We start from the raw sequence: 66,657 nt of genomic DNA on the forward strand, positions 1-66,657 counted from the left end.
AAATCGGGTTAAAACACATCTTGTCTACCAATTCTTTCTCCTTTTCTGGAATGGGGACAGCCAATTTGTCTCCAGTGTACGACCTTTCTCCAGGACGTAAAGCAATGATCATGTTATCTACAATTCTTATCTCCTCCTCGATAAGTTTATTTCTTCTCTCCATTAGGCGACGATAATCATCCTTTTCTTCCTCTGGGAGTTTCTGAAAAAAAAGGAAAAGAAAAAGATTAGTTAAAAGGCAAACAAAATAAAATAAAAAAATAAATAAAAAAATAAAAAACTTACAATCCACCTTTGCTCTAGCGACTTGACCATTGATGGCAGAAATAACTTGTCAGGGTTATCCCTCAGAAAACACTCAGAAATGACGTCAACGAATGTTCCGAACGCATCCTTTTTTTTCAAAAGATCATACCGATCTTGAAGATACTCAGATACACTTGTTTCCGTTTCCATCTTCAGAACGAACGAATTTAAACAATCAGGGGAACGAAAGAAAATAGAGAATGAGTAAAGCCTACGTTTCTTATCTAATTTATACTCGAGTGAAGAAATTTTGGTAGCCAAAAATCAAAGATTGAAATACTATTGGTGGAACAAAAACCACCCAGTAATAAGGGGGGGGGTTACGGGGGTTACGGGGAACTTGTTCCACCACTACCTGATACGCTTAAGCAAATTTTGGCTACCATCAGGGTAAATTCTTTCCCCATTACCCCTCAAATTTTTTTTAAAGCTTTTTGGATGAGGACAAGCTACAATAATAATGTTACAGAAATTGAATAGCGTTATTAGAAGAGACTCTAGGTAGCCTAAACTTAATTGAGGTTCAAATAGAACGTTTCTAATTTACTGATGAAGTAAAAAGCTCGTGATAGTCGTAAATTGGCAATTGTCGATCTATTTTTTGAAAGAAGTATGACACCCATTCATATAATTTGAATTGGTGCCATAAAGCGACAGATTACAAGTCAACTGTAATAATACCAACAAAAAGAACATTTTCAGTTTCAGGTGGTGACTATAGACAAATTGTGGTGCTTTAAAAGAAATCCACATCGTTATTTTCCTTCCTATTATGAATAAGAATTATAAATCTGATTTGAATATCAAAAGTTCACTTGGGTGTGAACCTCTTAAAAAAATTCGACTTTTAAAACACAATCCCGAAAAGCAGAAGCAATAAGATGAAATTCAATTATTTCAAGTGTTTAGTATACCCGATTAAATATTGCAAGAGTTTCTGATAAGATACTCGAAGATACTACTTCTTAACTTCTTTAAATACTTAGACCTAACTGACTTAAATAATAAAATGAAATACTTGAATAGATTATGCAAACTTCCCTTTATCTATTTAGGATTAATAAAGGTTACCTATTATTTTTTGTCGGAAAATTTGGGAATACCGGAATTGAGAGGAATGTTATGAATTGGAGAATTGTCAGAGAAAACCCAAGACGGGTTTTAAAATCATGTCATAAAATAAAATGTAAACGTTTTTCGTACTTTAAATTTGGATACCTCAATGAAATTGCCAAATGATTTAATTAATAGTTTACTGTCGGGCATGGCCGATGTCAGACTATTAATGGTATCGTGCAGTGGTCTCTCTATGCGGGGATTTTAAAGTAATCATGAGTGATTACCATTCTTGGCAAGTTTCACGATTCCCGACCATGCCTCTATAAAACGCAAGGGTGAAAAACTTTCCTAGTCGTTCCAACCATTGATCACCTTAATTGATGGATATACTGATAGTGAATAGTGCACGGTGAGGTTACCCACGCTCACTTTTCCGTTCATTCTTCCGATCGTTCATTCACACAGCTTTGAATTCGCCATGAATGATTTTTCAGTAAATTGTATTTTACTTGCCAATCCATCTTTCACTGTTAAACATTTTTTTTTAATGACGCGGTTTATCAATTAGGTGATTTACTCGCGGCCGTATGGCCTAACGGAACCAGAATAGGACGCAGTTTATTTATATAGTACTTAGAATTATAATGTTAGTATATAATTATAGTTTATCGTCCGTAGGCCGATTGCTGCGGCTGTTGGAATGAGGGCTGAATAGGAGTCCACCACGACGGTTGAGTCGGAGCTGCCCAAGACGGTTGTTGAGCTGGAGCTGGGTATGAGGGTTGTTCAACTGGTGCTGGGTAAGAAGGCTGTCCACCAGGTCCTGGACTACCTGGTGTTCCTGGTTGACCTGTAGTAATAGAAGATGACGTTATATGATGGATAAATAAAATAAAACAAAACTGCTCCTGCATTACCTGGAATACCTGGGCCTCCATCTGGACCTGGACCTCCTTGGGGTCCGGGGCCTCCTTGTGGCCCTTGTTGTCCTGGTCCAACCGGGAAGCCAGGTGAACCTGGTTTACTTTGAGGTCCGGGGCCACCGATCGGTCCAACGGGTCCAGCTGGTCCAGGTCCGCCATTGAAACCTGGAGCACCGGGTTTGCCTTGAGGTCCAGCTGGTCCGGGTCCACCAGGTCCACCATTGAGTCCGGCAGGGCCAACAGGTCCGGGTCCTCCAGGTGTTCCTGGATTTCCGGCATTTCCTGTTTCTCCCTTCGGTCCAGCAGGTCCAGGGGCGCCAGGTGGTCCTGGTGGTCCGACTACTGTGCTCTGTTGTGACTGTCCGAATCCTCCTTCAATAGCACCTCCATCTGAACCAGGAAATCCTTGTTGTATGTCCTAATTGTATCTCGAAATCTTTCATTTCCTATTGAAATTCGACGAAAAAATTATTATTTTATCCTGAAAATGTAAATGAAGTCTACCACCTCGGTGGAAGTTAGAAAGTGTTCAATGACGTGCTTCCGGCGAGGATATTCCAGTTCGCCGAGCGAGAAATAGCCAGCAGCGAGGGCAGCTTTCTCTCTAATTTTGCTACCAATTTTGGCGTCGTCGACAACAGTGAGCAGATTTTCTACGGTGCGTGCAGACTCTCCGGTCGAGTCAAGCAGGGAACCTCAACGGCACATTTCGCTGACAGACAGACAGGCGGCGATCCTAAAGGTATGAAAATTAAATGGGGATCTAACATTTAATGAAATATGGAGGCACAATACTTAACCATGTTGAATCGAATCGAGAGTAATCACAAACTGGAAGGCAGAGAAAGAAAAAATAGCAGATGACAGCAGAAAAAAGAAACATAGCGAAAGCATCGCCGACAACTGTGAAATTATGCAAATAAGAATTTAAACTGGTGCAGCAATGCAACCGATGCGAAAGATGGTTAATCGGTCTATTTCTTATTTCGGCTCCAAATGTTCTGCATTTCTTGCCGTATACGTTTGAAAATACGAAAAATGCATAAAGTTGCGAGAAACAATTAACTTGTTGAGGTTTTTTGCTGCCGTTTGTTGATTGAACACATCCTTGACGAGTTAATACAAACTTAAGTTTGATTGAATACGGTTAATGTTAGTTAAGTGCATCAATAATCCCCCAGATCTCTTTCCTTTAACATAAACCAGCATCAACTACGTTTTCATAATAAGCTTTTCGGCAATGGTGATAATAAACCTGTCGGCCCCCATGCTGCCTTCCCAACACGTTTTAAAGGGCGAGATTTTAATGGTCAGCTGGGCCTGGTGGACCTGGAATGCAGACCAATTTTTCTCGCAATCTTGCCCCAGTTTTTTTTATCTTGGGGATTGAAAGTTTTCGGCCAGAGCAAGTGATTGCTATGTGTTTTCAAATGGCAGGGTTGGACAGCTGCAGGTCTTCTGTGTCTATGGACAACAAGGGTAAAGTAAAATTTTTGAATTTCATTATCTCATTTCTCGGGCAACTTTTTCTTTAATGAGAAGGGGAACATAAACATGAATCCAATAGACCAATGACGTGTACAGAAATAAGATATCATTTGCGCATATTTTAAGATTCAATGCAAATTAGTTCCAATTTGTGATTGAGGGAAATCCCCTCTTAAAACCTTGATGAAACAGAATATTCATTGGAATTAGAGCGTTATATTTCTGGAAAGGTTTGGGCTTTTTCTATTGAATATAGTAGACTCTTTGTAATGCGACACAGAACCTGTGAAAATATGCTTATTGTTGTTATTGATTGCGGAATTTCAAATAATTAAAGACCAGATTGTACCAACGATTTTTAACTTTCTTTATTTAAATTACAATTGCAATATTTCCAGTAAAAATAGATATATATACGGACATTTTTTCAAAGAGTTTTGTTTGGATCTAAAAAGAACGGTAAGCTGCCCGAATTTAGCAAAATACCAACTCACAATGCCTTATTAATGGTTCTGGTTGGTGGCACTTCACTCCATTTCGACAGCCAGTGCATCATACAGGCTGGACTTAATGATAGCGCCCAGGAGCGGCGTAGGTGACATGTCCTGGAGCACCGATCGGTCCAATTGGTCCAACTGGTCCAGGGGGTCCAGTTTGCCCAGTTTTGCCTTGGTAGCCAGCAAAGCCAACCGGACCGATGGGCCCAACGGGGCCAGGACCACCGGGGTATCCAGGAGTTCCAGGTTTACCTTGAGGTCCGATCGGTCCGATCGGTCCGATCGGTCCAACTGGTCCAACAGGTCCAACGGAGCCAGGGTATCCAGAGGGGCCCTCTTTTCCTTGAAGACCTTGGGAGCCGGGAGCTCCGGGGCCACCAGGGGCACCAGATCCCCCAGGATTACCATCCTTACCAGTTTTGCCTTGTTCGCCTTGAGGTCCTGCTTAGCCAAAAAGTTAAAATCATTAGAAAAATTCTATTAATAACATTTTCCACGGTCAACGAACCTGGAGCACCAGGAGCGCCGTTGTATCCATCTTTTCCAGGAGCGCCAGTCAAGCCATTGGAACCGTCTTTACCAGGAGCTCCATCGTAGCCTGGATTTCCAACAGGGCCTTGAGGTCCAACAGGGCCGATAGATCCAGGAGCGCCGTTAAGTCCGTCTTTGCCTGGAGCACCGTTATAACCTCGAGTTCCAGCTTCTCCCTTGGGACCAGGGCTGCCAGGGTAACCAGGAGAACCATCTTTACCAGCGGGGCCTTGGGGTCCAGTTGTTCCAACTGGGCCAATGGGCCCGGGTCCTCCAGGAGCGCCAGGAGCTCCGTCTTTACCAGGGTAACCAGGGGCACCAACTGGGCCGGGAACATTAGATTGAACAGTTACACCAGGGGCACCCGTTTCTCCTTTAGGTCCAGAAGGTCCAGGGGCTCCATTGTAACCGTCTTTGCCTCGAGCACCAGGTGCTCCATTCATGCCTGGAGCTCCAGGAGCTCCGGGTTCTCCCTTTGCGCCAGAGTAACCAGGAGCACCAGGGGCACCAGTAGCTCCATCATTGCCTCTTGCACCAGTCAATCCTTGTGCTCCAGGTGCTCCATCATCTCCGGGATTTCCTTGAGGTCCCGGAGCGCCAGTAGATCCAGGGGCGCCAGTATTTCCCTTTTCTCCCTTAGGTCCAGCATATCCTTGCGGGCCAGGGGCTCCAGGTGGTCCAACAATATATTTATCAGAGTTGTCAACAACTCCGGGAGCTCCAGCGGGTCCTTGGGGTCCTTGGGCACCAGCTTGTCCTCTCAGCCATGGAAGGTACCTAAAAGGTTCGTATATTTATTTCGTCTGCAATCTTTTAAAGTTTCAACTGTTGCTTACTCAAGGAAGCGTTCCCACTGTCTTTGAATATCTTCAAGCTCGTAGTTGTCACCGTAAGCTACTTGAGCCCGCTGGTATTGCGGAGCAGCCAAAGCAGCCGCAAAGAGGCAAGTTAAAATGATAGCCTAAACAAAAATACAATAACGAACTAGGCAACAATAATTGGGATACGTTATGAAAGGAAAAATCAGGTAACTTACTGCTGCTTTCATGGTTTCCAGATTTAATAATGTTAGTAGAACAAAAGTTTGCTCTTCAAAACAGCAAATTTTCTAAATGAAAAAAATGACGAGTTGTAAAAAATTTAACTTTTCAATCACTTTTCAAAATTTTTGCGATGAGATGATGTCGCTTGAAATCCGATTTGAATGATTTTGAAAAAGAAGCTAACCTTTAAGTTTAAAATGCTGTTTGCTTTTCCGCTGCTGAACCAACGCTGATGAAAATTTGCTGATCGCTCGCCTTTTAAACTCTCAATTGCTCCAATTAAAAGTAAAGGAAAATTAAACTCGTCATGAAAAACCGCCTGTTAAACCTGAAAATGAAAGGACACAAACAGGTTGCTGTACTGGAGCAAACCCAATAAAATTGGATTCAACTTTAATAGTCACTCACCAAAAGTGAAAGGTTAAAATCAAAACTGAAATGCGTTTTATCCTTAAAGAATCGAAGTGAAAGGGTTTACCGGTAATATACGTACATCAATATTGGTATACAGTTTGGAAGTCTAGTCCCGCAAACCTGTCAAACAACAACATTGTGGTGGGGCTTTCCCACGCAAATTATGGCCAAAGGCCGAAACTTTATAAGATTGTGTATGCTCGTCAATTAATATGTTACGACTCTCAACATTTTTCATCTCATTTTGCACAAAACGCAAAGACAAAGCCGAATATTGTGATAAGTCGTCCAATTCTCATTTAATGTAATAATTATCTTTTCGTTGCGCACCCTAGTTTTCTGTCTTGTATCAATGTTCCAGATTGCACAAGAGAAAGTAAAGAAAAGTTTGCCCGTCCGAGTAAGGTTAGTGAAATTAAATTCATCAGACGACATACGTAAGGTGTGGTGTGATTCATTGGGTGGTTGGATTTCTTCATCTGACTTCTGAAAGACATACTGCAAGCGATTGCAAGAAATAATATTATTCAGGGAGAAACTGTTTAAACCAGACAAGCTGAAAGTTGCTCAGTCTTCTTTCACAAATGTCTGAAAGCATTCGCCCCTAAGGGATTGGTCGATGAACACATTTTAAGTTTCGAAAGATTTTTTCATTAGGAATACCAAAAAACCCTAGATTAACTATAATAAAACCATAAACCATTGTTTGATTTTTTGCGATATATTTGTTCCGAAACAAAAATTTTGCAATCCAATAAGCTATTACGTTAGCAAGCCGAAATACCTATCATCATTAAAAGCGAAATATATCGGTAATACAAAGTCTGTGTATGTTGGCCATAAAAAGAATAAAATATTATTGAACCATAAGTATTTAAATGAGTAGTTGCGATACAGGAACAGCAACTACTTCTCCATCGACAATGCAACCTACAATAACTGTAATTCCTCCAACTATTCCAAGGCCCACGATATTTTAGGATTTTTTTGCTAGAGTGGAAGAAGAAGTCCCGCCGCACCACCAACGATTACAAATTGGTTTTCAAATTTTTTAAAAAGAAAATTGGTAAATTTGCTGTAAAAGAAATCGTTTCAGATTTTGAGAAAGGAATATGGAATGGGATGCGATTAGTGTTTAAAAAGGTCTCGTTCCATGGCTGCACGTTCCATTGGACGCAGGCAATTTTTCGTCGGTTAAAGTTTGAGGGTCTTTCTAAGTTTTTCTTTCCAAAACAAATTTACAACAATTGTGTCGCAAAATGATGAGCTTTTATTTACTTCCACACTCAAAAATACGAAGAGGCAAAGGTATAAAAGGTAAATTGATGACATTTATTTTATTTTTTTGTATTTCATAATCCTACATACTTCACAAAAAAAATTGTCAGGTAGGGTTGTAAATATTTTACATTTAGTATCGTCAATAACTTTTCTTGAACTAAAATTTTTTCTTTGAATTTTTTTAGCATTAGTAACCCCAAACCAGCCTAGGAACACAAAATAATGTCCATTATTTAAGTAGTTCTAAACGTTATGTTCGTAAATATTATAAATTAAGATGTATGTTGTACTAAATTGCTGCTCGTTTTTTTTAATATTTGTGTTAATCAATTTCACTCCTAATTTATATTTATCTGTTTCTTTTTCCTAGAGCGCCTTTCAATAGTTTCCATGGTATCAGATATTTTTGGCATTACAACATTGTTGAATTCTTCGTCTGACTCACTCTGCCGTGTACAGTCGCCGTGTACAGTCGCCGTGTGAAGTAACAGCTTCCCTAGGTTCCGAGTCCCTTGTCAAAGCCGGTGTGTTATAATAGCTCCCTCGAGATTTACCAAAGCGACTGGTCCAACGAGTCCCTCGGGTGGGGTAAACTGGGGTGTAGTAAAATCACCTTTTCTTCCGCATGGGCGGCATTGGCTAACTCAACAACAGGGTCTTTGAACTGCCACATGCCCAGACGATGAAAGAGTAAATGAAATGGCCGCATTTCCATAATGTATGAATAGATTTGTTACAAAATTTTCATGTTTAATTGAAGCATATGTTTTCAATAGACGGGCAGCATCCTTCCATTCGTCCTTCGGCAAACCTAGACAAAATTGACACGTTTTAAGGACTATTTAACGTAAAAAGCATAAAAAGCTTTATATTACCAACTATTTTTTTTAAATATTATGCAATGTTTCTTACTCCAAAAGGCAGTTGCAGTTTCCATGCAATTGTTTTCCAATGCGGTCAGATATCGCAATCTCAACAAAGAATTAAAAGGGTCATATTCCTATCTGTTGAAAAAAGACACAAGGAATTGACTGGTTAACAGCCGTAAGTGATGTGCAACTTGATTATTGAAGTGACGAATACCAATTGGTTTTTGACGATTATGTATCTTTTCAAGGGTAACAATTAGACGGTTGATATTAGTTGTTGAAAAAGCCGATCGATTGCATTCTTACGTCAATCCAAGATTTTCTGGGGTAGAAAATGCCAATGACAGGCAAAAAATACTGTAATTTCAATTAAAATCAATTCAGATGTGGGGGTGGTGAAGGGGGGGGGGGGAATCCTTTGTTCGAAAATCCTCCCCTTTGTCCCCCATACCATAAGACCATGCCGCGGGTAGGGACATTCCATGCGACTTTTTTTTGGGGTGATCCAATATTTCAAAACGATGAATTTAAAAATACAGAACCCAAACAATTTTAGAAAATTAAAAATCAGAAAGATCTGTCTATACCATGTTATGTTTATTTGTTTGTTTTTTTCTGTTGTTTGTTTGATTGTTTTTCTCTATGTTTATCTTTTTAGGGTTAAGGTTTCGCAACTCAACCAAAACAGATCAAATTTGAAAATTGCTTTTAAACATTTTGGGGGAAAAAACTCTGCTAACAGTCAATTAACACAGACAAATTTATTCTTCATACAACTCCCAAAAGTAGTAAAGGGTATGCATTCTAATTGTTAGGACATTAGCAGAATACATGTACGTACATAGATCTAAGAAGGCAGAGGCAGTATTTATATGTTTATCATAAAATTTGTTTCGCTTGAACTCATTATCCACTTCCATTCTGGCTATTTTAAATATGGCATACGTGATATCGAAATGATAGGAAGACCCTATCATTATTGACGAATAACGCGCTCCATTTTATGAGCCCAATTCATTTAATTCTAATTGGAGAATAAAATCTACAATGGGATGATGAGCGATCAAGGGATGGAAATAAAGGACAATGCATATCTGAATAAGATAAAACCTTACACCTTTTACGATTATTTCTGAGCAACAGTTGATGTCACTATTGAAGATAGCCAATCGCTCGTTTTTATTTCTTTTTCGATTGCTAAATATTTTTCCTTGCGAGGTCGTAGCTTCAGCCAAAAAGGAGAATCCATCAACTTGACGAGACCACGATCTATCACGATTTCTTCCGTTAACAGACACACGAAAACCTGTAAAGATTGCGCAAGATGTTTTAAGTAGTCTGAAATATTCACATAAAATAAATGGTTATAAATAAAACTATTAAATCATATAAGTAGCTATAAATACTTTTTGAACGATCAAATAACGAATCGATCCGATAAATCGTAAAAATGTGTCTAAACATTTCAAAAATTTTATTCACCTGAGCGGCTGACAAGCCCAAAATGATGAGGCGAAATTCCATAGGAGGCATCTTCAGTTGTAGCCATTTTTCGATAAAGTAAGGAGGATCAATGAGGATACAAACGGAACATGCCGCAGAGGCAGCTAAAGCTCCGACGAACCAGTAATTCTTCAGAAAAATTTCTCTAAAAGGTTTTCCTTTTGCATAAGCCAACGCCAAGGCGATATACTGGCACAGAGAGACACAAAAAATTGCGTAATTTTCGTGGCATTCGTAGTCCCCAGTTTCCAGCCCAGTGGTGTTGTGAAGATCCATATACGGTACGAACCAATTTTGCTTGGTAAGCAAAAGCATGCTAATAGCTTGGAAGAAACCAACCAAAAGCACTTGAATAAGAAGTGACCCCACAGGTGGTAATGAGAGAAGGGAGGTCAAAGGAGGGCGATTGAACAGTGGTCCTGGATGAGGTTGCGTACGTCCGAAAAGGGCGGACAGTGAGCAAATAAGGAAAAGATCGATGTAGAGGAATTGGAAATCCGTCAAATTGGTTCCGATTTCGTATAAAATCATGACGGAGATGAACTGTGTGAGACTGTATGCAGCCATATACTTGAAAATGCCAAATGATGTGACAAGTGCACAACGTCCTTGGCGAATCAACTCTGGTACGCAACTAATGCTTGCATCTCTCGAAGTGAATGGTGAAGCCACTGAAGCTTCAGAATCTGACAAAGCAATTCCAGCGTGAGCTGCTTTTAAAGCACCACAATCATTTGCTCCATCTCCACACATTCCTACATCATAGTAATAATGAAAAAATCATTAATCATTAATACTCTCGCATTACTTAAACGTGAATGGATATAGACTGTTTGAATTAATACGATTAATTACCAACGACATAGTTCAGTTGCTGCAGTGCTTGGACCAACTGCTGTTTTTGGTCAGGAGACATACGAGCGAAGATAGTCCCTTTTACTACGCATCGAGGTACCAATTCTGGATAATGTTCTTGAATGATTGACCAGCATTTCCCTGTGATTGCTAAATGGTAACGTCCGATCAAATCCTGTAAGGGAAAAATATTATATTACACTACAGAAGTTACCTACTTCTTATTCAAAATACATATATGTATATATTAATTACCGGATTTGTTATATCCAACGTTATATCACCACTGTTGTTCATTGCTGATGTCGACGTACCGCTAGTGGGAGTCTACATGGATCAACCAAATATAGACTTATTATTTCTTTCGTTGAAAAATTTCCTATAATAATGAACATCAATAGGCGTTCGCTTTAACCTGGACAGAAGATTTCTCAGCCAAACTGTAAGTCAAGTGTGGTTTCCCATCGGTTGAAACTGCGCCCGAACTTTCTTCATAATTGACTATTACTACCTGATCATGCGATCCTACCATTCCACAATCTAAAAGCAGCAATAACAAAGAGCAAACGTATTTTTTTAAATCAAGTATTTCTTGAATAATATGAATAATATTTTAATTGTAATCGCCTCTTTCGTCTACGGGTAAAATGTATATACTTTATGGCTTTACCTCGAGCAACGCTTATGGCTGTCAGTATATTATCTCCTAGAACACAAGCGGTAGGCATAAAACATTAGTTAGAATTCCGATCCAAATTAATTTGTTACATTAATTTACCAGTGACCATGACGGTTCGGACGGCTGCATCTGATAACTGATTAATTATCGCCTTGGTATCCGGTTTTAGACGATTTTCTAAGACGACTAGACCTAAAAAAGGAAGGTCAGTTCAAAATAGGTCAGTCTTAAAATTTGATCTTTCACCTAATTGGTCAATTTATGTTCAAATAGATGTTAGCATACCAAGAAATGTCAATTCATTTTCTAAATCTTCTCTTTGCACTTTTTGAAGCTTGTGTAGGGATCGGATCTCAACAAGACGGTGAGCTAAGGCTATGACACGGAAACCTTGCCTTGTGTATTCTTCTAGAATTTCATTATGGTTGGTCGGTACTAAAAACAAACAATATCGGCAATTTTGAAATTTTCACTGAAAATTTCAGTTTAAAAAATAAGTTGGGAGAAATCGTAGTAAGTAAGGAGAAAAGGAAAATCGGGTAACTTACCGGTTTCCGGCTTGCATAAAGACTGCACCATTTCCGGTGAACCTTTACAGAAGAAATGAAGTTGCTCCTGGCCGATGCGTTTGCAAATGATGGCCATTCGTTGAAGAGTCGAACTGAATGGGAACTGGCGAACAATTCCTACCTCAACCTGGGACCAAACGAATTCAAAATAGGGCATTATTTTATTATTGTAAATAACTATCACAACATTATCAGTTTTTCAACAGAAAATATATTACTTTCGAATTTTCCGCACCATCCAGGTCGGAGGAATCCGACACTCCAGGTCCAGGGTCTCCCTTGTTTCCACTCGGCGGAGTCCAACTAACAACAGTTGGACAAATGTTGTCGTATTTATTCGTGTCTTCATTAGAAGGCTCAACCAGAACCCATCCAGTCGATTCAAACATCTGTAGAAGTTGGAAGACAAAAATGTCATTTCTGGACACCAGTATCCTAATAATGGACCATTGTACTCACTTTAAGGTCTAAGGGATCACCACTAAGGTTGCCATCTATTATTGTCAACGAATGGCAGGTGGCCATGCCCATAAGCAACAACGGTGGCTCTAACTTAAAATTATAACTAACTGCCGATGGACTTCGGTCATGCGGACGAAGGGTAGATAACGCCTGTGATAGCTTTAATGGCGCTGTAATTAAAAAAAAACGAGTAAATTATTATGCAGATCACAAAATCTTGTAATTAAATACTTCTTATAGGAGGTATATATCGTCGGCCATCTACAACGGGTACAACGCCCCATAGATCAAGTCCATCTTCTGTCAATGTTCCAGTTTTATCAAAGCAAATGCAATTTAAAGAACCTTCAAAAACCGGGAATGAAAATTATGCTGACACTGTGGATGGCGAGGTGTGGTTTATTGGTACCTGAAACGTTGATAGACCTCGGGGAGATGCAATAGATATTTCGTTGCTCAAGTCTTTTTTGTGCCAAAATGATTCCCGCAGTCATGGCCGCAGGTAACGCGGGAGGAACACAAATTGTAATAATGTCAAAGGAATGAAACACAACTTTCACTCCCGCTTCGCCCGATATAATCTAGAGGAATGATGGATGCAAGTAGGATAAGAAATATGATAAATCTCTCAGATAAACATTTGTTTACCTTTTTAATAATGCTATAAGTAAATCCAATAGAAGCCAAGGAAGCTAAGAAACCAATAAATCGGTAACTGTCTCTTTCAAAACGGAAGTCAACTGGGGGTGGATACATAATGGCGGACACCAGCGACCCTTTTGCCGTCATGAAACCAGTTGAAGTCACAACGGCCATAACCTAGACAAATATTGTCAGATCATTTCCAAATTTGAAGCTGATTTAGATTTCAAAAATTAGAATGATTACTTTTTCTTCATTATAAAATCGTGTTTGAACAACTTTCGTGCCGCTAAACAAAGTGTGCCTAGAGTGTTCCTTGGGATGATATAAGACGTCTGTTTGGAATGGCAGAGGAGTTTTGACAACGGGCACGCTTTCTCCTGCACAGTCAACCAGTTGTCTTTAAATGGTTGTACGGACGTTTTTTGTTTTTCCAAATTTCTTATCCGTTTAAACTAAAAATGTTTACCTGTTAGCATGCTTTCATTAACGATACAGGTTCCGAATAATAAAACAGCGTCACAATGCATAGTACAGCCGTTGGCTGGTAAAATAATCATGTCTCCCGGAACCAGTTCTTCGGTTCTTATGGTTTCGTATACTCCGCCTCCTCGACACACATCTATTATGTCACTTCCATGCACTGTGTTTCTCAACTTTTTTTGATTCTTTAAAACGAGAAAAACGGAAATTAGAATCAATTTCATAAAACTGATGGCTTGATTCAACTTACTTTTCTAGTTTGGATGATTGAAATGGCTATTCCGGCCTGTCGCAGTAGAACATTTCGAATTAATTGGTTATAATTCATTATCTATTTTTAAAGGATTCTGATATTGTCATACCGCAGACATAACCATTATAGCTCCGGCGAAAATATAATATTCAATCATAATCCAAATGAAGACGGATACTACTTGGAAGATGTAAAATGGATTCAACACTTCCAGAAGGAGAAGCTCCAAAACACTTTTAACTGGAACGTTAATAAAATTTGAGCCAAAAATTGCCCGCCTAAAAACAATGACCGTGATTAAAAAGACGAAAGGAACTCTCTCATAGAACGTATTAGATTGAACCTTCTTTGTTGCTCAAGAATAGATAAACCAGCCAATCCTTGTTGAGCATCTGGGTGATGTAGAGAAGATGTCGGCATACCAGGACCCAAGCTTTTCACTTTAAGGAACTCTTTTGTCTCCGTATTCCAAATATAGCGCAATTTCTTGCAGGTGAACATACGGACACTCGTGGCCTCTATTTCATTAGAGACAGAAAAGTTATTTAAATGCACGAATTCGTTTGAATGGAAATCGAAAAAATTGAAAAAAGCTCGTTTACCATGAAATGTGCCATCTGCATTTGGAAGAGATAAAATGGGAGAATCGTCGATTTTATTTAAATCCTGCAGTACATGTGAATTGCGATGCTCCACGGATTTTTTTTTCCCTTTGACGGTATGTTCTGTTGCCTCATTTCTGCATAAAGAAATCCAATGCATTATAGAAACAACATGCATACCATGTGTGACTTGTCAATACATAATCTGGAGCGCACTCATACAGGTGATACTTCGTATGTGAACCCGCCGATATTTCTTTTGATATATCTCCTATTACGGGGAAATTAAATGGTAATTTAAAAAAAAAAGGAAAACTTTGACTTTTTGTTTTTGTCATACCACAATCAGTATTTTCTCTGCGACCTCGAGAGAACACCTAGTATGGGTGCAATTCAAAAACCATTCGGGAAACCAATGGAAAACCATGCGTAAAATCCCAACAGTTTTCACAATGAAAAGCCAGGTGAGGATTGTTCGAAATAGTGAACGGCGGTAACCATAAAGTTCCTGGGAAATGAAATAATTTAAATTTTTAATTGATTTCGAAAATAGCCATTGTTCAAATCTTAAAGCATAATACGCAAACGTGTACTAGAATTGGAAATAGAATTCTGCAATAAAATAACGTCAAAAACTAAATTATATCTGCTGGGATCTACTCAAATTCAACTAGTTCAGTAGTAAATTAGATCAAAAGACAGATCTCGACTTAAGATAATGTAACAAATGTAAACAATACAGTATCACAGGGCAGACGGAAATCCCTCAGATGAATGAGACCATAGTTTGAATTACTCTTAGTCGTGTCCAAAAGACAGACATTTCATCATATGAAGAACGAAGTTAAAGAAATGATGAGTAGCTCGCTTAAAAGAACCAGTTAAACCATACCATTTGATCCTCCTCACCAGCGTTGATATAGGAAACGGCAGCATTCCTGGAGTAGGGAATATCCGGTGACGTAGTTTGTCCATTCTCTTCATTGGGTAACTGATTGATTCTTTTGCTCAGACCTTCAGACATCAACAGAAAACGGAAAAAAATTAAGGATTGCAATGGCGCATAATGGGAACATGTACTTCAAGGTTGTTGAACTGACAAATTTTACAATATTTTTTTATGTTAATGATTTTGTCATTCAAAGTTTACAATAATAATCGAGTTTTCTAATACGATCGCTAAAACAGATTTATTTATTATTCTTATATTTTTTTTGTTTAATATTTCTTCATAAAAGGTGGGGTTCTGATTATTGGTATCATTAATAAGCGTTCCACCGCAAAATCCTGCGTGACCAACAAATGGTCAATATCAGCTTACAGCTGTTAAGATACACATCTTTGTCTTAAAACACCGCCGGATGTGGGGCTGAAGTCTTTTCTGTTTCCTTATTGCAAGTCTGAAAATTGATACAATAGCTTGAATATGAGTTCACTGTCTGCAACGGTTTCTTCGGGATGTACGTCTACGTCTACCTACGATAAACTACACGTATATACTGATACCACCCTCATCTTCATTCAAATATATGTATTCTTTTAAATTTAGAAATAATGTATGCTCATAGTCATAACTTTCTAAGTAACATATTAAAAGCCAACTTCTAGCGAAACTACTTGATTGTGTTAGTAAAGTTAATTTTCATTCATTGAAATTATGGTGTTTTTCGGCGTTTTAAAAATATTTAGAGTAAACATGAAACAAAACTTACGAGAAGATAAGATTTGCGTAGCCTATTAATTAGGTAAATGCTTTAATCAAAAGGTCTACAAATAAAAACGTTTCAATAAGAAAAAGCTCCATTGCTGGAGTTAGTACAGTATAGGTATTAAAATAGGTTCTTTTCGTTCACCAAATGCGGGTATAAGAATTCTCAAGGTATGTTCAAGAGCTATTTTCATTTTCTTGAGACCAGTATAAAAAAGGCTCTAGTTATGAAATATACAAATAAGTAAAATGTTTCAAATGGACCTTTACGCAAGAGCTGGTGCTGTTCCGCCACGTGTGTATCGTCGATGTCTTTGAGCTTGTTATTGGACATGGTAACTATCTCGCTAAGGCAGCCAGTAGTCTTGTACATTCTGTTGACAATTAATATTCATACAAACGCTCACTTGCTTAGCTCGAAACTACTGAAACATGAAAAGAGCACGTATTTTTCTTAGTAACATCTTCGGGTTTTTGGTTTCCCCAAGATACGTTAAAATTGCATAGAACGTTTACGGAGGTCCTTACTATCACTTTGAATGGTCGAGAGGATGTATTTGGTCACTTTCTACGTTTGACGGTTGTTCAGCTGCGCACACTTGGATGAAAAAAACGTGGGATGATGACATTCAACACCAGTCGTCAAAGTTGAAGGAGAACTAATTTCAAATGCGAGAACTCAAATTCAGGATGGAATCCACTGACTAGCTGGCCTGGGCGCTGCTTCTGGCTAATTGGAAGTAATTGCGTTTCAATAGTCAATGTTGTTCGTCAACAACGAGTGATTAACCAAATTTTGGCACAACGTTCACTGCTAAGACATAGTAGGGAAGTGAGTAACTGCGCTAGCGTGTATAGTTGGGACACGCGCCAGCCAGACTTATCGATTTTCTGACAGCGGAAGAGCCTTGGACCAATCCCTTCTCCTTCCTTTTGGCGCCTGGCTCCACCCCTTCTGTATTACGTGTGATTGAAGTCAACCTACTCGACCTACGTGAGCTGGATACGTGAAAGGTATAATTTCGCTTGGCTTTCCTAACAATCTAAGGGAAATCTAAGGGCTAGTCACAGTCGTCACTCGTGACTACAATGCTACTACTACAAGTTGATTAAATTAATTCAGACTTTTCCCAGGATTTTCGATACAATTTATTCTCAGTTTTTTAGTATTTTGTTATTTGTATCGATTCATAAACTTCAGCCATCTAACGGATACTTTCAAAGTCACTACTAAAAAGTTTTTGAGGCAAAAGAAGAAGAAGAAAACAAATATTCCAAAAAAGGGATGGCCATGGCCAATTTGGGAATGTTCTTTTAGAGGACAAAATAAAGTTTAAAAAAAAAATTGTGAATAGTAAAGGTATTTGCACAGTCTACCAAAATTAGGTGTTGCCTGTCATAATTTGTTATTACTTTCATTGATATGTCTTTCAAGGTCTAACTCTCACTTAAAAAATGAATTGCATCCTAATAAAATGTCCCTATCTGGAAAATGTACATTTTTTTACATCATATCTGAGGAAATTAGAGAGGGCCTAAAGCGCCCAGTCGCCACAGTGGAAGATTTTTGAAAGGGTATCCACGCACTTCTGGTGAACAGTCGTAAACAGCCAACAAACGATTTACAAAAAAAAATAAGATAAATAAAAAAAAAAAAAAAAAAAAACACGATTTCTTTTTTGGACGTGTCACATGCTCGCATCTTCTCAATATTGGTAATGGCCTGCGCTGCCATAGATTCTGTTGGTCGACTGCGATAATATTTAAAGACTCCTCAGCCCCTCGCTCCATATTTTAAATGCCATTATCTCGTCGGGTAATTCGTTGTTGCATTTAACAGGGTTCTCATGGGCAGTCGTGCGAACTGCGCGTGTTAAAGCGCCTGCGCTCTTCGGGAGAATCGAAGCCCAAGTCTCAAGACACCTAGGTTTCCAATTGACGGCCTTGTTCGATTCACCCATCCGACCAGTGATTGCATGGTTGTGAACTGTTTTGCAAGGTATTGAGACTGGTACAGTTGATTAAAATTTGACGTCCACATTTGCTTGTAAACAGTTTTCTTCTGGCATAGGTAAGACAGTTACGATGTGCTAAAATATCCACATGTTATCGATACAACGGTGAAAATAATAGATATCTTTGGCTGCGTGTGTGATCTGCTATAATGAACATTTGTTTTCGCCCACTTATTCACCAAAGTTTTTTCACTTTGTTACTATCTTGAGTTTTTCTGTCTTCTTACGTATAATTAAAAAAGGGCGTAAAATGTAGTTAAAAAGTAATATTGATTTAATGAAAGTACACCCCCGCAGCATTTTTTTAATTCTACAGGAAAAAAGAATATAATTGGCCTTAACAATACGAAGAATATCAGTATCAATTGCGTTACTGAATGCAGTCCCTTTCTGCGGGCCTTTCTGGAACAACAAGATATGGCCTCGAGGGGGTTACGGGGAATTTAGTCATTATTCATTCATTGTAAACATACCCTTCTACTAAGCTCAATTTTAGTTTTAATTTCAATGAAAGAGTTAGTTTGTTATGGCCTCCTTGAACATGAGATCGATCATCAACTAAACTAATAACAGTAACAACGTACTAGTAACAGACATAACAACATTTTATCGCATTACATACACACCCCCGGGAAATAGTGCTTAAAACGTGTTATTTACCTTCAAGACCAGCTGAAGTTCCAACACCAAAATTGTGCAATTCTTGGCTGGAAGCATTTCTACCAGGCCATGGGACCATGACTTCAACACTGATCAATGAGACAAATATGTATTTTAAAACAAGTTTTTACAGTAACTGATGATATACATTACAAGGGAAATAGTCATAGACTTTTAAATTTTGATTTCCTATTGCAAATTTTTCTGTGTCATGCTCTGATTTAATAACCCATTTCATTTTGCCAATGTTTGTATAGGGATAAAGTGGTGAGTGCTTAATACATTTTTAATGAATAATGCAAAAAAAATTCATATTAATGCTGAACACCCTGCAGTAGTGCCAAAACATTACAGAGAATTTTTTAAATTACTTGAATGCTCAGACAGACTTTTCACAGCTGCAGGGAGTAGGTTTTTCAAAAGGTTTGACCAGAATGCATGCATTTAACAGAACTATTTGAGAAAATCTATGTGAAACTGTTTTTCTTTTTAAAATAATTTCTCCAAAAGTTGTTCCACAGTTCCAGCACTCTAGTTCCAGTTAGAAACATTTCAGAGAGAGTTTAGTTCTTAGTACACTTTCTAGAAATACAAAAAGAACCATTTATAACAAATTTAAAAGATTTACCTTGGATTCTTCCAGCAGTACACTTGTGATTCGCTCAAAAATGAATGACTGACTGTCGACCCTGTGGTCTATTTGGGTCGATTCCATTGCTGTAGCATGGCTATACGGCGCTATACATAAATATTAAGAAATCGATATCTATTGTTACCACGCTTGTTTCTTATCTAGAGCATCTTCAAACTTTTCGTAGAAGTGGTAGAGAGAGCACGGAATCAGATTAATAAAATTCCTGTATCAGTAAATATCGGCAAATGAGACAAACAACTCTAAAATGAATTTTCGTCAATAAAAAGAAAATACAACCATGGGCAGACGATGATAGTGTGAACACTCCAGTCCCAGTCTAGAACGCCATTGGGTAAAAGCGAGCGAAAGCATAGAGAAAGAGAAGAACAGAAGAAAAAGGAGATAAATAACCCGCTATATTTGAAAAGTGTCAGTGGGAAAATGTAAAGAATCAAAAAAGAAAAGAAACTGTTCAGAAAATAACCAAATTATGGTATACTTATTAACACTTTTCATTATATTTTATTAAAAATATAATATTTTATAATCATATTCTAAAATAATTGAATTGTCTCACTGCTATACTTAAGTAGAAATCAGTCAGAACATGAAATATCAAATATTGCATTTTTTTATAAGGCGGTTGATGGTAGAAAAATACTGCCTTACAGTGATTAAGTGATAGTTTGAGTTTGAACTTGTCACTCATAATTTGTATAACAGAGATAGGATTACTCATTCGATGGACATATTCGCAAGTCACTACCAACTTCCTAACGAACGAATTTTTTTCAGAATAAGAAAGACTCGAGTTTCACGCTCTCTTTTAATGAATTTGTGGTGATCGACGAACGTCAGACTTCAATATGATGAAACAGCTCGATCGGTATATGGCATACAAATAATTCATTGTTCGGACGGTTTGGAGTTGTGCTTAGTTCCCGTTAAGATCATGGATTCTGTTAATGCTAGTTTTGAGTGTTTTACGAGAAACACCAATGTAGCATGATTTATACTGGTGTTGGCGGAAGCGTAGAAACAGAGAAAAGCGTGTTTCGTAGTTTTCCACCGATTAAATTAACAAAGTAACCAGAAAAATCTAAATTTGCTCAACAACAAAAATATATTTCATTATTCTTTTTTACTATTTAAAAAGATAGCGATTATCCAAGAAAAATTTTTGTTTGAAAAAGAGGACCGGGGCATTGCAACTGTTCATTATTGTACTATTTAAACTACTAATGCTGACTACACTTACTAAGTCAGATTTTAGTATTGGTGTCTGTAATTGGGAATGTGAAAACAAACTAAAAAATCATGATGTTTACAAGTAACTGTTATATTTAGAATGCAAAATAAGTAACTCATCGTGTGATGACTGATCCTAAAAATAGTATAAGAAATTTAAAAGACATTATTATCACATACAATTATCACAGCAAAGGAAAATATACCTCTGTAGTCATAACCGAAATTGGTAATGCAAGATTGATCCAGTGCATGGCTTGGTCATACTTCCCTAACCTAAGAACGGCACACAGAATATAAGTTTAAAAATCAGTTAATCCAAAGTCAACCTATAACTACACAAAATTTTACACTTATTCGTACTATGAAAGAAAACCGTGACTAAAAAGCTTTTGACATTAAATATAACAAATAGACAGCGAACTACGACGAAAAAATTAAATTAAATCTCATACTGAATGAAGCATTTGGCAATGTAGAGGGAGTTTGTTTTTGATGGCTTGGCTCGAAGTTTATCTGAATGCAAAAAATGCGACAGCGCTTCTTCAATGGACCCACTTGGAATATCTTTAAAAAGTGCAGCTGCAACCTGAACATAGAGAAACTTAATTATAATTTGATACTAGACATTTGCCTTTTCTCTTTATACCTTTCGCTCAATCCATGACAAAGAAGATACCTGTGAGAATCATTAAGTGAGATATGATATAATTTATTATTAAAATATTTTAAAATATCAATTTTCTCGACTACTAGCCTCAAAACTGAATCGTCCGAGAAGGTGATGAAGAAGGTAGTCTGAAGGATTAATTTGAATAGCTTTATCTATGTATTCCTTGAAAAGGACACCATTGCGGATTTTTTCTGAAACGCTAACGTAACAACTTGTGGCACCCAATGAGATAGCAAACCTAGAAATAAAACATATATTCGTCAACACATCAACTTTTGAAAGGATATTTTGTTTTTAAATAGACCAACCATTTATTGGCTTCCGCGTTTGATTCGTCTGCACTCAAAGCTTTTTTTGCCCAATCAACAGCTAATTCAAAAATTATAGGTTATATCCTAAAAACTAGAAAACAATTAATGTAGAATAGAATATACCCTTGAAGCTCAGTTCCTTTTGTCTATTTGGATCAGGAGAAGCTTGAGCAGCCATTCTGCAGGATTTTGCAATCCGCCATAAAAATTCCACATTGCAATCAAACTAAGATGGGAAAACAAAACAAATCATGATAACTGGCAAAATTTGATTAAATTTGACAAGACAACAACCTCACTTTCATGATCAGTTAGTAATCTAAATGCAACTTCATGATCAGCAGAAGATCCTTCTAATAAACTGTCAACTTTATCAAACAGATCTATAGCTTCACTTGAAATACTGTAGAATTTAGAAGACAAAATTGAATTAAAAGTCATATGTAAATAAATAAATGTACTTTGTACTTGGTAATATTTATCTGGTCGCCAAGATCATTTTCAGGGAAATCAAAAAATTCTTCAGTTGAGCCTTCATTATCAGACCATGCAGACTGATATTCAACATCACTAGTAGAAGACATATATGATAAAGTGTTTTTAAAACGGACAACTTTGAATGACTTTTTCGACTTGCAATCTTCATCTTTTTCATTGTTGAGATCAACTTTTGAAGATGCTGCCTTGAGCTCTTCTATCTCCTTTCTGAGAATATCTATTGCAGAATTGAGTTGCTCTATGTTACAATTTGTTTCCTTTAAGTTATCGAATCTCGTTGCTCGATTAATTCGGTCATAGAAAAACCAAACTGCTAAAATGGATGAACTTGTTACTAATCCACCTAGTATTATAACGACAGGTTTACTATCAACGTTAGATATGTTGTTGCCCATGGTAATAAATTGTGTCCATCAATAAACTAAATGAGTTTACTCCTTAAACTGTAGTCGTAGCTATTTGACAGCAACAAAAATTCAGAGCCAATGAAAAGATAAGATTTTTTTTTGTTTTGATTTCGAAATTTTCCATTTGACTGTAGCAGACTACATTTAGATAAAAATGGTTTTCCAGGGTTTTTAGCAGTGTTCTGTCGAATAAGGTTTTTCGTGATTTGAGCGTAGTCGAATCACGAATAACTTTCATTTATTCGACGAATAACAAATACGAATAAAAATAAGGGTCTTATTCGAATTTTCGAATAGAATAACGAATAACGAATAAGAATAAAGTTTCGAATAAATTTTCGAATAAAAGATAAGAAAATTTCGGATTTTAATCAATTAGTAAAAGGTTTTAAGAGAATGGGTAAACGAAATTGATTTATGAAAAAACAAAATAAAAGTTTTTCGGTCTTGGCTTCCTACCACATTTAAGATTTAATTGGAATTTAAATTTTTGCAGAACCCAGTTTCCAGTTAATGCCCAACATAGCGATTTGTGATGACTCATAGCGCCACTTAGTGTAACTTAGGAATTTGCTACAACACAAATTTCGGTGGTTGAAGCACCACCCTCTAGGCAATTCCTTTCCCTAGCAATGGGGGTGGAGCTTCAACCCCCTAAAAGTTGTCTTCCTCTGTCTCACCACAGGTGGCGCTGGCGCTAAATGTGCCTTAAACAGTATCCCAAAATGCAACATTGATTCGAAAGTGATTCGATTTATTTATTCGAAATGTTATTCGCGGACAACGAATAATTTTTTTCTAAAAGATAAAGAATAACGAATACGAATAACTGTCATTTATTCGACGAATAACGAATACGAATAATGTTATTCTTTATTCGCGAATAAGGAATTTTATTCGAAAGAAATTATCCGACAGAACACTGGTTTTTAGGCTATCAGAAGCTCTGGTTTTATTTCAAATTGTTATGTAGAAAAAAAGCTGGTTGAATGAATTTTGTTAAACATAATAATTTTAAATAATTTTAATTTTATTTGAAAATTTGTTTCACTTGATTTTAAAAATATACAGTTTTTCACTGAGAAACTTGACAGCTAAGCCTACACGTTCTCTTATATTCTATTTCTATTCAGACTGCTTCTGGCTTTCTGCTCATGTTTTTTAGTGTAAGAAAGTTCTCGAACAGTCGAACGTCTGATTATGAGCATGTTCTAAGGAACTCTAGATTTTCAGTGTGAATTGTGACATTGTGTTGTTTTGACGTTATATAGACTAGGTCAGTTAGCGTTTTCAATATTACAGTTATCGATTAATCAATAATTGGATTAATGAATGTCTATTTTGCGATTTAGAAACCTTTAGGATTTAAAATGGTCAAAGAAATGAAATTTTACGATTTGCTTGGAGTCAAGCCAAACTGTACCAACGATGAACTCAAAAAGGCATATCGAAAACTAGCGTTGAAGTACCATCCGGATAAAAATCCGAATGAGGGTGACAAAGTATAATTCTGAAAGGCAGCAGTATTTTAATTTCTTTACTAATTTTGTGCAAACGTTTTTCTGTTTTAGTTCAAACTGATATCACAGGCATATGAAGTTTTGTCGAACCCAGATAAACGAAAAATTTATGATGAAGGAGGAGAACAAGCTCTAAAGGAAGGATCCAGTGGAGGACCTGGTGGCTTCTCTTCTCCAATGGACATTTTTGGTATATTAATTGTAGATTTGAAGTAATTTTGCTTGTATTTTAAATTTTATATTATTTAGACATGTTTTTTGGCGGAGGTGGTGGCCGTGGCAGACGAGAAAGAAAAGGAAAAGATGTCGTTCATCAAATGTCAGTCACTCTTGAGGAGCTGTACAATGGGTCTGTTCGCAAGCTGGCATTGCAAAAAAATGTTGTTTGTGATGGTTGTGAAGGTAGTAAAGCTTTGTTTTTAGTTAAAATCTTCAGTAGTTCCAAAGTTGTTTGCTTTGTGCAGGTCTGGGAGGTAAGAAAGGAGCAGTGGAACGATGCCCTAACTGTCGGGGTAGTGGTATGCAAGTGAGGATTCAACAGATTGGCCCTGGGATGGTCCAACAAATACAGTCAGTTTGTGGGGAATGTCAAGGGCAAGGTGAAAGAATCAATGCCAAAGACCGATGTAAGATCTGTTTAGGGAAAAAGGTATGTAATTAAATTCTTGTCTTTTTTTTCTGTATTATTTATTTAACGCTTACTCTAAACTGCAGGTTGTAAGGGAGAGAAAAGTTCTAGAAGTCCATGTTGATAAAGGAATGGTCGATGGGCAAAAAATAACTTTTAACGGTGAAGGAGACCAAGAGCCAGGGCTTGAACCAGGCGACATTATTATTGTATTAGACGAAAAAGAACATCCGGTTTTTAAGTATGGATAACTGTTATGTTTCACTGATTTATCATCATAATTAATCGAATGATTTTTTTTTTTCATTCATGTTATTAAGGCGATCTTCCGATAATTTAGTAATGCGAATGGAACTGACGCTCGTAGAAGCACTGTGTGGTTTTCGTAAATCGATCCGCACTCTCGACGAACGTGATCTCGTTATTTCAGCACTTCCAGGTCAGGTGTTTAAACAAGGCGATCTAAAGTGTATCCTCAACGAAGGAATGCCTCACTACCGAAATCCTTTCGAAAAAGGACGTTTAATAATTCAGTTTTGTGTTGAGTTTCCTCGTCAGCTCTCACAAGACGTTATTCCTCAGTTAGAAAGTCTTCTTCCTCCTAGGTAATTAAGTAATAATTTGGCGAAGCTGAACGCAAGCTTACATATTTGTATTCAATTAAAGGCCAGAAGTTATTGTCTCTGACCAAGCTGAAGAAGCGGTTCTGATGGATTTCAATCCAGAAAACGAGGCACGTCGCCAGCGAGAACAGCGTGAAGCTTATTATGAAGATGAAGACAATCCGCAAGGACCCCGTGGCGTTCAATGTGCAACTCAATAGAGGGGGTAAATCTGCACTCGACATACCATTTACACTTTGGTATTCGTTTTGTCTAATTCTGTATGGAAATTGATGTTCGTTTATCACTTTCAACTAGTAAAGTTGTCCATATTCCTCCATCATTCGAATAAAATCTGATCGCAGGTCAAACAAACATATATGTCAAGCTTCTAGCCGAGTTCTCCATTTTCTATGGAAATTACTGTTGGATCCCTACTATTTCGTGACGTGTAGTGGGATCAATGATTCTTTTATTTTTTTTACAATTCTAAATGAATATGCCACGTAATGTATCGTATCTTTTATTCAAACAGAAGTTCGTACGTATTATTAGGGAATGGTTATTTAATTCGAATGTATTAAAGATAGGAAACCAGTGACCGCATATCCCTTGCTCGAAAGTCGAATCTGACAAAAATATTAAATAAGGCATTCCTCTAGCGTCGCATTGAGCCGTCGTCCAAGGAGCGCTTAATGGCAAGACCGGAATTTTCGACTGTTTAAATTTGAGACTCATTAAACGGTGAAGATCCTCTAATTCGACTATTGGTGTAGGGGAGCCTTCAACCAAAATACCAACAGCATACGGAGCTAAGCCTTGTGAAGCGATAACACGGATCTAATAACGGAGAAAAAACATTAGTTAGTAATGAACATTTGAAAGTTTCCAATAATTGAATAATTACGCCTTATTTCGGGTGAAATAAGCGTCTGTAAGAAAGAAACAAACGGTCAACTCCAATTTCACCTGGGACGTAACTAAACACGGCCAAGAAGATTTCCGCTGAAACTTGACCATCAATGACTTTTTCGTCTCCTCATTCAACTGAAAGAGAAAATCAATCGGTATTAGCACATACACACAATAGTAAGAATAACAAATGAGAGTCAAAACCTGCAAATCAGCAAACACAGCGGGTTTGTAAAGTTCTAAGACTTCAAAAGGTTCCGATCCCAGAGTGGGGGAGCCAAATTCAATCTTCTGTTCCACAAACGTTTCGTCTGAATGCCCGTCGTGTTGAGAAGAACGGGCTGTTGAAGATAAAATTTCCACCAGCGAAGCCTAGTTTTCCAAAGGAGTATGAATTCGTAATTTTTCAGAGCCGGTTGCGTTAGAGTGAAAAGATTGAGATAAGTTTGCGGAAGGGCCTCAGTCCGCCTCAGTCAAGTCCGCCAAGGCCGTCACGTAGAAATGTCTCCCCTTTCACAAATTTCTCCCCACGATCCCCTCCACGATCAACACCACGATAACGTTGGCTATCACGATCACGATCCGATGGACGATATCCTCCCGGTCCGTCTCTGTTACTACCACGATAGTACCTATCGCCGTATCGCGCATATTATATCCATCCCGATCCTAGTTTTTTTGCGTTAATTATAACTAGTTATCAAACAAAAACCAAATTAATGACGTAATGAATATTACCCTGTAATCGTATCCAGAAGGGTCATTTCTACCACGAAAATCTCTCGGATCTGCGGGTGCACGATCGAATCCTTCGCGATCGCGACGATCAGACTGAGGCCTATTATATGGTTCCCGTTCTCGTTGGGGCGGGGCCATTTCGTTTTCGTAATCGTTGCCACTGTTGTGACCGCCAGATGGGGACACGCCGCTGTTGTTTTTCGCTGTTCTTCCTATGCTTGACGTTTCTCGTAGTGGCTAAAATCGTCGAAAATGGACGTTGCGTGGCGGTACGAATGAAGGATCTTCAACACCTAATTGAAAAATAGTAATATTCTTTAGAACTGGAGATTCTAAATGGAGTTTGGTCATTACCTGACGACCCCTATTCAACGGGAACCTCTTGGGTATCGCGTGAATTTGTAACGGGCTTGTTCTCGTTGTTTTTGTAACAGAACGTTCGGCTCACTCCCGTATCTGTTCCCTTTTTCTGCTGCAAAACAATCGCCAACTCTGACTACTAGATGTCAGCGCCAGCCGCGCTTATTCCGCCAGAAGCGATTTATCAAGAAGCGCAAAAGCAAGACTCAACCGGGCGACATGAGCGCGTTTAACTTTAATTACATTTTTCTCTTATTCCCTTACCTTTTATCTTTTACTCCATTACATTTTACTTCATGTTTTTCTCTTATTCCTTTATCTTTATCTTTTATTATATTTTGTGGCTCATTTTACCCTTCTCGGAACTCTAGAAATAGTCGTTATATAACCTTTGTCGGTCTCGTCTGAACTTGGTTTTTGCCTCTTTTCGACAAGGTCGGGCAGGATTATATAACTTTTTAACTTGTCTGAACCTGTTTTTCTCTATGCCTTGCGTGTTAAAAAACGCAGCCGGCATGAGTATAAAAACCCGATGTAAAAGCTATTCACCACCGCACTTCTCTCTCTCATTTTACCCGTAACTTACCGAGGCGTTCGCTCCTCTTTTCGTACTGTTTTGTATTAAATTCAATTCCATTTAAGTGTTGTCAAATCTTCTTTAAACTAGTATCGACCCTTTACTAGTTCATCACCTAGCCTGACGCTCGACCGCCGCCTACCAATTGTACTCAAGTAAATTGTCGCTATCGTTTATTCTTGTCTAAATTATATTAGGCCTATTGTTCTGTCTTACTAGTAAAAATACACGGGTTAAACCAAAATCGTTCATGTTTGTCTTCATCATTTGTGCCATAACATTGTGAGTAAATTCGCCTCTTTAGTTATTAAGTATCTTCGTATTGGTGACACAATGATTGTGTTGGGTCAACCTTTACATTTTCCAGCCGAATGTGAAGCACAACGCAGCATTAGGCACGATTTTAACATAAATCCATTTGACGGGACCACGCCATTTGTCTTGGGACCAAACCGATAAGGTCGACGACATGTCCACTGCCGACGACTAAGAAACAAAACAATAGGTCATTTCTAATTATTCTATAAGTTGAGCTGCAGCCAAATTCACCATTTCAGCCATGCCGCAGAAATGTCCGGATGCTTTGACGGTAAAGTACAAATACACTGGACCCTTTCCATCCCTGAAAAAAAAATATATAAATATGAATGGTACTTGAACACCAAAATAAAAACGAAAATTATGAGTATCAAGAAAATGGGCAAAACCTTTCACGGAAGGCAGCGTCAAGTCGCTTGTTGCCATGTTCTGTTGAACACCAGATTTCATATTTGATGGATCGATGAATGTCATCTTCTGAATATGATTTGATGACAAAGAAACGTGCATTCTTGGCCGACAAATCAAACTCTTTTGAATTGTAAATGTTTTTTTATTGTAACTCTTCCAACACGGGATTGGCTTGGGTCGGTGCACAGCCGCGTTAAACTGCTTATTTTACCGATTTCCAGTACCTACACACCCCTAACAGTTTCAGTACCCTTCAATATGGTACTGAAACGCAATTCAGTATTTTACTGTACTTGCTTAAGTACAAATTCTCTACTAACCATTCATTTGCCTACTTTTTACGTTATTCCTAGTGAAACTGTTAGTAGGCATAGTTCTGTTCAGTAGGTTGGTCCAGCAGTTTATAAAGATTTAGTTAGTAGTCTGAAAAATTCAGTATGTTCAGGTAGGGTTAGTAGTTTGATTTTAAAAAGTAATCAATAATAAAAGCAATGTAGGTTATAGCTAGTAGTTTACAAAAATTTAGTACTTTTGTTATAAGTAGTGTGAACAATTCAGTACCTTAGACTAGTAGGTTACAACTTACAAGGAATAAGTAGTATTCGTTAGGATAGTAGCTTTTGTATATATCAATGTGGCGTGCCTGTAAGGCACTAGACTGCCACGCCAAAGGTCCGGGTTCAATTCCCGAATAAATCAAGTCTTCTTTCCAAGTTAAATAAAATCGAAATGGTCGGTTAGTAGGATACAATTGGTTAGTAGCTTGGTGCCGAATAATATCAGTAGGAATCTCCTACAATCAATGCCGTAAATGAAGTGGTCAAAACTTTTTAAGTAATGGGTGGGTAGTAAAAGCAGGAAAGAATTTAAAGTGGTTTAGTTTATCCTTAGTAAGTTGAACACCGGATAGGGGTTTCTAATAAAATTAGTAAGGCGAGTAAGAAAAGGTAGAAGAATTGAGAAGTAGTTTCAATCAATTGGTTAGTAGGCTGGGTACCGAGTAGCAGTTACATGAAAGTAGGATACCGCCACTGTGTGGTGCTGGTGGAGCAGCGGTTGGCGCAAAAACCAATTGGGCAGCAGCCGTTTTAGGCGGAGTTACCGCAACCGGCTGTTGATGCCCAACGGGTTGGGCTGGAGCAGGAGATGGAGTAGGTCGTGTTGGGCGTGGTTGCGGTTGTATTTAATGATTAACTTGTTGGTGTTGTTGCTGATGTTGGCTGCCCTGCTGCTGTTGATGATGATAATGTTGACTATGCTGCTGATATTGCTATTGCTGTTGATTATGATGATGATGTTGTTGCTGTGATGGCAGATGCCGGGCAGATGTGGTTGTCCTATCGATTTTGACGGAACTGAAACCGGTTGCTGAACAGTCGAGATTGGTGTTGGTTGAGCAGTAGCTAGGGGATAGGGGCACATGCAGGGGCCTGATGCTGAAGAGAAGCTGATGCTGAACTAGGTGGATTGACTTCACTGCCGGTCTTGTTGTCCCATGTGCCAATATCCAAACTTGGAGTTGGTGGTGTTAAAATAGGCGGCGGAACCATCGACTTTTTCTTTGTAGTCAATTGTGGCTTGGCTGGCTGGCGATTAAAGTCCAAGTCAGCTTCTTCGGTTGCTGAGACTGCTGTTGCTTCAGTTCCTGTTTTGAACAGGTTTAGCTGTCTCAAGCGACAGTCGCATAACTTGTTCTACTTGCTTCACACCCGGAGATGACGAGGATTCCTCCTGTCGGCCAGTCAAAGGGGCCGATGAAGTGTAGGCTGTGTGATGATCGGCAGTTCTTCCTGTTTGATAGTTTGATAGTAGTCGTCGTAATGGGCCGTTTTGCGATCCCATGTCTAATATGAATTCTGCACCGACACCATAGCTGCCACCGAAAGCCGGCTGGCCACCAAAATTACTGAAACAGCCCAAACATGCCATCTTGTTGGTGAAGGTGCTGAGACTGATGTGAAGGGGCTCCATATCCACCCAAAAGGGCACATCACTTGTTGACATCACATAACCAAATGGAAAAAAGGAATCTAAAATGAAACAATATTTTTTTTTTAGTATTTCAGAGTTTTAAAATAGTTTAAAATTAATTTCAAATTATTTAAATCATAATTTGAAATATGACATGCGAGCCGGGGAGCCGGGCACATCACTCACTCACGAACTTACGTTGGAGAACGACCTAGTTTATACTTGTCCTTTTTTTATTCTAACTTATCCTTTTATTTCGTTAAAATGGACCCTTATGGAGTCCTAACGGATTCAGAAATAAATCTGGTGAAAAATCTGAACGTTGGGGAAAAAGTTATGTCCCACCTGAACAAAAAAGTTGAAGTCGCTAAAACTGCAAAAACGCTTCTTGCTCAAGCGACTCATTCGCAAGAGATTCTATATGTCTTAAGAGACTGTTCATCGGCTTATAAAAAGTCTGAAACATGGGGGCTAAATTGTGAAATAATACACAATTCTGAGTTTTTTGTTGGGGTAAAAATAGTTTACTAACCTAAGCTAAACCTAAACTAACAAAAGATCTTTCTAGGAAAAGCCGCTGAAGAAAGAAGAATGGAATGAGAAAAAGGGGCGCCTTTTGATGAAGGCAGCTTCCATCATAAATCTCAAGGATGCTTCTGCAGCAGATAAAGAAGAGGCACGAGCAGATAAAGAACTTGAAGAAGAAAAAAAAGCCGCTGTCAAGCTGATGAAAACTAAGCAGCAAAAATGTTGTCCAAAGAAGACCAATAAATAAAAACGCCGTGGAAATGGTCAGAGAGCCAGACGCGCCAAACGCAAACAACAAAAATCTGGCAAAAAAGGTAGAAGACTAAATTTGAAAAACCAAAAATAACTGTTCGACTAAACTCTGTTCCTTTTTAAAACTAGGCTTTTAGTCTGAGAAATACTCTATGAGACGACGACACAACATTCTAATTTTGAAATTAAAACGTATTTTTTTTTTAATTCAACGAGTAGCCTATAAAAGCAATCAATAATAAATGAAATTGTTCCTGTTACCTAATTGCTGTTCTTTCTTCACTTCACACAACACTTCACTCAACCGACACAACGAAACTTCCGAAATGAAAAATGGCGAACTCCAGGGGTGACGTCAAGTCGTCAAGTGAAGAAATTAAGAACGAGTCTAATCAGTCTCCACGAAGCAAACACGGGAAAAATGAAGTTCGGAAACCCTCTGCCAGGAATCAGTTGAACTAAATTTCCAAATAATTACTTCATTTTAATTGTTCTAAAAATTCAGAAACCAAGTAATTGATTTCAGGACCGTTAATACCCGAGGGCGAACCTTGACAGCAGGTCTTGTTTAACTGAGAACGGCTGTAGTGAATGAAGAACAGAAAACCGGAATAACTCGTAAAATCTGACACTAGAACGGCAACATTTTCAGTTTTCAGAACACTAGAGCGGAAATTTGGACCTGCTACGTAGTGAGCTTTTTTACCGTTAGATGGGGTTAAGTGCTTAGCAAAAAGTTTATATTGAGTGCGCGAATTTTAAATCCACTATTTCTGATCTATTGCCTATACTACAGGCTGTTTTGCGACGGTGATGATAAAATGCTTTTTTTTTAATCAGTCACACAGCACATACGTTTTGCAAAAAAAACATCGTAAACTAAAACCGGAAGAGTTGACAAAAACGACTTTGCCCACATAGACAATTGTAATTTAGTTTATAAGTTCAGGTTGCATTTTTGATCCTTGGCATTTTAAAGATATTCCACGTGGGTCCATTGAAAACAGGAATTCTTTTGTGTGATTTAATATCAGGAATATCCGAGGATTATTTTATACCAAGTCGGAAGTGGGTGTAGCCTACTCTGTGTCTATAGGAAATCGATATTCGATTTTGAACGAGTTTCTTAATGGCTATTTTATAGCACTAACAAGCATACGCATCTGACCAAATTTCGTATTACCGTACACCTATTACCATGAACGTTTTATGATTTTACAAAAATCAATACTAAAGGTTGCGCATATTAAGCACCGACACATCTCGGCACATGATGTTCTCTTCAAAAAAAGTCTCTGGTCACTTGCTTCGCGATTAATAATTGTTACCAATTAGAAATTAATGGACAAGATTTGAGCTGACACCTTACAAGTCAGTGAATCTCACACGTCGATTATGCCACGCGTACATTTTGAATTTTAAAAAAAATAAATTTACAGGTTCATTATCGGATCTTTACAGCCCACAATCAAGTTCACCGCCATTTTACTTCTATATTCCAATCGTCCCGTGATCCAAATAGAACTCAGATTGAACCTTATACCTGTATGTAGGGCAGTTTTCTAAATTCCACTGCTTGTAGTTTGTTAGACGTATATATTGCGAGACCAACTCGGTCACTACTACGTTTATAATTGATGCGTAGTGTAGTTGTCTACTGCATCTCAGTTCTTCTTCTTCCCTATGGATGTGAAGCCAAAGGCAGCACACGCAGCAGTACTACAGTCTGCGTACAGAGGAATCAAGCAGAGTGTGGGCACAGCGGAAAAAGAGAAAAGTTAGTTTGTATGTTTGACCCACTTTCTCCCATCGACCCTGGTCTCTCTACATTTCGGTCTACGGGTATAGAAAAGTTCGAAGCAAAGGCTGGACCTTTTTATATGGGGACGGAGCAACGCGGGGCATTTGATCGTACAGCCATGATATCGGTACTACACCGTTGGATATAGTACTCTGTAGCATGTGATCTATGCCGAGCTGAGTAGATATTTACGCTTCTCAAATCAACTCGCAGCCAGTAGAGTATATAAATTCCGTAGAAATGTATGCGCACATTTTTTGACACAAGAATGCTGTTGTCGGTCGAATACTGTTCGTCTTCCGTGTAAACGTCTCGTCGCTTGCCCTTCCTCCCATTTAAACCTTGGCTGCATGTCCTAGATCTGGATGTGTAAGCAAAAATCAATCGCTTGAGTCTGCGCTAGAAGCCCAGATACCGCATCGCCTTTCAGAACAAAAAACAAAAATTCACACACAAAAAAAACGTTCGTCCAACCTTCACCAACTAAACTCTCGGATTTTTTTAAGCGATTCTTTTTATCTTTAATGTCCCCTGCTGACTGTATATATACGTGACATTCATTTCACTCGTCGTCGGTCTTTATTTAAAAAAAAAAAAAAAAAAAAAGCCTAGCCATCCTTTGTTCTGCTGCTGCCGTGCTGTGTGTATGGTATCTCGGAAACTTGATTCGTTGAAAAGCGACGAGGTAGTAGTTATACAGCGCTATAGCTCACCAGCCGTAACTATCACAATGAAATGGAGATAAATAGAAGAGAGAAATTTTTGGGAGAAAGATGTTCTATTTATTTAAGAAGTTGTTCACCGGATACTATAGCTAGCTAGTGCATCGACAGGCTTTTCTCGTGGAAAATGAAGCCCTACTTTTTCTTGCGGAATCCATCATGGCCTTCGTCCTCTTTCACTCGGCTTTTTCTTTTCGCTGTGGCCACGGTACCAAACTGTTTGCCCTTTTAACCTGATCATTTTTTTTTTGTTTCCATCATTGACGTGATTTGAACATTTCTACCGGTTTAATTCAGCCCGTAAAACATCACGGGATCGACAAATGATGTAACCGTTCATCCGTCAATAGGCCAATGCAAATGTACAGTATCTACTTGAGCCGGTGAGCAGACGCCCGCTGCTGATGACGAGAAAGTATAGTCAGTATATAAGTTCAGACATCAAAAGGAGGTTTTCAATTTACATTCGACTATCCCACTTTCCCTCGTCACATTCATTATATTTTGGGGCCGTGTTCTATTATCGTTTTGTTCCCTCTCGCTTGTTTCCATTGCTGCATTGTATCTAGGGTAGAACAGGTATACATGCGTGTGTGATGGGCGGTTTTTATTGCCAGTCTACAACTTTTTGTGGCTGCTGATCATTAAATGTCATCGAAAATAACATTCACGTCTAATGTGTGTGGATTACTACAGTGTCCTGTTGACATGGAATCAAGTTTCACCCTAGGGTATATCAGTTAGATGAGCAACAAACCTGATGTAGGCTATTTCATTCTAGACATGAATTCGTTTTAAAAAATCCGACGTTTTTCAATTGATGACGTATTTGAATGATCGAATTGATGTGGGTGCAAGCCGAGGATTTTTACGGGGGAACTGTTTGACCCACTAAAAATGAATTCACTGGGGAAAAAACGTTTAAATTTATATGGACAGCTGATGCAGCTAGGTATATTAACCAAAACGAAGTGGTGACGTTGATTATTATTTCAGTAAACAGTGGAAGACAAACTGTTGTACGGATGGATATTGAATCAGGGTCATCACATCTTGGATTAGATTCTCTTTAAGTATATAGAAAACCAACGTGACGGAATCTATGTCGCGCCTCAACTTTCTACTTCTTCGTTGGTCGGTTGCACGCTATACATAGAATACATGCCACGAATTGAGGGGAAGCGGGGAAAGTTTTCAATTCAATTGGGTCTACAACTATTTAACCTTTCAGATTTCAAGAGGTTATTTCTATTTATTTTATAGTTGAATAACAACGACTGGACTCTGTCGCATTATACTCTAAGGAATGTTTACATCACCGATCACCGTTGTGAGAATGAAGACATAAAATTGCCAATAGATAATTTGGCTCCGTATTGGACCCGTACTCGATGATCTTTCCTGGAAAAATTAGTTCTGATTATGTACACAACTCCATAAAAATACGGATGCCTTTTACGAGCGAATGTAGGCCATTTGGGGGGGGCCATAATATCAGCTGATATATGTATAAAGTTATTATCTAAGGTGTATGACTAATTGCATTCGTTTTTGTCTGCGACTTGTTGATGGCGTTATTATTTCTCCTTGACACTCTCTCGATAGACCACGCTTGAAATTTGGTTCGACAGGCGACCGACTATAGTATTTAGTTCCTTGTTTGTACTACTACTGTACTTGACGTTCGGATCATGGCTCCTAATTCTTGGAAACAATGCACTTCCTTTTACTCTTGCGCCGATTTCAATATAAAAGCGAATGAGGTAGGTTCCGTTTACCATTAGAAAGAGGACAACGACAGACTTGAGCATTTGTCTTTCTGAAACTGTTATAGACCTCTCTACAAATGGGCGCAATTGTTTCTATAAGGCATCCTGTTCTTCCCTTGGTTGATACCACGATTCTTATATGGCATATCGCTCGAGGATTTATTTAATAATAACAGCAACATATAATTTCATTTTTGACGTTGCCGGGTTCTTTTGACATCTAAGCCGCCTTACTTTTGTTCTTATTGCTAAATAACATTTCACTCAAAAGAAACCAATTCATCCGTGTCCGTTTGGTTGATTCCAGTTTTCGAAAGAGATCTACTACTACGTTCTTTTTTTTCGAAAAGTGACTATCGGTATACACGGATGAAAGCTCAAGGAAAAGTTTGCTTCAAATTGAAACGTTTCTCACGGCGTAATAAATCGGATGCCCGATCGAGTCAAACTAGCATTTATGAGTGTGCCGAATAATAGTGCTGCTGCTCTAAATAATGGAGGAGAGAAACTGGATCTAATAATGAAGTGGGTAGCCTTTCGAACCCTTCTTGAGGCGGCGGCTGCTGCTGCTGCTGCTATCTGATGAGACTCTTGAAATAACTTGGGCCAGCGAAAATGGTCTTGGATTCGATCCTCTCTGACGCAACCCAGTTTTGTGTGACCCTTATTTCGGTGGCATTAGCGTGCGTAAAGAAAGGAGTCAGAGAGAGTAGAGCACACCCTTTACTAGCAGCAGCAGCGGACTGCCGACTAGGCTACTATACGAGAGTAGAAAACGGCTGTTTTCAGGCACCTCCCCCTTTTCCCCCCGTCTCTCTCGACTCTCCCGCCATCACCTAATCCGTCCTCTTTCCAATGGTTTCGTTTACCGGCCGCACAGCGCACACACGAGCTAATGACCTCGTTCCTTTTTATTCTAGGGCTCCTAACGCAATTCATCGGCTCCCATTTCTCAACTATCACGAACCAAACTCTCGAGAAAAAAAAAGGAAATATTTCAGTCTAAATGTTTTTTACTTTTTTTTGTTTCATGACAGAGTCAGTTAAGTAACAACAGGGTGGGCCAATTGAGAGCTGCTGCTGCAGCAGGACAGATTTTTCGAGTTAGATATTGAAATGTTTCCGCCAAGTCATTGTTGATAGAGAGCGCGTTTCGAGGTTGACACGAATTTCTCGTGGGTTGGCTCTTTGGGTGCCGGTGATTGGTTAGCCCGAAAAAACAAAAACAAAACAAATCCAGACTTCCCTAAAATGTCTAATAAAGACAAAAATCGAGAAATGATTTCTAACAGTGAAATTTGTTCCGATTTCCCCACGCACACGGTGGTGTGTGTGTGGTGGTGGTGGTGGTAAAAGAAAGAAAAGAAATACAAGAAAGAAAAAAGAGCTCACGTCTGGGAAGAGAAAGTGAGCCTGCCCAGGAGGGGTTGTGTAGTAGTAGTGTAGGGTTGTGTTGTGTATACGTCGATTCGACGGTTCGTAGATGGCAGCACTATCGGTCGGCCTCCTTCCCTTCCTTTCCCCGGCCCTCTGCTCTCTAGTAGTGTGTAGTAAGTAATATATCGTGTGCTGGGGCGCACGCTATCTCTCGACGTTGCTACTTGTGTCGTTTCAGTCTTCTCTCTGTCGTCTAGTAGTTCGGACCCGTCGAGTTTGTGAATGACTCGTCTGTTACGCGCACAGTACGGCAGCAGCAGCATCGTTTTATTGTTACATTGCTGCAATGATTTAATTGCTTTGGAAACAACTCCCATCGACGTCGACAACTCGGTTTGAGTGCCACTGACGTCAAAGCAACGTTTTTCTTTCAAAAACAAAATTGTCGTTGACGTTTTGATTCGGTTTTGGGCTTAAAAAAAGTTTATTTTCTGTGGAAATGTGCCGATGAGTGTAGAGAGAGAAAAAGGGGACACACAGAGACAGTTTTTGGTAGATTGAATACAAACGAAGGTCGTTCTAAATCACTGTTTCGTCGTGAATATCGATCGACCTCCCAGCATTAGCAGACGCCGCTCTCCTTTTGGCTTGGCCATTTTCTTCCCTCGACGTCTTTGTGTGTTGTTCTCGCATTTTTGTTTCAAGTTTTGTCTCTTCTTTTGCTGCAACTTTTTTCGTTTTTGGGTTTTGTTTTCTGCATCACCTGTCGTGTCGGGCGTGTCTCAATTGAAAAGAAATTCTGAATTCCGAGCTGTTCACCACCGGCATTGAAAATTCCTTCCAAGGCGGCTGACTCGGGACTGCTGCAGTTATTAAGATCCGAAAGGATTTCAAAACTGGCCAATAACATGGCCTCGGCTAGGTAAGCAAATGTCAAAACCTCTTCATCAATCTTTTTTTTTTCGTTATCCTTTTTGTAATGTTTGACTTTATTAATTCCTATTTCCTAGCACGTTTGGGTCGAAACAATAATTGGCAATAGATTTTAGGTCTAGTGTGTGTGTGTGTGTGTGTGTGTGTAGTACAAGGTTGCTGACTTGAAAAGCTGAACCTTCCGTTGGCCTTGAAAAAATAACTTTGACGTCAACTCTATCTTTTTCTTTTTATCTCGAAACACGATTGTACGGCACCTTGAAAAAGTGGCGAGATGGAGGGCTCGTCTTCTCCAGGGTCGTTTCCATGGCGAAAGAATAGAAATTCAATCCCAGAGAGATAGAGATACCTACGACATATCGCCATTTCCTCATTTTTCTCGTCGTCGTCGTTTGACCACCACCAGCACGGCGAGCGTTTTCTTGTAAAACGAGATCAAACTCAATCGTTGCTCTCTCTGCAGCTGCGTTTACATTGCTGCTGCTGCTGCTGATGAAATGTTAACAAAGGCTATTTCCATCGTGTGTTGTGTCGTACCGAGTCTTTACGGTTGTTTATTTAGAGTTCGAATTTGAACGGAACCCTTGGAAAAGACCTTCACACCGACGCCCTGCCAAGTTTATGCTTCGCTTTCGGCGCCACACTCGGCGTCAAGCTCATTCGGCAGCAGCCATTTGCCTCATGATTTCACACACAGTCAGTCGCAGAGTTTTAAAGGAAAAATGATTTTATCCATCCGGTTTTTCAGGGTTTTTTGCTCCCGTCGATTATTGGCTCGTACAATTCGGTTTCTCTCCTGTGGGCCATCTTTTTTTATTTCTAATGGATCCCCCTTTGTCTGTGTGTGTGTCGTTGCACTGGGCAACAGAGTCACAATAATTGTGTGTGTGTGTGGTGGCGACAAACGACGGCGGCGTCGTCGACGACTATAACGACCTTGAAAGCTGTTCTCTCTCTCGCTCTCCGGTTGGGAAGAGTTGGCCGTCGACAGGTCGGTGGCCTTCAATTGGCCGCCATCTGTAGGGAGGTTTTTCAGCTGAAAAATGCCTCGGGTCTTTTGTGTTTTCCCTACACACCCAATGCAATCATTACTAATGTGTCCCACAAAAAAAATATGAAAAACAGAAAAAAACGACATTTGATTGACGACCACAGTTAAATGGTTGACCCCAAAGTATGTAGAGGCGTTGAAAGAAGAATGAGGTCGAGGTCGACGTCGCCATCTTTTAAGAGGTGGCAGAGACGAAGCAGCAGCGCCTTTTTAAAAAAAATTTCACTGGCGATATTTCGACTTTGGTGGGGAGGATGTTTTCAAGGTAATTTCGAGTCGCATCTACGCACACACACACACACAGTGAGCTCTCTCGGGTTGGCAGCCACGGAATTGAATTAAATAAAGAAGAAAAAAAAAGCGCCGGAGGTCAATTCAAGGCCATTGGATGGCCTTTGCTGATAGTCAATTAGACGTGTGTATTCCGTCTGAGCTGCTGATAATCTATTTGTATGCGAAGAGCGCCCACACACACACACACACCAGGGCAGGCAACTTGAAACTCTTGTCTCATATTGTTGTCGCATTGGAAAATCTGTTTTTTTATTTTTTTCAATATTTTTAATTATTTTAATTACTTTTGGCGTTTTTAATCAACAACTGTTTGTGACATTGCAGGGCCGCGGTGCTGAGCGAATGCACCCAGACTCAACGGGGAACGAGTGCCAGTCCCAATGGGTCCAGTGGGTCCGGCAGCAGCAGCAGTAGCAGCAGCAGCAGTGGCATCGGCAATAGTGCCAGCAGCAGCACATCCGGCAACACGACGACGTCGTCCAGCAGCTCGTCGAGCAGCAGCAGCAACAATAACAATAATAACAACAACAACAACACGACTTCCAGCAGCACGAGCAGCACCAGCGGAGGAGGAGGCGGCGGCGGAATCGGTCTGGTCGGAGGCAGTGGCACCACCAGCAGCGGTGCCACGAGCAACATGGCCATTTCCAGGGTACCCAGTCCTCCGCCTCCGGAAGCGTCCACGCCCGTCGCCGAGAACTGGTGTTACACTCAAGTAAATGGTCCTATCCATCCGGAATACCGGATGACTTATCTCTCTCTTTCGTTTATACCATTAATAATCACGCAATAGTAGTTGGCTATCTCTTTTCTTTTTTGAGGGGGTCTCTTTTTTTGAGGGGGGGAGAGACAGGCCACCTCCTTTGTGGCAGCAACCCCCGAAAGTCTTCCTTCCCCCGGTTGTTTTTGAGGTCATGTGGGTGGGTGGGTGGCCCCTGCCTTGGAAGTGAAGGAGGAAGAAAATATCAGCCAAGGCAGCAGCGGTCATGGTAATGAGTCGAATGGATACACAACAGACAAATCTCACCGTCGCATCAAAAAAGAGCTTTTGGGGAAAAAAGAAAAAATCAAAAGAAAGGCGATCAATGAGACAGAAGAGATGGGACTTTTTTTTTTTTTTTTGTCTTCTGGTGGTGGGAGAGACGAGGGATTGGATCACCTCCGCGCGGCCTCTTCAATCGAGGTCGGCCAGTCGCTTCCCCTCGCGTTTCTCCGCCGCTCACATCATAGACACACAGCGCAGCTCAGCGCTGGATGTAGAACAAGGCCAAAGCTCTTCCTGCCTCCCACCCCTCATTCTATACTCTCCCCCCTCTCCCCCACGCACATTTTTTTCTTTCTGGCATTCTCCACCTATACTACTACTCTACAATTCACTTGTTTACCATTTTTACCATTAGTGTCCACACACACACACACACATTTGTCGACCCCAGGTGCCCCAGTGGAGAGAGAACTTTTTGGGAGGGGATGTCCGTTTTCCAGTCCCATCTGTATACAAGACCCAGGCACACAGACACACACACACAAAAGAAACTTGGAAACAGTTGCTGCTGACGAACAAAATATCTCTCTCTCGAAAGAAATTTTATTTTATTTTCTCTCTCTCTCAATTCCGTAACGATGAGAACAAACAGTTTGTGCGTGTGTGTGTGTGTATGTATGTAGGGAGAGGGGAGGAGCACTGGAGGGTATCGTTTGCCTGATGACCTCTTTTTTTTTTATATTAGATTTCGACTCGGGGAAAAAGCAGCACAAGCTGAGTAGGTCATGTTCTCATCTAGCCAAACTCTCTAATGCATATACACTACTACTACTACTACTCCCACCCACTTTCACCCTCCTAGTTTTCTCCTGCTAGGAGCACTAGGTGCAAAGGTGTCGGGAGAAAATGCCCAGATGGTGAGACCATTTCATTAAAAGAAATAAAACAGGGGACAAAAAAAGTGGGGAATTGCAGGCGACGATATCTCTCAATTCGGAAACGAGTGAGGAAACAGTGACGATTAGATCAAAATCCCGAGACCTTGAGTTCACCAACGACGTCGTCACTTGTCCCTTTACAAGGATTTTTGCTGTTTTTATTTTATTTTTATTTTTTTTTTTTTTTGTGCGTGTGTGTGTGTGAGGCTCTCGATATACAACACCCGGCCGGCGTCCCACTTTCCTTTTTACTTTTTTCTCCATTTTTGCGCCATCTCACATCTTTGCCAGAAATTTTGTGAGCAGCCAAGTTGACGACGCTATGCAAATAGCGAAGGATTCCTGAACATCTAGTCGTCGTCGTCGTAGTCGTCCTTTTTTTCTTCTTCTTCTTCTTCTTCTTTGGAACATATAAAGAATCGAGAGTAAAATTAACTTTGGGCTATTGACAGCTGGACTGCCCGGTGCATTTTTATTTTCAAGGCAACCCCCTCCCGTCCTGTTCTCAGTTTTTCTTCTCTTCTTCTCCCTCCTATTCCTATTCTCCACTTCCGTCGACCTAGTTTTGTTCCTAGAATGCGTTGCCATGGTGATGACGATTTTTCAGGCGATTGTTATGGCGTTCCCCCCTCCACCCTAAAACATTGTGGAATGGGGGCACACGAGGACGGTATTCCATGCGGGGGTACGCATACAACAACAACAAACACGTATACCAATGATTGTCTTAATTGCAATGAAATTAGAAAGGTTTCAGTTGATGAGTGTGCCATGCCATGTCATGACGCTTGTTGTCATTTCGTCACTATGATGAATCCCCCCGTTGGCACATTCCCCCCCTACCTCCTCCCTACCTCCCCCCTCGGGTGCACCTTTGTCTTGATTCGATTCCACTCGAAAGGATAAGTAGCTAAAGTAGCGAGAGAAATTCAGGTCAAATGACATGAAATCCGTTTTTTTTTATTATTTCGTGAGGAAAGACATTCCATCGCGTCCGTCATATCGAAAAGAGTTCCCGCCAGTTCATCTCTCTCTTATTACACCGGAGAAGAAAAACATCAACAAATCTCTGGCAAGTTCATTGACACCAACCAAAGGGGGGGGGGATAGGGGGGACAACGACCGTCGCCCTTTTAACGAAGAATTTCCATCAGAGGGGATGGAGAGAAATTGTTGACGTTGTATACCTACGTACGGATCCTGTTTGAATTGAGAGTTTGGATGATGACTGCCTGTTCCCAATTTATCACACATCCGGCGAGGTAAATCACGAAAGTTGTGCAGTGCAGTTTCGGGTAAACCCTAAATGGGAACAAGAAAGTTTCTCATTTTTTTCTGTTTCTGTTTTTTTGTTTTGTTTTGTTTTGTTAGAGAGACGTTCCTTTGGTAGACGAGGCCAAGATACCTTTCCCTTGTGCCTGCTGATTGTGTGGCCTCGTCTTGTCTTTGAAAATATCACTTTTCTCTCTCTCTCTCTTTCTCTCTCCCACATTGGAATAGCGACACCTTTCTTGGCCGACCTGACTGCCTTGCATCATTCCCGTGATATATTTGACTGGGCGATAATCATTTCGGGGTCTAGTTCTCTCTCTCTCCTATAGTTGAGAGATCCCAGGGAAAAAGGTCTAGTGTGCGCTGAATGAGCGATTGACCTCAAATGTGTCGCTGGAAGATGTTTTCTATATCGTGACTAAACTAGTACAGTGGAGCGGAGTCCTCTTTCGAAAAGAAGAAAAAGAGAGAGAGAGAGAAGCCTATCCTACTTTTAGATATGTACATGTCCTCGCGTCGGGGGGAAGAAAAAATAAAATAAAAAAAAGGGACTGGACGGAATTGGCTCAATCGGAGGGGAAAGCTCGCCGCCCCGAAACGTGTCGACTCAAGGGGTTCAAACGAAATGACTAATGAGAGGCCTCGAACACGTTTATCCGGCGAGAGAGAGAGAGAAAGACGAAAAAAAAAACGAACAGTAGAGAACGCTGCCACATGAATTGGGGTCAGCCACAACACACACACACACATAAAGTCGACGTTGCCTTGACAGCGCAGCCCAGCTGACCCTCCGAGCTCTCTCCCTTCTCCCATATCGCCCTACTCTCATTTCTCCTACCTATAAGTTAACTCCCCTACAACCGTCAGCCTCTCCTGGGTTCCCACAGTGTTGTCCTTCTTGGATATTTCGGGGCTTACAAGGATCGCCAATTTTTTCTTTTCTCTTTTTTTTCTTCAGACGACTTTCTTTATGATTGCCCAGGCAAAAAAACAAAAAAGAAAAAATGTGTCATTTATTTTTATTATCATTTTTCCAGGTGAAAGTCATCCGTTTCAGCTACATGTGGACAATCAATAATTTCAGTTTCTGCCGCGAAGAAATGGGAGAAGTTCTCAAATCATCGACTTTCTCTGCCGGAGCCAATGATAAGCTCAAGTGGTGAGTGACATTTTTTCGATTACTTGGGAAATTCATTAGTGCCAATCGATGAACGGAAACAAGTCAATCGAAATTTACAAGTTAAAAAAAAAAAAGACGAGTGAGAGCCAGAGCCGCTTGAGGTTGGCAATAAAAATAAACGAATAATATATTTAAAAAAAAAAAAACGAAAAGTTAACGCTGGGCGACTAAGTAGGTCGTGGGCACCGACCGACTTTCGGATTGGAAAAGCGTCGTTATGGTTTCCGTCCGATCCATTCTAAATGATAAAAAAAGGAGATTTTGTTATCAAAATTTCAAAAGTATTGCACGTCTAATCTGTCTCCAACTATATCGCGTGACCGTTTTTATTTTTGTTGTTTTCATGAATAATTGTCGTTTATTTTTGGTGTGTCTTTTAATTCACCTTATTAATAATATTTGTCTTTGTCAATTTCAGGTGTTTGCGAGTGAACCCCAAAGGGCTGGATGAAGAGAGCAAAGATTACCTGTCGCTCTATTTACTGCTGGTCTCTTGCAATAAATCGGAAGTTCGAGCGAAATTCAAATTCTCCATTCTGAATGCCAAACGAGAGGAGACGAAAGCTATGGGTGAGATTTCACATCCATTATTCTGCCCCCGTTTCCATATCGCTGGAATGTGGACGTAACCTAATTGTTTCTTTTTTGGTTTGTTTATTTTCCCCTTTCTCAGAGAGCCAAAGAGCCTACAGATTTGTTCAGGGAAAGGATTGGGGCTTCAAAAAGTTTATCCGGCGGGACTTTCTTCTCGACGAAGCAAACGGCCTCTTACCCGATGACAAATTGACGCTCTTTTGCGAGGTACGACGTTGTCATCATATTTTTTGGGGCGTTCTTATACTCATTCTTTGTTCTTTTTCTCGATTGAAGGTGAGCGTGGTGGCCGACAGTGTCAACATTTCGGGCCAGTCCAATGCTGTCCAGTTTAAAGTGCCCGAATGTCGTCTAGCTGACGACCTGGGTCTATTATTCGAAAACCAGCGCTTCAGTGACGTCACACTCTGCGTCAATGGACGTGACTTTCAAGTAACCTCGCAGCAATTGCTCTCTAGTGGCCAAATTTGATATTAAATGCCTCGGTTGTTCTCTCATTGATTAATTACAGGCCCATAAAGCCATTTTGGCAGCGCGGAGTCCAGTATTTGCCGCCATGTTTGAGCACGAAATGGAAGAACGAAAGCACAATCGCGTCGAGGTGAGTTTTTCATTTGACTAATAATTCCATTTTTTAATAAACAGAAAGAATTGGAAATGTTTGAATTTGAATTTGAAATCAGATCTCCGATGTGGACCACGAAGTCTTCCGCGAAATGCTTCGTTTCATCTACACAGGCAAGGCGGCCAACCTGGAACGGATGGCCGACGACTTGCTGGCCGCCGCCGACAAGTACGCCCTGGAACGGTTGAAAGTCATGTGCGAAGAAGCCCTCTGCACCAACCTGTCGACAGAGAACTCTGCCGAAGTTCTGATACTAGCCGATCTCCACTCTGCCGATCAACTCAAGGCCCAAGCCATCGACTTCATCAACACGTATGTTTTTTTTTTATCTCACGTTGATTTCGGGTCCGTCTTTCTTCTTTTTGAAGTTGGACGAGTCGAGACGCAGTCTGAGGAAACGGGCGATCCTTAATTCGTGGCCCCTTTGTTTTAGACATGCAACAGATGTGATGGAGACAGCCGGCTGGAAGTCAATGATACGGTCTCATCCTCATCTGCTGGCCGAAGCTTTTCGAGTCTTGGCTACCCAGCAGATCCCGCCGATCGGTCCACCGCGGAAGCGCATTAAGCAAAATTGAGAAGAGAGAGAGAGAGAGTCAACAAGTCTTTGAACAGTGTCACCGCGCCCGTCCTTCACTCAACCATCACTACCATGGCCCAGACTCCGAATCGTCCGTCTTCATCTGCGTCCCCCACCTATACGTAACCTTTTTTGCTGTTGCACACATCAGTTTGTGATGAGCTTACGAGAGATTTCGATTCGCTGATACAAGAGAGACAAGCTGGATAGATAGAGGAAAAAACACAAAGTCTCTTTTATGTTGTCGATGCGTTGGTGGAAAGGTAAGGGGCGTTTGGGTTTCGTAGATCTCGTGGACTGTATTTGAGCGCCAAACCCATCACCCACCCCGCTCCATCTTGAAATCGTGCCTTCCACATGGTCATCAGCCACATTGGCAACTTTTGGAATCCACATCATTGTCAATTTTTGGTTTTCTTACATTTCCCTTTTTTTCTTTATTTCAATTTCCCGCCTTTTTTTTAACTTTAAATTTCAGGAGCTCATCCTTCCTAACCACACCACCCAAGTCTTTGAGCTGAATATTCAACCACAATCAAGTGGCGAAACCCTCCCCCCCCCCCCCTCAAAACGTCAAATTGCATTTAGATGTGGGATTCGTGTAGACGTTAATATAAACAAGAATCGGAAAAAAAGCTGGGCAATGCTTTTTCGTGAACACATGGCGCCATGTTCCTAAGCGTTTCATATTCGCGTGCAAGTAAAAACAGCCAAACGACAGGTTGGTTTTTTTTTAAGGCCAGTCTTCATGTCGTCTACCAATGTATGCATTTATATATGTGGAGATATATATATCTAGATATATATATATATACTTTTATTTAATTCATTTTTTTTTCTTATTTTTCAATGCCCCAAACACCGGCATGATGAACTATATATATATATATCTGTATATATATATATATTTACATGTATATATTTGTATTCGTTAAAATATGACGCATACCTGCCCATGATCTCTTCGAAATTGAAGAATGGTACTTTTTTTTTTTTTTTTTTTGTAATAACAATTTACGTCTCTGGAGGCAGTGTGTTATCCCCCTACTTTTTTAATTATCAATTTTTTTTTTCTCCGGTGATGTTCTGAAATATCAAGTCTAGTAAGTGCCACACACAAAAGCATCCAATTTCATTCTCTCTCAGAAAGCGAATTGACCTAGTGTTATGTCATCTCGAGGAATATAGGCAATGTTTCAGGTGTTGGGCACTCGTTCTGTTTTTTTTTTAATTCAATTTTTCTTCCTCTTCCTTCAGAAATATTAAGATATACTCCATTAGCGAGTGCTGACTGATCCTGACTTGAGATTGGAGACGAATTAGCCAGTAATAGCCACCACCCCCTCCCCGTAAATGCGCCCATTTCCATTTTTTCAGGACTCCGTTATTGATAAATCAGAATTCTGTACAAGAGGAACGTGTGAGCTCAGAGTCATTCTGGCGACTTCAGTTTCCAGGCTAGATCCCCTCGAATAAGAACGTGAGCAGATTCTTAGCTGTGATACACATCGTCGTTGTCCAGTAATTGAGGAATGCAAATTGGGAGACACAAAAAAAAATAATAATTAAAACAAAAAAAAAAATAAAATAAATAAATAAAATTAATTCATAGAAATGTTTGGGTTTTGTTTGGCTTGGTTGGGTGTCAGTATTCTTTTTCCTGAGCGGATGGTGTGACTTGGGTTTACATGTCGGTGTCATCTCTGTCTACCATGTGTGAAATGAACAGTTTGGACGACATTCAGTAGCCGATACTGTTCATTCTGTGTGTTGCCAACCAAGCTGACAGAAACTGATCTTTGCGGAACGTTCTTATTCTGAGCTAATTACAAAATGATTTCTTTACAAACAAAATAAAAAATACGTTTTGCGTAAAAAATAAGCTTTCGTACTAGCATCTTGCAGTTCTTTCCTGTTCTTTCTTTCTTTTTTTTTCGAGAATTCCCACCAATTTTTGCCATGTTGAAAAGCGTGCCCAAGGGCGTATTGATCCTGAAAAATGATTTTGTTCTTGAAATGTACAAATGCCCTCTTCGCTTATTTGTCATCAGCGGAGCAAACGATACCTCAATAATATACTATAGTTGATCATTTTGTTCCGATAATTGTTCAATCAAGCAATCCATTCACCACGCAAACTTCGTCTGCAGCAGTTCTATTTTCTATGAAAAGTAGATCGAACTCCAGAACAGGTTTTGGGAAATTTATCGTGCTTACTTCCGCACCGATTGGCAACAAACAAAACAAAAAACAAAACAATCTTGAGTTGACCTATATGAAACAATGACTAGCGAGAGCGTTTAAGTAAAAATAAGAAAGACAAAAAAATCTTTGAAATGATGTCGGACAAAGGAAAAGAAGAAGAAGAAAAAATTGGCTTTCTGTCTGAAAATGAAATTTGTTGTGATTGTTCCTGTCAAATGCATTTATGGACAAAACCAATAGGTATGGTTGAACGCTTTGCTGTTTTTGTTGTATTGTTCAGCGCAAAAAGCTTCGTACTACGATGACGATTGCCCATCCTACTTCGCGCCCTGTGTTCCACTGTAAATTTGCCGTTATCTGTTGTAGGTTTCTCCCATTTGCTTCCACATGTTGATCGAACTCAATACATATTTCACACACTCACTGTATAAATCATAACATTATTTCTCACAAATTTGCAATACAACAAAATGAATTCAACTAGTATTTCTAGTTTCAGACAGAAATGCTTCATTTCTTATGCGCATTCAAACTTTTGAAAGTGGGCGCTTAAAAATGAAAAGATAAACGATGCGATTAGATATTATAGTTGTGCGCTATCGCATTTTTAAATATTATATTGTTACAGCACGCATAGCGTAACCAGCAACAACGATATCCCCCCGCATTCTGATGTAAAAATATTTTATCTCCACGTGGACGATTGCAATTTGCAAAAAAAGGGTTGATAAGACGATTAGACAACAAGAGAACAAAAGGAATGCTAAATCTGGTCCGGCCTTATTTGAAAAAAAAAAAAATACTTGGAAAATATATATAGAAGAAAAATATATTGGAGAATATAATTGGAGAAAGTATATATTAATGTAGAATTCGACAAAATCTTAGATTGTTGTGCTTGTGTACATAGCCTACACCGGGAAACTTTAGAAACTTAAGTACTGCAGCAATAAAAGACGATGTTATTGAACTATATCGTCCGTGATCCAATTAGTTATCGGTTGAGTGATGTGTGTCGCCTATTTCCAATCACAAAATATGTAATAAAACATTCAAATTGGCAATTTTATTACTTGGTGGTTCTGCTGTTTAAATCGAATTTAATTTTCACTCATTTTGCCTTCCAATGGATACAGATTACAGAATGATGGATCGTTTTTTTCAGTCAAAAATGTTGAATTACTTTTAAAAATTCCAATAAAACCAATTCTATTTATGTGTTTGGTTACCCTTTGAGATTATATAAGAGGAGTAATGAATCACGAATAAAATATTATATTACTTCATCAACTATTACGAGTTACGAGGCGCCGATCATCGATGTGGCAACAGCGTTCCAATCTTCCAATCCTCAATTTTGAGGAATCACCATCGCCATTCTTCACAATTAGCTTACCGACCAAATTGCCGCACGTTGTTTCGTGACGCTTCGTACGTCATTAATTTACCTCCAGTCGGCGTTCCAAGTATGTTATTTCAATTACTATTGTTTTATTAATGTTCTCTATTGCACTGTTATCTTTCAAAATGATTTCTTTCTAAATTGTGTCAATTCAACATGACGATACGGAATGTACTTTGTGTCGTTGTTGCTTTACACTGCCGATTGATCAACTGTCGTGTTCTAAGAAAAAATTCTTAGTTTCAAGTGTATTTTACTAAACTTTAATGTCTTTTTTCCCCTAGTTGCTTGTTGTATGAGTCAGAAGACAGAAAAACCCACACTCTCAGGCCAGCGAATCAAGACTCGAAAAAGGGGTAACATGAACTTGAGCTTTACTTCAAAACTTGTGTAATCATTACTGTGTTCTTATTTAGATGAAAAGGAGAAGTATGATCCTGTTGGATTTCGAGATAGTGTTCTTGCAGGATTTGCTGAAGCTGGTGATGATTTGGAGTCCATCTACAAGTACTTGGACCTTGCTGGATCCAAGTTAGATTACCGTCGCTATGGGGAGGCCCTTTTCGATATTCTTATAGCAGGAGGTTTATTGGGTAAGATTACACATAGTGTGTCCCAAATTACTTGAATGAAAGTTATTTTTTCTTTTGAATAACAGCTCCTGGTGGAACACTGGTACAAGATGGAAAATCATGTCGAACTGAAAGTTGTCTTTTCGGTGGACCTGACTCTATGGAACATGTTAAAGGATGGGAACAGGTTGGTTAATTACTTGATATAAAATAAATGAGTTATTAATGGATTTTATTTTACTCCAAAGGTTTTTACCAAGTTAATGCGCCGCTATAAGTATTTAGAAAAACTTTTGGAAGAGGAAATGAAGAAAGTCTTAGTGTACATAAAAGGATTTAATGATTCAGAGCGTGTTAAACTCGCCAGAATGACAGCTCTTTGGATCTCGAATGGCTCAGTCCCTCCAGCTGTTCTTAATTCCCTTATAAATGTAAGTTTTAACACAATTTAACCATCGAATGTGATTCTTTTACAATATTTGTACTTCTCGTTACACGCCAATGGTGCAGTTAGTCCAATATTTACATTGTTAGTTGTCTAAAAAGCTTTATCTGTAGATTAATATTGTGTCTGTCCTTGAAACGTCAAACATGTTTTTTACATCATGACTTGTGTGACTGTACTAATTTTTTTTTTTTTCAACCATGAATGTAGGAACATCTGGTCAAGGATGGATTGGCCCTTGACTTTTTACTAATCGTTTTTGTTACTTGGAAGCAAGAGAAAGGAGCTAGCAGTCTTACTACCGCGTTGAGGAAAGCTGGCATCGATTCTAGGTGAGCCTTATAAATTAGTATAATTTATTTACAGAAAATACATTATACTTTCTCCAGCTTACCGGAATTTTTCCCACCAAACAAACGAACGGAAGAGAATTTCAAACTTGTTTTTGAAGAAAATGGTCTCATGGAAGTTCTTCGCTTTCAAAAAGCTCAGGTGAATTGATCTTTCTTTCTTTTTTTTTTTTTTTCAAATCATTGTCAATTATAAATTCAATATCTAAATCCTACTGCTATATTTCAGGCCAATCAAGGAAACAAGAAGGATTTGCAAAACCAATTGGAAGAAGATATTAGTGAAAATAAGCCGGTGAAGGACATAATTGCTTCAGTCAAGGATGCGGTCGTCAAATTTCATTTGCAGGAGCATGAAGTTATCACTTCGGTAATACAAACTTCTTTCGTAATGTGCTGTGAGTCTATTAGGTTTAACCTTTCACTTTTACCCATCTAGTTGTGGAATACCGTTATGGGAGCAGTTGAATGGAACAAAAAAGAAGAGTTGGTTGCTGAACAAGCGTTAAAGCATTTACGTCAGTATGCTCCACTCTTTTCCTCATTTACGCAAACAAGCCGCTCTGAGCTTGCTCTACTAGTACGCGTCCAGGAATTTTGCTACGAAAACATGAATTTCATGAAAGTCTTCCAAAAAATTGTTCTCCTTTTTTACAAAAGTAAAATATATATTTTCTTTTTCATCCTTCCGTTGCGGTAAAAATTAACTTTCAATATTTTACCTCCAGCCGATGTATTGTCTGAAGACACCATCATTAAGTGGTACAAAGAGGCACATTCAGTGAAGGGCAAATCTGTCTTCTTGGAGCAAATGAGTAAATTCATTGAGTGGCTTCAAAACGCCGAAGAAGGTAATTTAGTTTAAAATTGAAAATTCGCTATTGAAATTTTTGTGAAAATGTTTTTATTTTTGTCAATTTTTTAGAATCTGAATCTGCTGGAGATGACTGAGTAAACAATATTGAAGCGTTAGCTGCATTGCTGTTTTCTAGGATGAATTGCTCTTGGCACACTCACTTCACATTTCCTTCTTTTAATCAATCTCTTGGGAGTTTTTTTTTTCCTTTTCTTTGGACGTTCCGTTCTTTACCTTGTTTGATCAAGTAAAGGAATCTATGAAATTATTAGCTTCACAAAGGAAAAACATCTAGTAATTTTTTTTTAATTTTTTATTATTATAATTTGCATTCCCTTAACCTTATCACATTTGTTGGGAATTCGCTGACGTCTTCTGTACGCACGATCCCATCTTTAAATGCTTTACTTATCAGTTTGGGTGTGTGGGATACTCTTTGAGACAATACAACAAGTTTCACGATAAAATTGTTTTTAATGTTTATTTTTCCTTCTTTAGAGCAACACATTTTAAGCATAAAGAGGCGACATTGTTCTATGGATCAATATGAAGTTTTTTTAGTCCAGTTAAGCAGGCCGGGACGAGTGCAATTCGACAAACATTGAAACGAAGTTGCCCAAGTCAAAGCCTTCATAAGGTTGACTATCAAGGTGAATTGGTTAGCGGAATTTTAGGTAAGCACATTTAATTTATAATTAGATGACATTAGAACATGTGTTACATATCGTCGAATGTGAATACAAAAGACAGGCCGGGACGAGTGCAATATTTCTGCCATATTTCGAGGCATAGATGAAAAATTGCCACCAGTCAAAGCCTGCCCTTCGTACCAAATAACATGCAGTCTTTGAATTTCAATCAATTGTAGATTTAAGTTGTACAACAAGCGACACCGGATACTAGATACCCTATCCTGATGGAAAACGAATGGTTGATCCCTTTTTTTCAGAAGGTGGATTAGTGATGGAAGAGACCCAGTAATTCTCACGTGAAACTCTCCAAAAGTTTAAATTTGTTTGTGGAAGAACTAAGTTGAAAAGGAAATAATAGATCGGCTGTGTATGGCTACGGAAATCCATTGACGACTGTGAACACTTATCCGTCCCCATGGAAAAGAAAAGATGTAGTGGCCCAGTATTCTTCCGAGTGCTTTTCAGGACAAGGAGGTTCAGGAGGATGTTGGTGGATTTGAATGAGTGGTACACAATGCAGCCTCTTTTCAACGGCGATCCCAAACTTCGGCAAGGAAATAACAAAACCCTCGGAGGAAAAAAAATATAATAATAAAGGGAGGAGGGGAACTAGTGCGCTTCCAATCCATGTTCCGCATGAATAGATTTCCGTTACAAACTTCTTATATTCCAGTCGGTCCCATACTCATAGACCATGCTTGGCTTCATCTAATTTTGTCCCAGCCTCACTATACATTCATCGTCTTTCGATCTATACCCTCTATTCCCTTCCCTCCCGTTTTTGTGTGTGTGTGTTAGTCTCTTTTACCGGTCTCCCCCTGTCTTGTTATTCTTTTGTTATTGTCAATGCAAGATGCTTCCATTGCCCCCCCCCCCCTTTTATTTCTTGAATGCAACCCAAACCCATTTTAGATTCTATGCTACAATTTCTTTTGTCGGGTCGAATCTCAATTCAATTGGACCAAATTTAAATAACTCAGATAATAAACGACAAAATTTAATAACATTGTGTAACTTAGCCAAATCAAAGTAAAAAGACAAGACATTTAAAAAAGAAGGAGATAAATTGAAATACCTTCCGTGGAAATCAGCGTAGAGTTCCAGTACGACAATACAGAAAAATAAAACAATGCATTTTTCTGTCATCGTTGAAAACAGAAATAAATTTCACTAGAGAGCGCACCACGTGGTAGAAAACGTCCGATTTGAAATAGAGTCTGAGCGGAGCAACTTGTAGTGTTCCTCCTCGTCATCGGCAAACCTTCAACTACGACCTTTTCTGGAAACTGCTGCGAGTAAATACTTTTGGAGATGGACGAGCCACTTTTCATCTGGCTTGACGCCGATTTGAGAGAGTACTATCCGTCAGCTGCAGCAACTGACGTGTTTATACCTACCGGTTTGTCCCCGCACCGCTTGCAGCTGTTCCTCCTTTGCACCTAAGGCTATGATTTACTTCTTCATGAACAATGGGGAAAACTATCTCCACGGAAATCCAGTAACATTATCTTTCTAATAATAATTAGTGGGCTTTTATCCGGAAGCCGGAAGGGTATTTGTTGAATTTAAATGATGGACAGGATTCTGGATTACCTATCTGAGTATCCATCTATACCAAGCAGAATCACTTTTATCAATTTTAAAAATCGCTTGAAATTTGTCTAGAATCGTCGTTCTCATTTAACGGTTGAATACGTTTCAAAAATTTAAATGCAAATTTAAATTGGTTTCGACGGAGAGCAAATAAAATCATAGTTAGTTGTTATTTTGAAATAGAATTGAATTTAGTGTTATAGTGTCCCTGAGAAAGAAGTTGAAGAAGGAGGAAGACAAGGTAACGCTTTCAACCTTTCCAACGTTTCCTAGGCCAGGTGTCCTGCCTTGGACAAAAAAGCGGCTGCCGCAGATGGTCTACGTAGACTTTCATTGTCGGAGCACGCGAGCACCTGGTCACTCGGCCAGCAGCAGCGGCAGCAGCAGCTAAGAAGCGACGACGAGAAATCTCAAATGATTCGTTACTTGCTGCCCTTCTACAGCCGTCACGTCTCAACCACGTAAGTAAGGGATGATTGTCACACATATTTCGGTTGGTTGACAAACTTTTCGTTGCTTCGTATAAACCCCAGAGCGCATTATAAATCTGTGATATCCCTATGGTGAGCACTCTGTAGGAAAAGGCCGAGATGAGACAACGCTAATCTTATATCGCTTTCCATATTTTTTTACTTTTACATAACGTTCACGAAGAGAGGAACAAAAACTTTATGGCAGCTGCTAACCCTTTTGTAAGACGGAACCGTCCGTAGGAATACATATAATCTTGGAATTAAATGCGTGACTACTATTTAAATGAAGATTATTTCAGAATTTAAGTTTTACTAGACTTGTAATTCGCTTAAATTGTATTCGAATTTTTGTTTGTTTCTGAAAAGATCAAAATTCCGCTTTGAATATCATCCGTCAGTTTATTTAAAGGGTCTCAATGTACTTAAAAGGAAGCATTGAAGTAGCGCATGTGCGAAAGCACGTTATTATTTACATTTCGGAAGCGCAAACATATTTTCTTAATCCTTTTTTCCTTGGCTGAACAATACATTCAAGGGAATTTCCTTTGATTCGCATCAGCTAAGCTGACAGAGAGGACCTGGACTGAGAAATCCAAGTGGTTTTATTTCCTTTTGCATTGTCCCCCCCCCCCATGCTGTACTGGAGAAAAACAAAAACATTTCTTTTTTTCAGTTGCAATTTTATTGATAGAGGCCTTCCAAATTTTCGGGGTTCAAAAACAGAATGTAGTACCTTCAGACCCCTAGTCTCCAGTCTCCTTCGCTCTATTGGCAAATAGTATTTGAAAGGACGACCTTCCGCGTTTTCCTTTTGTCTCTTTTGTTCGCATTTCTTAGGCACTGGAATTCTTATGATTCTGCACAGGCTTTCAGCGGAGAAATCTACTCATCCGGTAATACATATAAATGCGGTCGAAAGTACACAAATGCACACCTATTCCGTATAAGGTCTAGACGATTCCTATTTCTTTTGGAGGAATTCTGAATCTTAGACTTCGAAGCGACCTCATACCAAGTAGTTTAACATTTTCGCTTTACATAGTGGTATCATCTCAACTTGAAGAAAAGAGCATTGAAAGCATTGAAAATAATTAACTTATTTTATTTATGGTTTTCCAATTATTCGTGCTAAAAATATAACTTAATAAAGATTTCACTAAATACCCTATGCATAATACTACAGGTGATATTTAGTTAACGTCGTTACCTAGCATTACATAGTGGAAAACTTTTACTGAATATACCTTCGTGTTTTAGGGTAAGTCATATCAACATTTCTTATTTAAAAATAGGCACAATATTCGAAGTTCACACCCCATGAACGTTCATTTTAACCACCCTCTCATCCCCGCCTCCCGATGTAATTTCACTCTGCATCCTCCCTCAAAACACAAAACATATACAATACGCATTGCACGTTACTCCCATCATTGCTGCGTCTAAACTTTCCCGCTGTTTCGAAGCAAATTTACTCTTTGTAAACGATATAGGATCACCATTTGGTATTGGACTTTAGGCAATCATACAATACGTGAGAACAAATAGAATTTAAAAGGTTGATGGTAAAAACATTTAAATTCTAATTTTTTTTTCTTATCAAAATTTTCTTTAGTTAAATCAAGTTTGTAGTTTCAAAATTAAATCATTACTTCAATTGTACAGGTAATGTGAAGTAAATCAAACATGAATCGCTGTAGCAGAAGCACGAATAAATGATTGGAAAACCGGAATTGTCGGAAGTCAAACGGGAGATCAATTTAATTCTTTGCAATTTCGTTTCTTAATTAAGTTTTACTCGATTGATGGTTCTTGATTTCAGATATATGATATTTTTTAGAATATAAGCATCAGCAACATAAATAACAACATGATTTAAGTGTGTTTGAAAATTGATTCTTTTTTTCTTCTATTCTTTTTTATTCTTGTTTTGGACATTTCTATAGAATTGTTCTGCACAACCTAAACTAACAAGTAAATGCTTACAAAAGTAAAACACATGTCTTAGTCTAGTTCCTTGTCAAAAGCCTGAGAATTCTGACGTTTAAAAAAATTAACCATTTTCAAAAAATATGGAAAAATGACGTGTCTATTTCCTATTTGGTCTCTACCGCCCTCTTGTGTCCCGGTCGGATTCTTTTTCATTCGGTGAAAAGTGGAAAACAAAATCAGTGAACAAATGAACACACATACAACTCTGCATATAATAACTGAAACACGGAAACTTAAATTCTAAATAATATTAACAAATTACTTATTTTACTGATGATTACTGATTACTGAACGTATTTTTCAAACTTTAAAAATTTTTAATACAACAAATCGGCAACTGAGAAAGAAGCGGGAAAGCAAGCAGGACGCGTTGACGAAGGATCACGTCTTACGCAAATGCTATAGAATACTTTATTGTCAAATTTTGTGTTGTTTAATAACATCCCAAGGTAACCTTTATACAAATCTATCGTACCTCTATCATCATTATTTCAATGTGACAATACTTGACCAATATTGCTGTCACAATAGTTTAAAACAGTTATTGAAAAGTAAATCTTGGAAAATGTTTTATGGATACATGATGGTGTATTGCACATTGCATTTGACACTATGTTTTGTTATGGTTGTTTCAGGTACAACATGGACCACATAACTCAATTAAATGCTGAAGCAACAACTCCAACTACCATTAGACGAACAAGAGGAGCGCTAGCAGACTTGTCTCGTCAATTGATTGCAGTTTCTTTGCTTACCACCCCCAATAACCAGATGCCAAGTTCAATGGATACTCCTACCTCATCTCCTGAAGAAATGGTTATAAAACTTAGAGGCCAAAAAAACCCTGTCACTTGGAGCCCATTGTCACTTAACGAAGTTAGAAAACTTTCCCACTATGAAGTAACACCAACTAAAGGTAACAAACTAAAATTACAATTTGTATTTGAATAAAGCTGTATTGTGTAAAAATTACAGATGCAACACCTACACGTGTTATGCTTGGATTAAGATGTAGTCCCAGGAAAAGACTCCAATTGAATGAAACTGGAGAGACCATATCTATGTCTCCACCTGAAAAAATGAGAAAGGTAGTATTTTAGTCAGTTCATTTTCCTGATTGCTAAGCAGTTGATTTAATTCACTGATTTTGTAATATAATATTGAAAAAAAATATGTTTATTTTTAGCTTTCATCATCATCAAACAGAAAACCAATAAAGTTAGAAGACGATCCTGTGCCATTAGATCTTGTTCTTAATGGATTGTCTCGTTCTCAGCTCATTAGCGTTATTCAGAATCTGGCAACAATAAACGAAGAAGTCAAACAAGTAAGTAATTTTTGTTTCTTATAAATTTCCTGTCAATCACAAAGAACAACTAATTTAATCTTAATTGCAGAAACTAGAGTCTTTACTCCCAGAACCAGACCTGCAACCCATGTTGGATGAACTATCATATTTAAAGAAAAATATTTTTAAATCTTTACCGAATTGTCGATTGTCGTCCAAAACGGATTCCGCCGCTTACAACAAAACATCAGTTCATCTTTCGGCTTTTAAGGTGATAGCGTGCGTTTAAGAAAACAAAAACAGATAATTAATTTAAATATGATTTTAGAAACGTCTCTTGGATTACTGTAAGCAGCTAGTAGAAAGTAGACAATGGAAAAGTGTTGTTGAGTTTACGTTGAATGCTTGGAATCTTGTAAAAGCTACTCCTATATGGGATAACGCACAACATAATTCTGTAAGAAAACAATGTTTCAAATCTCTTAGTACCAATTGCTTGAAAGCTCTGAAGAGCGCTGATGGAGAATTAGAATGGAGGCATGAAATAAAAAAACGGTAAGATTAAATATAAAAATCTAATAATTTATTATTTAGTTCGTCGTTACTTTTATTTTTACAGACTCGAGCGTTTACGAGGTGATAGCGACGATCTCGACATGTGCATTGCCTATCTTGATATAGCTGATGAATAACCTGAATTCGTAATACGTAACTAAGAAACTAACACTGCCTCTATCGCTGATTTTTAGCAGAGAAATGACTAGTAAATACAATTTTTTTTAACGGGAAGAGTGTATTTTCAGTGATATTTTTAACTCAGTCCTTTTGTGGTTATCTTCTTTCTTTTCTTTTCATCTGACCCCTCTTCTGAGGAGGTAAAGTCAGAGGAATTTTGAGAACAATCTTGGAGGCTCCGTTAGATTTATCCTTATCTGTTCGAGCGCCAACCACCCGAATCAAGTTTTCAAGGCTACACAAAAGTTTTTTAAATTAGTTTGGTAGCTAAATAAATAAACAGATCAGGATAACTTACGACTGCATATCGAGTTTCAAACTAGAACTGAAGCTTTCAGCATCAACGCTGCAACTACCTACAGCAAGCGCGAGTGCTAAAAATAATTACATAACAATACAAAAATGAACGGTTATTGTAAATTTACTAAAAACTAAAATTGCATGATCAACCACATACCTATTGCATGGCAAATGATTTTATCTCTACTCATCTTGGATAAGGTCCTAAGAACAACACACACCATAAATTGAAAAGCAAACAGCAAATAGTAATAATAACATACCAGCCTTCTACAAATTTGTCCTTAATACTTTTTCTCACACTGTCCGGGATTGATGTTGGTAGACTTTGATCTAAAAGATCACGGGTAATTGATTTCTTCTTAATTGCAGAACATTTTATGAGACACTCAGTGTATAGAAGTGCTTTCAAACATCGCAATTTTTCTTCTTTGTTGAGGTGACTTGACTTCATTAAGCGGCTGAACTCTTTAGTGAAATAAACAGAAAACTCCTTGAATTTTTCCTGTGTATCAGGATCAGACTCATCAGCCATCAGCTTTAGTGTGATTCCTTCCAAAGCTGTCATGTCATTTTCAGAAACAATGTTTTCAATCTGATACACTTGACTAGGCTGTATAGAATTAATAGAATCCACATTTTAAATAGAGGAAATGTTGGGAAAATTAATGATCCAAGCTTACCAATTTTGTATCTGTATTTCTTGGTGGTAACATTGTTTCATAAGAATCTGAACTTTTGGGAACAACCAATTCACTATCTTGTATAGCTGTACCAATAGCAGCATTTTCTAGATTTGCTTTCACATTTTCAGCTTTCACTGTAAGACGTTCAGCTTGATCATACTAAAAATAACATAAATAACACTTGAATAAAATTTTTAAATATTCAAAAAGAGAAATATCATACCATTCTTTGACCTTTAAGCATACCAAACCTATGGACAAATTGTTTTTCCATATTGGAACTCCCATCATCAATCAAAACAGGGTTAGTAGTGGGGGGATATTGTACAACTGGAGATAATGAAACTTTTGAAATCTCCACTAGCTTAACCTGTGTTATAAGTAAAACATATTAATTTCTTTAATTGAAGTTGTGATTACATCATCAATACCTTGCTTGTCACTCTATTTCTTAATGCAATGTACAACATTGGACTTTCTTTCTGGTTTTGTCCTTTGGTGCCACCCATGTATCGCTGATTGTCAACTTGACAAATGGCAACATATTCATTTTTGAATTCACTGTCTGAATAAATCCCTGATTTTATATTCTTAAGACCCTCAGGTTTCAAAGGAGACTGGCAGTGTGAGAACTGAACTATATAAAAAAAGGAAATTAATTATCGTTTTTCTTTTTAAATTTAACGGATAGATGAGGGAAGTTGAAAGTTCATTGAGATTAAAATACAAATATCTTATCCGACTTTTACTAACTTTGCAAAGGCTCCAACTTCTTTCCTCGGTCAGCTACTCTAATTTCATCAATAACAACAGAAGACATTTCGATCCAATGAATTGACAGTCAATTTTGCAATATGGGAATATGGATGAACGAAACAAGGCACAGAAACGCGATGTGACATGTGACTCATGTGAGTCGAAAAATCGTCTGCTCCTACTACCATGTTGAATGTTGAGCTAAAGCCTAAATGTCAGATCAACACAAACTTTGACCAAGTTTAAAAATACATTTTACCAAACAACTGAATCATTGACTAGCTTCCTAAGTAAATTTAAAAAAAAATTGGAATTGAAACGTAAACAGTAATCAAATGAAATACTCGTGAATATTTTTTTAAAAGGCAACTGTCGATTGGATTGAGCCGCCAATAACGAGAGGTACTGAGGTAGTGTCTGGTAGTGTTTATTCAACCATAATAGACAGACTAGACACGCAAGTGTAAAGCATATCTCTTTTTCCCCCCTAGATTGATTCTGTCTCTACCATCACGGAGATAGCGAATCCAACTGCTTATGCATGCAGCTTATGTTTCTACGGATGAAATAACTCCGGCCGCAGATATTCCATCTGCACCCATGAACACTATTGCTGAATTGACAACAACTTCCGAAGAAATCGCTACAACAACAGAAGTGCCCAGCACGCTCTCGGTTTCCACAGGTGATCCCACTTTTACAGTCTGGGCAGTGAATCCCAGTACGGAAGCAACAACTCTGGCTGTGGAAACGTCAATCCTGACCGACCAATTGACTGTCGACACACTGAAAAATTCGATTAATGAAGCGACTACAGCCGGTGAAATTGTTCTGTCGTCAGAACCAACAGCAGCACATGGAGAAACATTGACCTCAATTTCTACAATAAGTAATGCTTATCTTTCCTCAGGAGCTCTCGGACGCTCTGGAAATGATTAAACTGTTGTATGTAACTGTTGCCCCGAAACAAATGAGAGTATTCCGGCTGCTGAACTAACTTCGGTACCTATCGAATCGGTTATGGAAACGACAGTTGTGGCTGTTGAACCTCCTGCCGAAACTCTGTTTACCGATCTTTCCTTTCCAATAGAAACCAAAACTGGTAAAACACTAACCTTTAACTAACAGAACATACTCACATTTATTTAAGATATTTGCGTTAATATCCTTCTTTCTAGTGGGAAAATTAATATGTGCTTAAGACATATTATAAGCGTTGGCCTAGGCAACAGAGACGCAGCAACAAGTCGCATTAAAATATTAAATACATTAATTGGATTATTACTATTTGACATTCAGGCCCTACCGTTTCGCACAACTGTTTCGCATTTTGGGCGTTTCGCTTTCGCAGTTTAAGGACTCCCGGGAAAAAGTGACGGCGCAGCTAGATGATAAGCATCATCTAGCTGAGCGCGACCAGCCAAGATGTAGGCAAATTACGCACTAACTCTGCTAAGGAAAATTTTGTAACCATACCGATGCTTAAAATACAAAACCAATAATAAAACTTCTGTTTGCTGGGCCTTTCTAGATTTTTACTTAGATATTGTTTGAGAACTTGTTTAAGAAAAAAAAAATAAATAACACAACCAGTTAAGATGTGGCTCCTATATTGATTCTTGAAACTTTTACACTGCCAAGGAATTTCATCAGCAGACTAACATGTGTACATTATTGGACAATTTTGGGGCTTTAGAAATTTGGAGGTACTTTGACACCAGCCTGATCAGCTAAATACAAGAGTTCTTCACGGTTCAATCTTGTCTTCTCTGTAGCCTTGTGGGCATCCTTGACAATCTTTCGTTCAGCTTCTTCTACTCTCCAAGCAGTTTCAGAAGCCTTCAGAGTATTGTAACGATGAGATCCCCACATGATACCCAGCAACAGGGCTGACCAGCGACCAAACTGAAAAAGATATAAAACAGGAGTTAAAATACCAATCTGAAACATCTACTAAAATAGTTTGACTACGCAAATAATTATTTGGAACTTGGCAATAAGGCAAACTAGAAAATATTTTGCCTCATAACACACAAAGCCTCCAAGTTTTGTCGTCCCCAAGCGAAACTCTTTTAACCAGAATTTTGACGTTAAAGAGAATTATGTAGGGACATGAACTCATATAGTTATTACTAACATGCAGAGCCAACAAGAATTCATCTTAACTCAGGCTCAGGTATTACGCCAAACATGTTTGCCGGACATTTTCAATATTGTGAAAGAATTGACATGCAGCATTAGGCTCTCTTAAGTTAACATGAATTCTGTATTTTACATTATACAATCTACAGAGACGGCTCAATCTCAAAATTCACACAAATCTTAACGAACAATTTTTATTCCTACACATTGAAACTGTTAAAGACAATTACCTTGATCAGGGGAGAGACTTGGACTGGAGCAAGAGCGGCCATATTTATCGTATTTTGCCAAGTAAAGCTTCCTTTTCTACCGGCCAACTGAACTGAACGTTGTCACATTTGTTTGTTGCATTTGTAACTTTCCAAGTTGCCAGAAGTTTATTTAAATCTTGAAAAACATTTAGACATTCAACTTGTAAAAAATTCAACAACAAAAAATGAATTTTAATGCATAATACAAGGAGTTTCTTCAGTTGAATATTCAAAAACGTTCAAAACATTCTGACAACGTAGACAATGGCTCCGTTTTTAAATTTATTTTCGGCCAAGAAATTATTTTCGGGTATTTAATAAAATAATTGTGACTTCAATTTGTTCAATGTTATTATTTTGTATTGATATATCACTTCCAATTTCAAACCGGGTGCGGTACGCAAGTACCAGTCGTCATTGGTATGGGACCTATTATGACAATTTACCAGTGACGCATTTAAGCTATCGCCTTGGGGACTTGCGTCCAGCGTCCTGCTACGGAAGGTGTTGGGAAAAGCTTTGACCGAAATTTTCCTTATTGGCGGATACAATTATGTCATACGCATCTACTTCTTTGTAAGATCCCAGAAACTAGTTTAAGAAATTCCAATATTTCATTTCCAATATTTTTTTTGCCTCATTGGATAAAGGAAAATTATTTTATGAAAGTATTTTTTACCTTGAATTTCAATAGTATAATACTTGTTATTTGCAATTCGTCAGGGTCTTTGTAAAGGACAAGGATTCTGTTTTGAACATGTCTTAGGTCTACTGGCCAATGCTAATTCAGTAATTTGGTTTGGTATTTCCGTAGCGGACGCTTTTGAAGAAGAATCCGGTTGACTTGTACTTGTTGAAACGCCTAATGAATCGTCGAATAAATTATTTTCTTTCGCCTAATTGGCTTTATGGTTTGCATCACCTGGATAGGATTCCAGAATATTCTGTAACTTCTCCCACGAGTTCATCACTTTTTCTAGTTGATACCCTGAAACAGATACATAAGCAAAGTGCAATCGGACTTAGAAAATTTTCAAACCATTTATAGCTCATAGTTCACCCAATTGTCCACCAGGCAGCGCTGATCATAGGTGACCACTGGCTTCAGCCGAGATAGCCGATTCCAACCATAAGTTCCCCCACCATACTAATACACCATGGCTCGGACGAAGCCTTATGGAGAATTCCTACAGCGTCGCTTCACCACACTCTATCAATCTGGAGAAAGGGTATAGATTTTGGGATATGGCAACACTGGTGGAGGGGAATCGAGGGATAAAAAACGGAAAACTTATGATTCGTGTTTTCATATTCAATTTCATTACTGTAAATGAAACTTTAAAAATGTGATCTAATGACCACAAATAGAGCCAATCCAGGTTTTTTTTTAAAGAACTTTCCCACCCCATAAAATTATTACGTAGTTTCCGAATAACAGGCCTCCAAAGTAAGCCCATTCCCTACTAGGCCTTTGGGCCGTACGGATACTTTCACAACGCGATAAAAACCACATATCGCGTTGTTGAAAAATTAAAAAAAAAATCACATAAAACCCCACTCTATTAATAATCTTAGAAAAAAAATTCATTGAATTCCACCGAGAATTCTATTAATGGGAACGTTATGAAAACGCGTTTTCCCTACTGATCCTCTCAGCCGTACGGATGTTTTTGGTACCCACTGTATGTACATTTTTACATTCAGGAGTGGTTGACTGGTTAACATTAAATGTACCCATGTTTGTGCATAATATAGTGTAGGAAGCAAAATTATTTCTGGGATGACTTTGCCAGCAGTTTTTTAGAAAAACTCGTTATAGAGACAAAAAAAGCAGTGAGTCCGTTTGGCAATAGTTTTTTTTCTTCTCTACTCATCCGAATGGAAGAACGTGTTCCCGAAAACGACGAATTAACAAAACAAAACAAAACTGACCACTTGTCGAATATTGCTTTGACCTCATGGACGTCTTCTTCTTCAAAAGATGTAGCAGGTGTATCACGCCCTATTCACCAAAACAATAAACAATACACTCAATGTATTACTAAACTCACGTCGTTATTAAAGTTACGTCGTTTATTAGCGTGCTTCTACGCTACCTTTTAAGAACTAGAAGACTGCAAACTATCCCCTGTTAAGTAAGTCGACGCCATCCCCGTTTGCCCTATCCAGATATGTTGCCACCCACAATTTCTTGGGGAGGTCAGTGGGACTCTACTCGTTGGCCTAGCAAATACATTGCGTAAATATTGCTCTAGAAGCATAAGCTAACTTTACTCCAATCGTGGCATACATACATACCACAATTGTGAATTAAATAAGAGAGCCAGCAGAGACGAAAGTTATGAGGTACAAAAAAAGGTTTTAAAAAAAATTATGTGTTATAACTTGAATGGGACCAGGACCACCAAGATAAAAACACAAAAGCGAAACGAATTTAATGAAAAACGCGACATTCTGATTTATTAATATGCAAAGTAAAAAAAGTACACTTTACGTTTATCAGCGTGCTTCTACGCTACCTTTAAAGAACTAGAAGACTGCAAGTTATCCCTGTTTGCCCTATCCAGATATGTTGCCACCCACAATTTCTTGGGGAGGTCAGTGGGACTCTACTCGTTGGCCTAGCAAATACATTGCGTAAATATTGCTCTAGAAGCATAAGCTAACTTTACTCCAATTGTGGCATACATACATACCACAATTGTGAATTAAATAAGAGAGCCAGAGACGAAAGTTATGAGGTAAAAAAAACGCTTTAACAAAATTTATGTGTTATAACTTGAATGGGACCAGGACCACCAAGATAAAAACACAAAAGCGAAACGAATTTAATGAAAAAACGCGACATTCTGATTTATTAATATGCAAAGTTAAAAAAGTACACTTGCACAAATTACATGCAAACTCATGAAGCATTGTTGCATTATTCTATTTTAATTTTTCTGAGTTGTAAGACCAACAAACAGACAATTACACACATTATGTTGCAGCACACATTATTATTATTCTAACTTGTTTTCCATGCCATGGAATGCAATGCCTTTTATAGAATGTTGGTGTGATAAACCAAATCGACACTTTAACTGACAATGAAAAATTGAATTTTAAGGGGCAGAGGACCATTGAGGGGAAAAAAGAAAAATTGCATCTTCTATCGGACCGCCCTGACGCTGATTATCCTGGGTCGTGTCAAGTGAAGAATCCGAATTCGGATTTTTCATGATGTCCCTCTGATTTGTCGGATTCATGAAAAAGCCTCTACCGGCTCTGCTAGCACGGCTGATCTAATATCCATCTATTCGACGTATGTTTATCCATTCTTCTTCGCATCTATTTTTCGTAAAAAAATACGACGATACTATGTACTTTTCACGTCTTTCTTCGATATTGCGATCTTGTATGCTTTGTATGAATTTTAACTGTCTAATAGACGTAATATTTCACATAAACTGAATCTACTTTCCCTGGTTACAAATTACGTCCATTAGATGACCACAGTGAACGATAAATGGACGGACCTAGTTTAGACGTCCATTGGATGCAAATATTCGTCTAGTTTTGTTTAAGTTCATTTTAGTATAACAAATGGACGGCTAATGGAGAAACCCCAAAATTAAAGCTAAAATTTTTCTATAAGTAGATAGAACTCATAAAAAGTAGCCGTAATTCACCATGTGAAAATTAGAAATTTCCATAAATTTATGTTTTAAGCTAAGTAACAACAACACAGTAAAATTTAAATGTACCAAAATTTTATTTCTATATTTTGTTATATTTCTTATTTAATCCTATTCCTTATTTAACGTGAATTTAATAAGGCGTTAATTTGTGGTATTTGATAATTTGTTAGTTATTAAGTATGGATCATAAAATTATTTATTATTGATGAGTGTGTGGTCAGTGTATAGAGCGATGGATTGCGATGCGGAAATATCAAGGTGATTCGATACCAAGGAGAGTCAAATCTTTTATATTCGTTGAAAATCTAGCGTACATTTTATGTGTTTCAGACGTCTAAATTACGTCCAGGATATCCTATATACGTTAAAAATCTACGTAGAAAGATGTGACATTAGGACGGACATTCAACGTAGCATGGATGACCAAAATGTATATCCAATCGTCATATATGGATAGCAGGAATACGTTGTTGAGATACAAGCGTGCTAGCAGGGGGGAATCCGTCATTCCGCCCGAACTAAATTTCCGTGTTAGCTTGTGGGAGACGGATTCTTCACTTGACACGACCCAGGAGAGAATTTAGGAAACGAATTTAATAAAAAAATTAAAAATAAAAAATATTCTTACCATATTCAAAGGCTGTGGCAAACACAGATGCATTTCTTGCACTCACGGTGACACCCACAGGAA

The 66,657-nt window shown here is 38.6% G+C and overlaps 11 protein-coding genes, 1 long non-coding RNA gene and 1 pseudogene across 24 annotated transcripts; 6 read left to right on the forward strand and 7 right to left on the reverse strand.

Moving 5' to 3' along the window:
- Positions 1-2,030: 2,030 nt before the first annotated feature.
- LOC124194798 (cuticle collagen 1-like) lies at positions 2,031-2,678 on the reverse strand. The gene is made up of 3 exons (XM_046589185.1): positions 2,673-2,678; positions 2,283-2,637; positions 2,031-2,215 (listed from the first exon to the last, which is right to left on the reverse strand). Exons 1-3 carry the CDS (start codon positions 2,676-2,678, stop codon positions 2,031-2,033), a joined length of 546 nt encoding a protein of 181 aa, XP_046445141.1.
- Positions 2,679-4,129: 1,451 nt separating this feature from the next.
- Positions 4,130-6,191, reverse strand: LOC124193580 (collagen alpha-1(I) chain-like). 2 transcript variants are annotated; one of them, XM_046587481.1, is made up of 6 exons: positions 6,032-6,191; positions 5,841-5,912; positions 5,641-5,765; positions 4,782-5,581; positions 4,601-4,714; positions 4,130-4,510 (listed from the first exon to the last, which is right to left on the reverse strand). In XM_046587481.1, exons 2-6 carry the CDS (start codon positions 5,850-5,852, stop codon positions 4,344-4,346), a joined length of 1,218 nt encoding a protein of 405 aa, XP_046443437.1. In that variant the 5' UTR covers positions 5,853-5,912; positions 6,032-6,191; the 3' UTR covers positions 4,130-4,343. The 2 variants fall into 2 exon arrangements, with proteins under 2 accessions (XP_046443437.1, XP_046443436.1); XM_046587480.1 differs by having other exon boundaries at positions 4,130-4,714.
- Positions 6,192-9,157: 2,966 nt separating this feature from the next.
- Positions 9,158-19,831, reverse strand: LOC124194773 (polyamine-transporting ATPase 13A3-like). 6 transcript variants are annotated; one of them, XM_046589138.1, is made up of 26 exons: positions 19,774-19,831; positions 19,471-19,699; positions 18,843-18,931; positions 15,352-15,473; positions 14,800-14,967; positions 14,660-14,730; positions 14,460-14,596; positions 14,201-14,375; positions 13,967-14,135; positions 13,855-13,890; positions 13,591-13,789; positions 13,368-13,501; positions 13,128-13,298; positions 12,889-13,060; positions 12,711-12,824; positions 12,477-12,649; positions 12,236-12,406; positions 11,997-12,144; positions 11,734-11,883; positions 11,548-11,640; positions 11,440-11,475; positions 11,185-11,309; positions 11,025-11,096; positions 10,770-10,944; positions 9,894-10,669; positions 9,158-9,717 (listed from the first exon to the last, which is right to left on the reverse strand). In XM_046589138.1, exons 3-26 carry the CDS (start codon positions 18,919-18,921, stop codon positions 9,538-9,540), a joined length of 3,846 nt encoding a protein of 1,281 aa, XP_046445094.1. In that variant the 5' UTR covers positions 18,922-18,931; positions 19,471-19,699; positions 19,774-19,831; the 3' UTR covers positions 9,158-9,537. The 6 variants fall into 6 exon arrangements, with proteins under 6 accessions (XP_046445094.1, XP_046445095.1, XP_046445091.1 ...); XM_046589139.1 differs by lacking the exon at positions 19,774-19,831 and having other exon boundaries at positions 19,471-19,736; XM_046589135.1 differs by lacking the exons at positions 18,843-18,931; positions 19,471-19,699; positions 19,774-19,831 and adding exons at positions 16,432-16,592; positions 16,696-17,055.
- Positions 17,106-18,239, forward strand: LOC124194777. Its single transcript, XR_006875060.1, has 2 exons — positions 17,106-17,181; positions 18,008-18,239. It is a non-coding gene; the product is annotated as an uncharacterized LOC124194777 (long non-coding RNA).
- Positions 19,832-20,799: 968 nt separating the features above from the next.
- Positions 20,800-23,537, reverse strand: LOC124194775 (regulator of microtubule dynamics protein 2-like). Its single transcript, XM_046589142.1, has 9 exons — positions 22,177-23,537; positions 22,003-22,111; positions 21,832-21,934; positions 21,706-21,766; positions 21,482-21,635; positions 21,374-21,403; positions 21,180-21,313; positions 20,931-21,000; positions 20,800-20,860 (listed from the first exon to the last, which is right to left on the reverse strand). Exons 1-9 carry the CDS (start codon positions 22,599-22,601, stop codon positions 20,801-20,803), a joined length of 1,146 nt encoding a protein of 381 aa, XP_046445098.1. The 5' UTR covers positions 22,602-23,537; the 3' UTR covers position 20,800.
- Positions 23,538-23,727: 190 nt separating this feature from the next.
- On the forward strand, positions 23,728-25,742 carry LOC124194774 (dnaJ homolog subfamily A member 1-like). Of its 2 annotated transcripts, none has more exons than XM_046589141.1 (8): positions 23,728-23,889; positions 23,976-24,115; positions 24,185-24,323; positions 24,383-24,535; positions 24,598-24,782; positions 24,848-25,002; positions 25,082-25,366; positions 25,428-25,742. In XM_046589141.1, exons 2-8 carry the CDS (start codon positions 23,984-23,986, stop codon positions 25,582-25,584), a joined length of 1,206 nt encoding a protein of 401 aa, XP_046445097.1. In that variant the 5' UTR covers positions 23,728-23,889; positions 23,976-23,983; the 3' UTR covers positions 25,585-25,742. The 2 variants fall into 2 exon arrangements, with proteins under 2 accessions (XP_046445097.1, XP_046445096.1); XM_046589140.1 differs by having other exon boundaries at positions 23,733-23,889; positions 23,966-24,115.
- A 117-nt stretch (positions 25,743-25,859) lies between these two features.
- Positions 25,860-30,669, reverse strand: LOC124194799 (annotated as a pseudogene).
- A 6,603-nt stretch (positions 30,670-37,272) lies between these two features.
- On the forward strand, positions 37,273-48,179 carry LOC124194855 (speckle-type POZ protein-like). The gene is made up of 9 exons (XM_046589236.1): positions 37,273-38,021; positions 39,702-40,092; positions 43,610-43,731; positions 44,171-44,322; positions 44,426-44,553; positions 44,623-44,778; positions 44,858-44,947; positions 45,030-45,283; positions 45,405-48,179. The coding sequence occupies exons 1-9, from the start codon at positions 38,008-38,010 to the stop codon at positions 45,547-45,549; spliced, it is 1,452 nt and encodes a 483-aa protein (XP_046445192.1). The 5' UTR covers positions 37,273-38,007; the 3' UTR covers positions 45,550-48,179.
- An 883-nt stretch (positions 48,180-49,062) lies between these two features.
- Positions 49,063-51,848, forward strand: LOC124194856 (protein krasavietz-like). Its single transcript, XM_046589237.1, has 11 exons — positions 49,063-49,222; positions 49,443-49,514; positions 49,575-49,751; positions 49,817-49,917; positions 49,979-50,161; positions 50,386-50,507; positions 50,565-50,667; positions 50,755-50,895; positions 50,965-51,184; positions 51,254-51,376; positions 51,451-51,848. The coding sequence occupies exons 2-11, from the start codon at positions 49,454-49,456 to the stop codon at positions 51,474-51,476; spliced, it is 1,257 nt and encodes a 418-aa protein (XP_046445193.1). The 5' UTR covers positions 49,063-49,222; positions 49,443-49,453; the 3' UTR covers positions 51,477-51,848.
- Positions 51,849-56,277: 4,429 nt separating this feature from the next.
- Positions 56,278-58,205, forward strand: LOC124193461. The gene is made up of 7 exons (XM_046587276.1): positions 56,278-56,577; positions 56,764-57,044; positions 57,104-57,216; positions 57,315-57,455; positions 57,526-57,687; positions 57,745-57,971; positions 58,036-58,205. Exons 2-7 carry the CDS (start codon positions 56,771-56,773, stop codon positions 58,106-58,108), a joined length of 990 nt encoding a protein of 329 aa, XP_046443232.1. The 5' UTR covers positions 56,278-56,577; positions 56,764-56,770; the 3' UTR covers positions 58,109-58,205.
- On the reverse strand, positions 57,289-60,110 carry LOC124193460 (DNA-directed RNA polymerase I subunit RPA49-like). Its single transcript, XM_046587275.1, has 8 exons — positions 59,891-60,110; positions 59,569-59,774; positions 59,361-59,507; positions 59,135-59,296; positions 58,715-59,064; positions 58,609-58,655; positions 58,450-58,525; positions 57,289-58,386 (listed from the first exon to the last, which is right to left on the reverse strand). The coding sequence occupies exons 1-8, from the start codon at positions 59,955-59,957 to the stop codon at positions 58,248-58,250; spliced, it is 1,194 nt and encodes a 397-aa protein (XP_046443231.1). The 5' UTR covers positions 59,958-60,110; the 3' UTR covers positions 57,289-58,247.
- Positions 60,094-61,404, forward strand: LOC124193462. Of its 6 annotated transcripts, none has more exons than XR_006874271.1 (3): positions 60,094-60,183; positions 60,259-60,313; positions 60,385-61,404. XR_006874271.1 is itself a non-coding variant. In XM_046587277.1 (3 exons), exons 2-3 carry the CDS (start codon positions 60,431-60,433, stop codon positions 61,267-61,269), a joined length of 429 nt encoding a protein of 142 aa, XP_046443233.1. In that variant the 5' UTR covers positions 60,210-60,295; positions 60,385-60,430; the 3' UTR covers positions 61,270-61,404. The 6 variants fall into 6 exon arrangements, 3 of the variants coding, with proteins under 3 accessions (XP_046443233.1, XP_046443236.1, XP_046443235.1); XR_006874272.1 differs by having other exon boundaries at positions 60,259-60,295; XR_006874270.1 differs by lacking the exon at positions 60,094-60,183 and having other exon boundaries at positions 60,210-60,295; positions 60,385-60,995; positions 61,193-61,404.
- Positions 61,405-61,486: 82 nt separating this feature from the next.
- LOC124193463 (ATP synthase subunit e, mitochondrial-like) lies at positions 61,487-62,413 on the reverse strand. The gene is made up of 2 exons (XM_046587281.1): positions 62,266-62,413; positions 61,487-61,798 (listed from the first exon to the last, which is right to left on the reverse strand). The coding sequence occupies exons 1-2, from the start codon at positions 62,305-62,307 to the stop codon at positions 61,586-61,588; spliced, it is 255 nt and encodes an 84-aa protein (XP_046443237.1). The 5' UTR covers positions 62,308-62,413; the 3' UTR covers positions 61,487-61,585.
- Positions 62,414-66,657: the final 4,244 nt, after the last annotated feature.

The sequence above is a fragment of the Daphnia pulex genome, chromosome 5 (assembly GCF_021134715.1).
Source record: "Daphnia pulex isolate KAP4 chromosome 5, ASM2113471v1".
Taxonomy (NCBI): Eukaryota; Metazoa; Arthropoda; class Branchiopoda; order Diplostraca; family Daphniidae; genus Daphnia; species Daphnia pulex.

Excerpts from the sequence above, each read along its gene's own strand:
- LOC124194798 (XM_046589185.1), bottom strand. Across the intron at positions 2,216-2,282 it reads TGGAGGCCCAGGTATTCCAG|GTCAACCAGGAACACCAGGT; the intron begins GTAATGCAGGAG and ends CTATTACTACAG.
- LOC124193580 (XM_046587480.1), bottom strand. Across the intron at positions 5,582-5,640 it reads CAGTGGGAACGCTTCCTTGA|GTACCTTCCATGGCTGAGAG; the intron begins GTAAGCAACAGT and ends CGAACCTTTTAG. Across the intron at positions 4,715-4,781 it reads CGGCGCTCCTGGTGCTCCAG|GACCTCAAGGCGAACAAGGC; the intron begins GTTCGTTGACCG and ends TTGGCTAAGCAG.
- LOC124194773 (XM_046589134.1), bottom strand. The coding sequence starts at position 16,540 with ATGTACAAGACTACTGGCTGCCTTAGCGAGATAGTTACCATGTCCAAT. Across the intron at positions 13,061-13,127 it reads CTTATAGCATTATTAAAAAG|ATTATATCGGGCGAAGCGGG; the intron begins GTAAACAAATGT and ends TCATTCCTCTAG. Across the intron at positions 9,718-9,893 it reads TGGGCTTGTCAGCCGCTCAG|GTTTTCGTGTGTCTGTTAAC; the intron begins GTGAATAAAATT and ends CAATCTTTACAG.
- LOC124194775 (XM_046589142.1), bottom strand. The coding sequence starts at position 22,601 with ATGGGCAACAACATATCTAACGTTGATAGTAAACCTGTCGTTATAATA. Across the intron at positions 21,404-21,481 it reads TCGGACGATTCAGTTTTGAG|GTATCTTCTTTGTCATGGAT; the intron begins GCTAGTAGTCGA and ends TGATTCTCACAG. Across the intron at positions 21,001-21,179 it reads ATTGCCAAATGCTTCATTCA|GTTAGGGAAGTATGACCAAG; the intron begins GTATGAGATTTA and ends TGCCGTTCTTAG.
- LOC124194774 (XM_046589141.1), top strand. The coding sequence starts at position 23,984 with ATGGTCAAAGAAATGAAATTTTACGATTTGCTTGGAGTCAAGCCAAAC. Across the intron at positions 24,536-24,597 it reads TGTTTGTGATGGTTGTGAAG|GTCTGGGAGGTAAGAAAGGA; the intron begins GTAGTAAAGCTT and ends TGCTTTGTGCAG. Across the intron at positions 25,367-25,427 it reads GAAAGTCTTCTTCCTCCTAG|GCCAGAAGTTATTGTCTCTG; the intron begins GTAATTAAGTAA and ends ATTCAATTAAAG.
- LOC124194855 (XM_046589236.1), top strand. Across the intron at positions 44,323-44,425 it reads AGAGGAGACGAAAGCTATGG|AGAGCCAAAGAGCCTACAGA; the intron begins GTGAGATTTCAC and ends CCCCTTTCTCAG. Across the intron at positions 44,779-44,857 it reads TCAATGGACGTGACTTTCAA|GCCCATAAAGCCATTTTGGC; the intron begins GTAACCTCGCAG and ends GATTAATTACAG.
- LOC124194856 (XM_046589237.1), top strand. The coding sequence starts at position 49,454 with ATGAGTCAGAAGACAGAAAAACCCACACTCTCAGGCCAGCGAATCAAG. Across the intron at positions 50,896-50,964 it reads AGCATGAAGTTATCACTTCG|TTGTGGAATACCGTTATGGG; the intron begins GTAATACAAACT and ends TTACCCATCTAG. Across the intron at positions 51,377-51,450 it reads GCTTCAAAACGCCGAAGAAG|AATCTGAATCTGCTGGAGAT; the intron begins GTAATTTAGTTT and ends TCAATTTTTTAG.
- LOC124193461 (XM_046587276.1), top strand. The coding sequence starts at position 56,771 with ATGGACCACATAACTCAATTAAATGCTGAAGCAACAACTCCAACTACC. Across the intron at positions 57,045-57,103 it reads TGAAGTAACACCAACTAAAG|ATGCAACACCTACACGTGTT; the intron begins GTAACAAACTAA and ends TAAAAATTACAG. Across the intron at positions 57,217-57,314 it reads CACCTGAAAAAATGAGAAAG|CTTTCATCATCATCAAACAG; the intron begins GTAGTATTTTAG and ends GTTTATTTTTAG.
- LOC124193460 (XM_046587275.1), bottom strand. The coding sequence starts at position 59,957 with ATGTCTTCTGTTGTTATTGATGAAATTAGAGTAGCTGACCGAGGAAAG. Across the intron at positions 59,065-59,134 it reads GAAATACAGATACAAAATTG|CCTAGTCAAGTGTATCAGAT; the intron begins GTAAGCTTGGAT and ends AATTCTATACAG. Across the intron at positions 58,526-58,608 it reads AATCATTTGCCATGCAATAG|CACTCGCGCTTGCTGTAGGT; the intron begins GTATGTGGTTGA and ends AATTATTTTTAG.
- LOC124193462 (XM_046587277.1), top strand. The coding sequence starts at position 60,431 with ATGCATGCAGCTTATGTTTCTACGGATGAAATAACTCCGGCCGCAGAT. Across the intron at positions 60,783-61,192 it reads GACCTCAATTTCTACAATAA|GCCCTACCGTTTCGCACAAC; the intron begins GTAATGCTTATC and ends TTTGACATTCAG.
- LOC124193463 (XM_046587281.1), bottom strand. The coding sequence starts at position 62,307 with ATGGCCGCTCTTGCTCCAGTCCAAGTCTCTCCCCTGATCAAG. Across the intron at positions 61,799-62,265 it reads AAGTCTCTCCCCTGATCAAG|TTTGGTCGCTGGTCAGCCCT; the intron begins GTAATTGTCTTT and ends TATCTTTTTCAG.